The sequence below is a fragment of the Pipistrellus kuhlii genome, unplaced genomic scaffold (assembly GCF_014108245.1).
Source record: "Pipistrellus kuhlii isolate mPipKuh1 unplaced genomic scaffold, mPipKuh1.p scaffold_m20_p_9, whole genome shotgun sequence".
Lineage (NCBI taxonomy): Eukaryota > Metazoa > Chordata > Mammalia > Chiroptera > Vespertilionidae > Pipistrellus > Pipistrellus kuhlii.
This window is the reverse complement of record NW_023425595.1, coordinates 57,564,345-57,625,292: the sequence shown is the minus strand read 5'-3', so window position 1 is coordinate 57,625,292 and position 60,948 is coordinate 57,564,345. Positions and strand designations below refer to the sequence as shown.

Below are 60,948 nucleotides of genomic sequence, written 5' to 3'. Positions count from 1 at the left end.
GTTACCTATACACACCTAGTTAGATTTCTTTAAATCATGGATTGTATTATAGAGTATTTTGTACTGCTTTTCCTAACCAAGTTGATTTAATTATACTTAGAGAAATGGCCAAAACTCTCTTTTCACACATCTACTCTAAATCTTTGTGTTGCTGTGATTCCTATACCCATTTTTCTAATGAAGTCTAGTCTACTACTCACCAGATTTCCAACTCTGCCTGCTGTTCCTTCATTATTTTTCATTTAAACCACGTAAGTTCCATGAGTTGTGTGTGTGTGTGTGAGGGGAGGTGCGAGGGGGGGGGAGTGTTTTTGTATCAATCAAACTCTATTGTCTGGTCTACTCTTCTCACCAACATTCAGTGCTTGACAAGACATTATAAACCCCTTCCTGCCAAACAGACAGAAACTCACTCATTCATTAGAATGTATACAGCCTAAAAATACATAGACCTCCCTTCTCTCATCACCCCCTTTCTCCCCTAAGCAAACAATACACAGAGACAAACATGTATCTGTGACAAACATCCCACATGTATAAAGTTTCAGATAAAGGTATAGGAAGGAGCAAAGAGCTCAGTTAGTGGTATCAAAATTACTTTGCAGCCGGGACTGGTTTGGCTCAGTGGATAGAGCGTCGGCCTGCGGACTGAAAGGTCCCAGGTTTGATTCCGGGCAACGGCATGTACCTTGGTTGCAGGCACATCCCTAGTAGGGGGTGTGCAGGAGGCAGCTGATCGATGATTCTCTCTCATCGATGTTTCTAGCTTTCTATCCCTCTCTCTTCATCTCTGTGAAAAATCAATAAAATATATTTTAAAAAATTACTTTGCAAAGATTCAGAAGTTGTAAATGAGGTGTTAAGGAAAAGAACAACAACAGGAAGCTTAATGAGAGGTAGAGGTTGAGGTTCTTGAGGAAGAGAGTGATAAGAAGGGATCTATGCTTAGAGATGAGAATCGTGATGGCAGGAAATGGCTGATTTGGAGCAAGGAGATTATTTGCGAACCATTCTTTTCTATAGGCAAAAGATGTTGAGAACCAGAACACAGAGGAGATGGAATGTAATAGTTAAAAAAAAATAAAGTGAAGAAAGAAAATAAAAATATTAAGTTTGGAGGTAGGGAAAAATACAACCAGTCTCATCAGAATGTTGAACAGGGCCCTTCCTTTGCTGGCTGTGAAACTCCCTGTGAATTAGTTTATGTTGATTCAAATGACCTTAGGTATATTTTTTTCTCAGCAAATGTAGCACCTCATGCTTTAAAAAAGTGCCTTGAAATAAGTTATTACTTTAGTCAGTGATGCTGCAAAACCATTTTGTTTTCTACATAAAACAAAAATCATGTTTGGCTTTCTTTATGGTATAATTTAAAATAATGTCCGAAGTTCACATGCATGAATGGAAACAAGTATAATCAAATGGCCAACTCGAAGGATGCTGGGTGATGTGCTTCCTAATTAACTGTCCTCAATAATGTGCTGCTGCCGTTGCTGTGGCAACTGACTACAGAGAAATGCTTAGGTCTTATATTTGTGCATCGTTTCTTCTTCCTTTCATCATTCTTTTTTTTAAATATATTTTTATTGATTTTACACAGAGAGGAATTGAGAGGGACAGAGAGTTAGAAACGTCGATGAGAGAGAGAAACATCAACCAGCTGCCTCTTGCACACGCCCCACTGGGGATGTGCCAGGAAACCAAGGTACATGCCCTTGACTGGAATTGAATCCGGGACTCTTCAGTCTGCAGGCCGACGCTCTATCCACTGAGCCAAACCGGTCCTGGCTCTTTCATCATTCTTAAAGTGCTGAGGTTGTATCTTGTTTTGTTTTGTTTTATAAAATAGCTCAGTATGGTTCTGCAGATTTTCATTCAATGTTATTTTTTTAGGAAGGAAAAGAAATAGTTAATAATTCAGAGTTAAATGACAAGTAGTAGTAAGAAGTGGATAAAAATATTTTCAGTTAAAGATGTTTCCTGTGTTGGTTTGGCTCAGTGGATAGAGTGTTGGCCTGTGAACTGAGGAGTCTTGGGTTCGATTCTAGTCAAGAGCACATGTATGAGTTGCAGGCTCGATCCCCAGTGGGGGGTGTGCAAGAGGCAGCTGATGAGTGATTCTCATCATTGATGTTTCTATTTCTCTCTCCTGTCCTCTGTGAAATCAATTAAATTTAAAAAAGTGTTTATTGTAAAACAAACAAACAAACAAACAAATGCCTTACACATGGTAAGCCATAAAGTCTTCAGAAAAGATTTTACAATAGAACAGATATCTCATGGACAAGCAGCGGCTTACAGAGGGTTTGAAACTGACAAGAACCTGGCTGTGTAGATTTCAAAATAAATTTAGGACTTCCACATTTATTTGTCAGTGATACAGAGCAAGGATTTTTTGCTTCTTGGGTTCTCATAGCAGATCCTCAGTAAATTTTTATTGTATGAAATGTGTCAATCAAAAAAGATGAACAACACATTAATGTAATCCTAGAATTCATTATCAGAATAAGAAAAATGATGATCCAATTATTCTGCTATGGGGAGATCCCATTTCATATCTATAACATTGCATATTACATTTTAAAAGAGAACATTAGAAATAGTCTAAAGAACCAGGATGTGAAAATGCTTGAAATGCTATTGTGAAAATGAAAGGAAATGGGAACATTTCGGTAGAAAATTCCTAGTGGTGCTGGGGAGATGGGATTAAAACATTCACTTACTTGAACTAGATCACCTGTAGAGAATCTTCCACTCCTGTGATTCAGTGGCTCCCATCTTATTATTTGTACATCTATTATTAGTTTCCTATGGAGTTTTTCTAAAATATAGCATCACAACCACATTTTTATCTGGCAGGTAACTCTAATTCCTAGATTAGATTTTACCACTTACAATAGATTGTTAATTGTGTAAATTATTATAATATTGTATTCTTTATCTTCTAGAGATACATTTGGGAATATTTATAGATGAATAAAAAACAAAAGCTCAAAACAAAGTGTTCCAAGAAAAAGAATAAATTTATAACGAATGGGATCATATCTCAGAAATCAAAATTTCAAATTCAGTTACGTACTTCACCTCCCTTTAATGCTTCTTTTTAGTTCCTCATCTCATGCAAACAATGGGCATTTCCTTTCCAATTCATTCCACAAAACCTGCAGGGAGAATGATTATGTACTGTTTCTCAAAGTTTTGTCTCATACTTTGTTCTAAAGGTGTTCCAAATCAAGACTGGTTTTTTGTTCTTAAAGGTCCATTTTATTGACTTATTTATTTATTTTTTAAATGTATTTTTATTGATTTTTTACAGAGAGGAAGAGAGAGGGATAGAGAGTTAGAAACACCGATAAGAGAGAATCATCGATCAGCTGCCTCTTGCACATCCCCTATTGGGGTTGTACAACCAAGGTATTTGCCCTTAACCAGAATCGAACCTGGGACCTTTCAGTCCGCAGGCCGACGCTCTATCCACTGAGCCAAATCAGTTTTGGCTTAAGGGTCCATTTTAAAGGCTTTACTTTTTTTCATATGGATATGGGCTGATTCTGAGTAGTCTACCTGGTAAGTTATTAAGGGTTAATAAAATTGGATGCTCATAAACTAAAACTACCCTGATTCCCCGAAAATAAAACAGTGTCTTATATTAATTTTTGCTCCCAAAGATGCGTTAGGTCTTATTTTCAGGGGATGTCTTATTTTTTCATGAAGAAGAATATGGTACACATTTATTGTTAAATGAAAATAAAGGAAAATTATTACCTGTATACGGTACGGTAGTTGTCAACACAAACCAGACAAACTGCGAATCCTATAGTATCAAGAATTTACTCATTTATTCAATGACAATCATGTCATCATCTTCTGGAACATCATCATAACAATCCAATTCCTGAATTTCCTGGTGAATTTCTTGTGACTCCATTTCTTTCAGAATCAGTGGACCAAATCTTTCATGTTTAGCCTAGGGGGGGTGGCTTATTTTCGGGGGGATGCCTTATATTTCACTCAGAAGGAAACCTGTAAGTAGGTCTTATTTTCGTAGGATGTCTTATTTTCGGGGAAACACGGTAATACATCATGAGTTCCCTGAGACTTCACATAATGCTTGGCAATACTACCAACTTTCTTTTGTGTACAGGCATGTGCAGATTATTGGAATGGTCAACATTTTCTAGAGGAAAATGTTATTAAGTTATCTGTGTTAGTTTGACCTGGTTGTGGAAATTAATATACTCATAAAACGTTTACTTTTGCTTTTTTGTCTTTAATGATTGCTATTTCTCATCCTTATTGTTACTTTGTACATTTTTAATGTGAGTGAAGTTCTTTTGCTCACTAGAAAGTAAGGATAGTATAATGGCTGAGGGAAGAGTTTTAACATGGGAATTGGCCAAATCAAAATCTCTTTGAGAGCTCATGCCATTTATGTAGAGGTTGAAGTTGCATTGCTTTCCTATGGCTGCTGAAACAGATTAATACAAAACTGGTGGCTTAAAATGATACAAATTTATTCTCCTATAGCTTTTGAGTTCAAAATTCCAAAATTGGCGTCATAGTGTTAAAATGCATTTCCTTGGACTTTCCAGCTTCTAGAGTCTACCCACATTCCTTGATTTATGGTTCCCTACTTCTTCTTCAAAGCCAGCAATGGTGGTCGTTTTCTCACATGCATCATTTTGACACTCCTCCTCCTCCCTCTTATATTTTCAAATGAAATTGGGCCCACCAAGATAATCCAGAACAATTTCCCCATCCTTAATCACATGTAGAAAATTTGTTCTCCCTTGAACATAGTGATATGTTCTGGGAATTAAGATATAAACATCTTTCAGAAAAAGTTATCCTGCCTACTAGTTAGCCAACATAATACTGGTACCTTAGAATGTTTTCTGTTGCCAGAACTACCATTATTGGCTGATGGAGATAAGCTACTGAAATCCTAAAATGAAGTGGAAGTTAATTTTGGAGAAAGGTACAAATCAAAGGAATTTATTAAGTTCTGGGAAGGGAGGTCCTTGATGAGTTAAGACAATGAGAATGTTTTATCAGCAAGGGGAGGAGGCTGCTGAAGGGAAAAGGACGATAAGGAGCTAGAATCAATTATTGCCTGCTTGAATGATTTTGTCTAGGGTTCAGTTCTTTGGCAGCCATGAGCCCTTAAGTGCTACAGCTTAAAAAGTTTTCCATTTCAAAGTAGCAGAATTCTCTATTTTCAGAAGCTCAGAAAAAAAAAAAAATGGCTTGAAATAGCATGAAATGACAATACAGACATGCCTTGCACTTCATGCTTTAATTTCCCTGACCGAAAATAGGAAGAATACTTTCTTTCCCCCAACAGAAATGAGAATTTCTTTTTCCCTTATAGCCTTTGTGTGAACTCTGTGAGTTTCTTATTAAATAATGGACAGTGAAACAAATTGCTTCCATCTCTTGCAGGGCTTCTTTCTTTCTTAAATGAGTTTGAACCTTTTCTCCCCTCTTTGAACATTCATATACGGTAGATAAGCATATTTTAAAAGCTGACCAGAATGGAACAGTAAACATAACTGGTAAAGCAACTGACTATCACTATAGCAACATTGAATGTGTTTGACATTTAGTCTTCCTATTTGCTGTTGCTATAGTAATGAATCCTTGGATTCTGACACCATTTCTAAATTCTATTAAAATAAAAGCCCTTTCAAGTCCCCAAGTAAAAGGGAGGGCCAGTACTCTTAAAGCCCAAAGTGTAAGAAAATGTTTTCTAGACCTAGGACATAGATAAGACACAGTTTGTGGCACTTTAATTAAATCGAGAAACATGCTTAAAAAATAGAAAAATATAGAAGAAAATACTCAAAGTAGAACAAATGTAATGTAATTCTTCTGTTTTTAAAAATTAGCCCTTTACACATGAAAACATGCTCAAAGTCACTAATTGTCTGAGAGATGCAAATCAAAACAACAATGCGGTACCATCTCACACCTGTCAGAATGGCCAACATCAACAAACGACAAGTGTTGGCGAGGTTGCGGAGAAAAAGGAACCCTCGTACACTGCTGGTGGGAATGCAGACTGGTGCAACCACTGTGGAGAACAGTGTGGAGTTTCCTCAAAAAACTGAAAATGGAACTCCCATTTGACCCAGTAATCCCACTCTTAGGAATATATTCCAAGAAACTAGAAATATATCCCAAGAAACTAGGTGCCCGTCAGCAGATGATTGGATCAAAAAACCATGGTACATCTACACAATGGAATACTATGCTGCCATAAAAAAGAAGGAATTCTCATCATTTGCAGCAACCTGGATGGAATTGGAGAACATCATGCTGAGTGAAATAAGCCAATCAATGAAAGAGAAACACCACATGACCTCACTCATTTATGGATAATAAAGAACATTATAAACTGATGAACCAAAAGATAGATATAGAGACAGTAAAGCAACAAGCAGACTGTCAAATTACAGTGGGGAGGGGAGGGAGATCTGGGGGAGATAATAGGTCAACTGAAGGACTTATATACATGCATATAAGTACAACCAATGGACATAAAACTCTGGGGAGGGGGAGTATGTATGGGAGGGAGGGAGTGGGGCAAAAAAATCAATAAAATATATTTTCTAAAAATAAATTTTAAAAAAATTAAAAAAATAAAATAAAAAAATAAATAAAAATTAGCCTTGTAAATGTTTATAAATTGGCTTTAATTTATGGCATGATGAGATTAATGTCAAATATTAATGAATAATGAATATTAATGAATAAATTGAGAATAATTTTGTTTCTTTTTAGGAGAATTAAACAGTCAAATATTGGCAATTAAGAGCCTAAAAAATAGTAAAGAACTTACATGGTATTATGAGGAAATTTTTGTGTTTAAGAAAGTATTATTACTTTCTTTTCAACATATGAATATTATTACATGATTATTAAATTATTATATGTGGCAATAGAAATATACTTCAGCTATACATTTTTGGTCAATTGAGAAAAATAGAAAGACATTTAGTAAGAATTTAGTGTAAAAAGAATATTTAAGTTAAGTTTGTGATAATGTAGCAGAACTAGAAATAATAAAAAAATATGAACATATAGACAGAGTGATCTGAATGGAGACAGATTTCTAAGAGGGATGCTTTTTGTGAGTTATAGCTTGTGCTGTTGGGGTTATTGATAAATTATCAATTTATTTGTAATTATCAACAGCTATATAAGTTGCCAGTGATTTCTAAAAGTTTATTCAACTCTATAGTAATTTAGAAAAATTACTGATTGCTCAGAGAAAAAGTCTTCATAATGGTTAGGTGAAGCATGGGGCTGGAATCACTACCAAGAGGTTACAAAAAGCACAGTAATTTCTCAAATTGAGAAAATAATATGATTAATTTTTACTACTAAAAATGTATGCATATGTTTTCCTGGTGATACATGATGCAAAAAGGACCAGATCAATTTTCAATAAATATGCAACAATCAACAAATGACAAACACTGGTGAGGATGTGGAGAAAAAGGAGCCCTTGTGCACTGCTGGTAGGAATGCAAACTGGTGCAGCCACGGTGGAGAACAGCATGTAGTTTCTTCAAAAATTAAAAATGGAACTCCCATTTGACCCAGTAATCCTACTTCTAGGAATATATCCCAAGAAACCAGAAACTCCAATCAGAAAAGATATATGCACCCCTATGTCCATAGTAGAACAATTTACCATAGCTAAGATTTGGAAACAAATCTTAAGTGCCCACCAGCAATGAGTGGATTAAAAAACTGTAGTACTCAATGGAATACTACGCTGCTATAAAAAGGAAGAGATTCTTACCATTTGCAACAGCATGGATGGCACTGGAGAGCATTATGCTAAGCCAAATAAGCCAGTCAGAGAAAGATAAATACGTATCACATGATCTCACACATATGTTACCTAATAATCGACAAACATGTAGATTGACCATACCTCTACTAAACCACCAGCAATCTGGATTGATATTCAAATTAACCCAACAAAGATGGCAGTTAATTTGCATACACAGGCTCTGAGTGATGGGGTGGGATGCTTGCAATGTCACCATGGCAATGACACAGGAGTTCTGCCCCACCCCCATCTCTCAGGGCCTCTTGGCAGCATGGGAAGGAAGGGCCAGAGCGGAAAGAGGCGGCTCCTGGAGCAGAAAGAGGAGGCTCCAGGGCCTGAGCAGAAAGGGGCTGGGCCGGAGTGGAAAAGCAGTGCTGGCAGCCGGGGAAAGGAAAGCCCATTCTAGCATGAATCTTCATGCATTGGGCTTCTAGTGTGGAATATAATGAACAATATAGACAGATGAACCAAAAATAGATCCAGAGACATAGGAATATCGAACAGACCATCCAAACTCAGGAGGAGGGGGAGGGGGAGAAGGAAAAGGGGAAGAGATAAAGTGAGGGGAGAGAAGGGAAGTGGAGGGAAGGGGGAAGAGATCAACCAAAGGACTTGTATGCATGCATATAAGCCTAAACCATGGACAGAGTCAGTATGAAGGATGAGGGCAGGTGTGGAGTTGGGGGGTGGGAATGAGTGAGGAGAGATCAATGGGGAAAAAGGATTCATATGTAATATTTTAAACAAAGAATTTAAAACAGAAATAAATCCTATATAATAAAAGTGTAGTATGCAGATTGTCTTCTCAATAGGAGTTTTCCAGGAGTTCCACCAGGGGGCGGGGCCGGCCAGGGGAAGGGAGGGAGGCCCTGGCCAGTGGTGGCTGCTGAAGTGAGGGAGGGAGGCCCTGGCTGGTGGCAGGTTGCTGGGTGAAGTGGGGAAGTCCCTAGATAGCAGCCAGCACCAGCTAGGGACCCTACCAGTGCATGAATTTTGTGTACTGGGCCTCTAGTAAATAAATAAATATGCAAGTTGTATTTAGAGTGGGTGATTTAAAACATAGGCTAGCCCTAGCTGATTTGGCTCAGTGGATAGAATATCAGCCTGTGCACCAAAGGGTCCTAGGTTTGATTCCTGTCAAGGGCACATACCTCAGTTGCAGGCTTCTCCTCAGCCTGAGTCTGGGCTTGTGCAGTAGGCAACCAATTAATGTGTTTCTCTCACATTGATGTTTCCTCTGTCTTTCCCTCTTCCACTCTCCCTAAAAATCAATGGGAAAAAATATCCTCCAGTAAGGATTAACAAAATAAAGGAATAAAAATAGGCTATTTTGCATAAATAAAACCAATTCTGCAGGGAAATCAAAGAAACAGGTGGTCCTCCTACAAAACTGCTAAAATTTGTGTTCAACAAGAGGCCTGCCTCTTTGGCTGCCAAACAGGAGAGAGAAACAAAAACGTATTTATACCAAAAATGAGTTTTTAAATAGAAAGTTACCAGAGCACAAGTTTCCAAAGTGCAAGACTAGATGTGCAATTGATCTATTTCTTCCATGAAATAAAGAACAGGATGATTTTTTTGCAAAAGTATTGTTACTGATTCTCCAATGGCTCATCCTATTTCATAGGCTATCCCATAGAAACCAAATCTCTCACCATAAACAAAAATGGCAACCTAACTACAGTTGGTGCTGGTTGGAATGTCAGGACCATTTATTTGACTTCCCAAGATTTGATACCAGACTGACTTTTGAAACTAAAATCTACCAATGCTACTTCTTGCTATAATGATTACCATATTAAATAGCTCATGTTCTAACCTTTCCTATTTCTCCCAGTTATAAGACAAATAGGAAAAAAGAAAGATATTTGCCACAATATCTATAGGAACCATGCTGGCTTTCCAATAATAAATTTTTTAGAAACAGAAAATTTGCTAGTGAAAAGCTTTCAATGTAATTTTATTAACCATTATAATTTACCTGATGATGAAAATTGCAAACAATTTGGTGGAACACCAGAGAGAACAAAGCAGAGTGAGTTTTAATCATGTCAGTGTTCAGTTCAATTCATCAAATATATTTTTGCCAGCCCAATATCTGGGTGCTAGAGATAAAGAGGTAAAAGGTAGTGGCAATACAGAATGGTATCTCAGTAGAATATGTATAAGCATAAAGTTCATATAAAAAAGAAAAATCTGTCCTAAGGTTGTTAGGGAAAAGCAGCCTTGAAGGAGATAAGAGTGTGTAATAAAGACAAGGCAAAAAAGAAGCAGGCATGTGAAAAGAAGGCCAGGGGGGGAGAGGGGGAGAGAGGAGCATGTGCAAAGGCAAAAACAGAAACTGAAAATAGCATAATACTGTTAAATGTACTTGCTGGAATATGTTATAATATGTTCACTGGGTTGTTTTATTTTTAACTATTGATAACTTGAATTTGGAGAAAAGATGGGAAAAGTGACTTTGTTCTTTTGCTTTGGTTAAATAATAAGCAATGATATGGAAATATTTTTGTTAACTCATATTTTCATTCTAAGACTTTTAATAAGCTGTGACCAGGCATAGTCTATAACAGAACTGTCTAATAGAAATACACCACAAACCACATTTATATGTTTAAATTTCATGTTAGCCTCACTTCAAAAATAAAAATTTAAAAAAACAGGTAAAATTAATTTTAATAATGTAGTTTCCTTAGCCCAATTGTGAAAATACAATAATTTCAACTTATAATAATTATAAAATTATCAATGATCCATTTACATTTTTATTTTAAATATATTTTATTGATTTTTTACAGAGAGGAAGAGAGAGGGATAGAGAGTTAGAAACATCGATCAGCTGCCTTCTGCACACCCTCTACTGGGGATGTGCCTGCAACCAAGGTACATGCCCTTAACTGGAATCGAACCTGGGACCCTTCAGTCCACAGGCCAATGCTCTATCCAGTGAACCAAACCAGTCAGGGCCATTTACATTTTTATAGTAAATCTCCAAAATCCTATATATGCTCTACACTTACAACATATCTCAAGTCAGATTCTATTTCTTTTTTACCAGAAACCCTGTATTTATATTTCAAAAAATTTAGTTGACACAGTAGGCTCACATAACTCAAGTCACTAAATTGAATGTCAGTTTTTTAAATTAAAATTAAATACAATTAAAATTCAGTTACTGTATTTGTTTGTACTAGATCTGACTAGTGGCAACTGCCATTTGGACAGGTCAGTTCCAGAATAAGTGTGGTTCAAACCTCTGGCCTGAAATTGATGTTAACAAAAACCAAATCAATAAACACATTATCAGATTGGTAATGGGATACTAATATTAGGCATTTTGGTTTTCCTTCGATCTCTCTTGATGGTCCACATCCTCTCAGACAAGATATAGCTGAGAAAAAAGTGAGGATATCTGGAAAAGGTCTTGCAACCAGCAAGGATACTGAGGTTAATTGGGAAAAAATTTTTTAAAGAGTTCTGACATAAAAACAGAAGGTTCTGAATATTTACTCATTCTAGGCTTTATCCCTGTTGTTGATGCAAATAGATTCAAGTGGTGAACAGACTGCAAAAAGACAGAAAGTGACTGGTCATAATAGGGATAGTTCTTTTACAACCTGACTGCATTCACCTCACAACCACCCACAATACCTAGAAACAAAAATTATGGAATACACTAGAGGCCCAGTGTATGAAAATTCATGCACTAGAGGGGGATTCCTCAGCCTGGTCTACCCCACTCACAGTCTGGGAGCCCTCAGGGGCAGGGGAAGGCGACACCCCCATTATATCTCTGCTGCTGCCACTGTTGGCAGTGCCTCAGCTGGCCCTGGTAACTTGAGCCTCGGGTGGTCCTGGGCAGCTGGGCAGCTGCCATCCGAGGCTAGCCTGTGTTCTGCCATCTTCTGGCTGTGGGCGCCATTATCTTTATGAGGGTCAATGATGGTCAATTAACATATTCCCTCTTTATTAGATAGGATGTTCTCATGTTTTCCCAACGAAAGTTTTTTGTTTTGTTTTTTCTACTTAGGCAGAAGTAAGGACATGCTTCATTCACAAAATATATGTAAAAATCTGAAAGATTAAACTGATCATTACATTTCAAAGAGCATATTTCATAAGTTTCTTATTTCATGAAAGACAGTTCCTCCAGGAATATCCACCAATGATTCATCATTCATCCAGAATATTCCATTACTTATTTACCAAATCTCTTTTGAGGATCTATTATATTCTTGCAAATGCTAAGCGAAGAAATTACAACAGTGAACAAGAAAGACCCAATCGCATGTAACGTGTGATGAAGGGGAGGTACCGGTTATGATGGGAGCAAGCCAGGGTAGGGTTGCCAGATTTAGCAAATAAAAATATAGGATGCTAAGTATATTTATACTAAAAATTATTATTAATCTGAACTTCAAATTTAGCTGAGCTTTTATTTGGCAAACCTACATTAAAGGGACAACTTGGAAGTGGAGGTAGGGTGAATGGAAAATGAAAGACTTCTTTCACAGAGTGACTTCTACCAGGCATCCTGGAATAGCAGGGAAGAGACCACGATAAATCTTTCCACATAGAGACAATGCAGTGCAAACTAAGTCCCAAAGTAACTGTCAATCTAGGAACTGAAGGAGGCAAAGGAATTGGAGTAAAGAAGAAGGAAGAGGGTGGAGCCGGGGATGTTGGTGAAAGATAAAACCTGAGATCATATAAAAACACTTGAAGCAGCCCGCTGGATTACAATGTGAAGAATGGACTACAGTAGAGCTGGCAGGATACTGAGGCCAGTAAGAAGGTGACTGATGTAATTGGAAATCTCAGTAGGGTGAGATAACAGATCCATTAGTAAAACCAGAAATGGCAATGAAAGTGAGGCAACTGTAAAGGGGATAAAAAAGAGCACCTAATCTGGAAACAACCCAATCAGTAGATGGGTGGATAAAAAAGCGGTGGTACATTTACACCATGGAATACTATGCAGCAGGAAAAAAGAAGAATCTCTTACACTTTGAGACAGCATGGAGAGACCTGGAGAGTATCCTGCTAAGTGAAATAAGCCAGTCAGAGAAAGGCAAGTATCACATGATTTTGCTCATATGTGGAATCTAATTAACAAAATAAACTGCTGAATGGAGTGGATCCAGAGATGTATTGTAGAATCATGGAACAGAGTGAGGAATCTTGGAGAAGGTGGGGGAGAGTGGGTGGTTGGGAGGTAATCAAAGACCATGTGTGCAAAAACACATAACCCATGGGCAAGGACAGTAAGGTAGTGAAAGCCTTGTGTGGGGAGGCCTGGAGGAGGTCAGTGTGTGTGTTGGGGGGGAGGCGGGGGAGGGGGAGTAGGTGGGAGGGAGAAGGACATATACTAGTATAATACTTTCTACAAAAAAGAATTAAAACAAAAACAAAAACAAAACAGGATATACTCTGCCCTGGCCAGTATGGCCCAGTTGGTTGGGCATCATCTTGTGCAGTGAAAGGGCACTCATTCCATCCAGATCAGGGCACATGGCAATCTCCATCCCCAGTAGGTGGCCTGCAGGAGGCTAAAGATCTGGGTTTCCCCATCCCTCTGCTCTCCCAAAACCCTGAATAAAAGTATTTTTAAAATTGTTAACGAAAAATAACCATTGAAACCTGTAAAGAATTTTTGTGAGTTTATTTGAGCCAAACTTTCGACATATGCTGGGAAGCAGAACCTCAACGGATTGAGATAATACTTCGAAGAATGGCGGGTTACATTTCTCTATTTATACACTGAAATTAAAGGAAGGATATAGGTGGGTTACATGAAATTCCTTGATGATGGAGTACAGAGACGGGAGAAAGCAAAGCGGTGGGGCACTCCTGGGATTGGATAAAAAGTAAAATGATGGACATGTACTCAGGTGAGTGCAGGAACAATTAACATGATAACGAAGGAATTTGAGGCATCTGTCCTGGCGCCCACCACATTTGGTTGTGTCCCAGGGGTTCCGGAAAAAGGGAAGTTACAAGTTACCCAGACATCTCATAGATATGTTATCTTAGAGGCAAAAAGGCAAATGGGCTCAGTAAAAAGATCGAAGTTGATCTTTGTCTGGGAAAATATCAGCCTAGACACGACTACCCACTATAAGCTGTTTGTAGTTAGATATTTAATTTTCAAACCATCTTTTGTGATTATTTTAGGTCTCTGTCTGCAAGACTACCAAGCAGGCCTCCCCTGAGCTTGTCAGGTTAGAATGTGGCTCTTTTCTTTCACATATTTAAAAAAAAAAAGAAAGGAGGACCTAGAGGGAGGAAACCCCGGAGAAGCAAGTATGATGGAAAACAATGAAGAAACAGTCAACAGGTCAAACATTTTTTGAGGAGTCAAGTAAAATAAAAACAAGGACTGAGGAGGGCTGCCTAGAGTTAGCCACAGGAAAGCACCGGTGACCTTGGCAAGGGGAACCTCAGAGCAATGGCTGAGGCCAAACTCTGCTGCAGTAGCTTGAGCAGAAAGTGACGCTGGGCCAGGCACCCGCGGGGGCCGCGCAGGAGCCCCGCTTCCCCTCCGCCCTTTGAAGAGTGGAGGGTCAAGGACAAGAGTAGAGTTTGGAGAGGGCGCGGCCAGCGACCCAACCGGGCGGAACCGCGCGGCCGGTTGATGGCTCAGGTCCAATCCTGCGCGAGCGCACACTTGACTGACAGGGCTGCGCGCCAACGAGGGAGCGCATGGCAGGAGGCCCCGGACCGCGGGGGCGGAACCCCAGGGCACTAACCCGGAACCGGTTGGGGACTCGTCTCCCATTGTGAGGCCAGTCCTGGGGCGGGCCGTCAGCCAGAGAGGCCGTACCCTTCGGGCCAATGAGCGAGCCGTGCCACACGAGTGGCAGCCACTCCAGCCAATGGGTGGTGGCAAGGGGGCGGGCGAAACGGGGGGGGGGCGGGGAGTCCATAAAGCATCTTTTTGCCTAGACCTCTGAGCAGCAGCAGGGCGGAGGGGCCTCAGGGTCGCAGGTGCGTGGCTCCGACCCGGTCTGGGCGGCTGCTCCGCAGACGGTTGGTTCCCCCGCAGCGGGGAAGGTGCCCGCGGGGTGGCCGGCCGGCGTCTGGGCTCCCCGCTGCCGGTTCTGCCCGGGCTCTGCGGCGGCGTAGCGGGACTAGGACGCGGGGGAGAGGAGGACCAGTCGTGGCTGCAGCCTGACCCGCAGGGTGCGGGGCTGGGGAGGGCCCGGGCTGCTGCTGGAGCAGGAGGCTGGAGTTGGCGGCCACCTGGTCGGGACGTTAGTGTAGCACCGGAGAGAAGCTGTCCTAGGTCGCCCGGCTCCTGCGGGTGCAGCCGCAGCGCTGGGGCCGAGGCAGGTGCGGGCCCGGGCCCCGAGGCCTCCTGGGGATTCAGTTCTGGGTTCTGCCCCGGGATGGGCGCGGGGCGGGCGGGCCCCAGGGAAGCGGGCAGGAGGGGGTGGTTAATACTATTAATCAGGTATCTGGCGACCTGAAGTAAACTTTACTTACCTTCCGCAAGTTCTAGAGAAGAGCATTTCATATAACAACGTGGTGAATAACGGCGATTTTCAACCCCTTTCACCTCGTGGCACAAGTAAACTACCAAAATTCTGGGGCACATCAAATATATATATAGTATATAACATATAATATGTAATATTATATATATATATATATATATATATATATATATATATATATATATATGTGTGTGTGTGTGTGTGTGTGTGTGTGTGTGTATATATATATATATATATATATATATATATATATATATATATAATTTGCTGATTTGACAAAAAAGGAAAGATACAATTTTGATGTCTGTTATTGAATTGGCTGTCATATTTTAAAAAATGACCATCTAAAGGAAAAGAGGTGGGTGCCCTTGACTAGACGGGTATTTCATGTTTTTAAATTCCTTGCTAATGTCGGTGTCCCCTGGCGGCCTGATGGAAAGTCGCTGTCCTTTGGGGTGGTTGGGGTGGTGAGTCAGGTTGGGGGCGATGTGATGCTTTTTTTCTTGAATAGCCTAATGAATTTACCATCTCACCTGTTTTTTTTCTTTTGGACCCAGAATTTACTGCCTGATTTTTAAATTCTGTCTTATCATGCAATATTTAGGAACTTCATTCTCAAGTGTTAATCCTTGAGAAAAATTGACCAGTTATAATATGCCATTGGCGGTACAACCTCTTCACAAGGATTACGTAAGTGAACCACTTATTATACCGACTTCCAGCCGGAAAAGAATGATTGTGAGATTGGATTCAGGAAAATGGCAGTTCGCTGTGACTGAGCATGGAAGATTCATGAATTCTTAGGGGCTGCAACTACTGACTTCCCTTCTGTAAAGATAGGGAAGGCCACCAATATAAAAGGGATAGCGTTTGACATGTAAAATAGCATCTTTTCACATTTTATGAGGCATTATATACACAGAACCAAGAATATGTGCTTGGCACATAGTAGGAGCTCGACAAATATTTTTGAGTAAAAAATTGGATAATGGATGAGAGAAAACCCAAGCTCTGTTACATGAATGCCAAAATGTAAAGGAGAGGATAGGTAAAACCACACAAACCACAATAATGGAAATATAGGTTAGTTGGTTAGTTTCTATCCCCGCAAGCATAGCTACCAAATTTAAACTTAAGGTACTTTCCACCATTCATTAGGAGATATCAGAGGAGTTTATACTACTAAGCCATGACTGACTAGAAATCCAAGATACATGCTAATATCGATTTTAGTAAAGTTAAATATGTGTGTTAAAAGTGCATCTGGTGAGTGAAATAGACCATCAGTTTAACAGACCAGTTAGGGACAAGGAGATACCGCTTTTGTAAGACAGAGGCATGGGTGGTGTTAAGGGGCAGGCGAAATAGGGGGGCGGGAGTCAATGAAGCATCTTTGCTAAGGGCTGGGGATAAGGAGCTATAGATCCTTGGGGAAAAAATAGGACATGCAAATAACAATGCTGCCAAATTGTAAAAACATGTTGACTCGGGGACTGTTATTTCTGCCAGGTACTGATACGTTTACTAAATTGTAAACGTATCAGTCTGATTACTAAATTGATCTCATAGTCTAAGAGCAGCAAAATCTGAGGATGGATATTTGCATAAATTAGGATTTTCTTGACAACTGTAATCATTTATTATTAGATACATTATGTTTTATGTATTACAGTTTATATATTAGTACAGTAGCATTGCCTCCATATAGAAGGTAACCTGCTTGCATTTCAAAAATGTATCAGAACTTTCATGGATAGACTTGTCTATTAGAGTAAGTTTTCCAGCAGAGGAAAAGGTCTTAGTTAGCCAGCATTGAAGATTTGTTGACATTTGCCCCAACCTAGTTTCTCCTCTTTATTACTGTCTCTTTTTAGTCTTTTTGTTTTATAAGATCCAAATTAAATGCTGATTTCTCCTCACATCCTTGATCCCACCAAACATGTCTACTTTTTCTGAACACCAAGTGTATTTTGTTAGTACTTCTCTTGTTGCACTTTTTATATATTCACATTCATCCAGTAATGAACTATTTGCTTACTGTATCCAGACACTGTATTAGGAAATGGCGAATAGATGGTATTTTTTGAGCGCTTGCTATATCTTAGGCATTGTAAGATTCTTAATTGGATTATCTCTTTTAATCATTAAAACATCATGCATATTAATTTACTATTTTTCGAGGAAATAGGTTTTAAAGGTTAAGTAATTTGCTTAAGAACACAGAGATAATAAATGGTGGAATTAACATACAAGTCTAGGTAGTCTGTATTCACATCACAACTTCCAGTTTGTAGTCTTCATTATAATTTTTCATGTAAATTTTTTATGCACCATGTTTTACAAGATTATAAATTAATAGCTTGAGTACTGTAGTCTTCTGTGATCCCTTATTGCTTCTAATGTAAAATAAATGAATACAATACAGCTTGATAGTGGAAGCATATAGCAAAGACGTTAGAGTTAGATGAATGAGAACAGTGAAGGCATTTTGAAAAGATATTTAAGCCAAGGGCTGAGGATAAGTAGTCATTGGCCAGACAAAAGAGCATAGACCCTGAGAGTTGGGAGGCTGGGCTAAAGGAATGCATATGATAGTCCTGAGGCAGGGATCATGAAAGCTGGAACTGTGCTGTTTAATACAGTCTCCAATAGCCACATAAATCTATGTGTGGTTAGTCCAAATTGCACTGTAAAATGTAGTGTAAAATACCCACTGGATTTTGAAAACAATGAAAAAAAAAAAGTAGCCGAAACCAGTTTGGCTCAGTGAATAGAGCGTCAGCTTGCAGACTAAAAGGTCCCAGGTTGGATTCTGGTCAAGGGCATGTACTTTGGTTGTGGGCACATCTCCAGTAGGGGTTGTGCAGGAGGCAGCTGATCGAGGATTCTCTCTCATCGATGTTTCTAACTCTCTCTCCCTCTCTCTTCCTCTCTGTAAAAAATCAATAAAATATATTTTTAAAAAGTAAAATATCTGCATTACTTTTTATATTGATTATGTATTTAAATGATAGTATTTTGCTATATTAGGTTAAATAAAGTATAATAATTTTTACTTGTTTCTTTTTTAAAATGTTTTTTAAATTGATTAAAAAAAATATATATTTTTATTGATTTCAGAAAGTAAGGGAGGGAAGAGAGAAACATCCATGATAAGAGAGAACCACTGATTGGCTGCCTCCTGCACTCTCCCTACTGGGGATTAAGTCAGCCCAGGCATGTGCTCTGACTGGGAATCAAATGCTCAACCACTGAACCACGTCGGTCAGGCTAAATTGATATTTAGAGAGCAAGGAAGGAAGAAATATAGAGAGGTAGAAACATCAATGAGAGATAGAAACATCATTGATTGACTGCCTCCTGCATGCCCCCTCCTGGGGATGGAGCCTGCAACCCAGGCATGTGCCCTGACTGGAAATCAAACAGTGACCACCTGGTTCATAGGTGGATGCTCAACCAGTGAGCCACACGGCTGGGCTGGAAGTCTACATTGGAATTGATTTGTTTGCAATCTTTTGTTTTTGAATTCTTTGTCCTTTTTATAGGAGTGTGAAATTGACTGATTTTTTGAGAATTCATTTTCTGCTCTTCTGAAATTTTAGTTCTCTCTGACCTCCATTTCAAAAGCCAGTGGCAGTTCATATAATTATGCCATATGAGTAATTAGAAACAAAAAGATAGTGTGGGCATCTTTCTTGGTGATGTTATTACATACATAGAGTCAGTTAAACAGATTACTGGGAACTTGAAAAAGTTCAGTGAAATTGTGATAAAAAATACTTACGTTTAGAAATAAGGAATAAGCATTCTCTTTTAAGTCCTAATCAGAAAAGACTCAAACAATTGGAAAAATATGTGTGTACTTTTCAATTAACTTTAGCTAACCTTACTCAATTGTTATGTTTTGCTTCAGTAGGAGATATTATTTGAATTGCCAATACTAGAGAAATATTTTTTACATTAATAAGAATTTTAAATTGGCTGATATTAAAGTATTAAGAGAAGAAACCATGGTTGAGTGAAATCTATCTGGTTGAAGCTTTGAAGTGTTTTTCTGCCTATATACAGAACTTTATCAGAATCTTCCACATATATTAGAATCTGCTCTTTTTGAAAATCTTCTAAAATAGTTGAATCTCAAAACTTAGCGATGCATTTCTAAGATTTAGGGATCACAAGCTGCTGCTAATAAAGTGGAAGGAGATATAACCTAAGGGAATCGGGGTATACACTGAGTGGCCAGATTATTATGATCTCTGAATGCATAATCTGGCCACTCAGTGTATATACTATGTAGTAAAAGGCTAATATGCAAATTGTGCATTCTACTAGTAGACAGGCCAGCCAACCGCCCATGTTCCTTCTTGGCCAGGCTAGCTGGGCCCCATCCATGCATAAATTCATGCACCAGGCCTCTAATATATATACTGAGTGGCCAGATTATTATGATCTCTAAATGCATAATAATCTGGCCACTGTGTGTGTGTGTGTGTGTGTGTGTGTGTGTGTGTGTGTATTTTAGAGACCTGGTGCATGAATTTGTGCATGGGTGGGGTCCAGTCAGCCTGGCCAGGGGGAGGGGACATCAGCAGGTGGCCGGCCTGCCTTCTGGTCAAACTCCTGGTTGAGGTAACAATTTGCATATTAGCCTTTTATTATATAACAGTAGTTCCTTTCTAAGGCTGTGGCCCTTTAATACAGTTCCTCATGTTGTGGTGACCCCCAACCATAAAATTATTTTCATTGCTACTTCATAATTGTAATTTTGCTACTGTTAATGAATCGTAATATAAATATCTGTTTTCCAATAGTCTTAGGCGACCCTGCTAGCTGTTCTCAACCTGTGGGAGAGCCACTGCTGTGGAGCCACTTCTTCAAAATAGACTTGCCCACTTCTTTAAAATAGACTCGCCCAGGCTGTGGTATTTTGTGGAAGAGCCAACTCCAGGGGCCAAAGAGCCGCATGTGGCTCGCGAGCTGCATTTTGCTGACCACGGGTCTAGGACATTTGTAAGGTACTGAGAAGTTCTTCAAAGAAAGGCAAATAATTAAAAGCATTAATTAGAAACAAATATAGCTTTCAACTTTGTTTTACTTGATGTTAGGAGCTTTTGTTTAGGTGGTTTGGATTAAAGGAGAGAGAAGATGTGATGAGCATTGAGGGACAGAATTTCAATGGGGAACCATGAAAATGTGCATTGGTTTCCACAAAGTTTAAGAATATAATTTTTAAAAACTTTAATTGGTGATCTTTTTTTTTTTTTAACTGATTAATTAGGTGGAGTGGCTTGCCACTTTAATGTTACCCCTTTAATTCTGTTGTATCCTTAACAATAGTTTTATTGTTTTCTGGAATTTTATAATAAGCTTGGTATTCTATGTATAGCTGTAACCTAACAATGAGCTTTAATTTAAGTAGTTGTCATTTCTCTGAACAAATTAGATTGTCTATAATTGTTTCTGAATTTTATGGATTTTTTTAGCCAGCCTTTTAATGTACCTCCAAAATTATTCTACAGAGTCTGAATTTTTCTTTTTGATATCTCAAACTAGTGGTCATTTTGACAAATTGGCTCATTCATTCATTAAAACTTATTTATGCTATGTCTGCCCTGTACCAGAAACTCTGGGAAGGTAATGGTGAGCAGAACCTTGCCACCCTCACGAAACTTTTAGTGAAATGGGGAGAGAGACTCTTGGCTACATGTTAACACAAGTGTGACATTTAGTGAGGACAGGGAAGGAAGGTGTGCAGCCATAGCTGTGGAGCAATTTGACTTGCCAGGGAAAGTTTCACTGAGGAACAGACGTCTAGTTTCGGAGCTGCAGCGTGAGGAGGAATTAATGGCCAAGAAGAGAGCAGTCCATCCCTAGGCAGGGGAACATGTGCACAATTTCCCTGAGCAGGAAAGAGCTGGATGAGAAAGGGTGACTAAAAGAGGCCAGTGTAGTTGGACTAGATAGGATGGACTGGGGAGAAGGAGCTGGAGAAGTAGGAAGTAGATCCAGAGTGAATATTGCCAGTTACTTAGGAATCATTACAGAAGCCCAGGTGAGAAGATGGTATTGGAAGGCAGAAGTAAATGTCGGCAGTTTTGAGCCATATTTAGAAGGTTTAAAAAAAATTATATAGCTAAGTGGGTTGAAGTACATTGCAGAAGTTATATAGGTTGATTGATTTTGCTTTTTTTTCTAGGAATTATCCAGCCTGCCTTTGCTGCTATGGAACAGAAACTGATTTAAACAAAGAACCTTGATTTTTGTACTTTGTAGCATTCCTAAAATTCTAATCCTATCTTCTCTTACATTAAAGACTGCCTTTAAGTTAGAAATATGAAGCAGTTGAAAAGGAAAAGGAAAAGCAATTTTAGTGTTCAAGAAACTCAGACTCTTTTGAAAGAAATTACAAAAAGGAAAGAAGTCATTTTTTCCAAGCAACTCAACACAACCATTAACGTGATGAAGCGCATGGCCTGGGAGGAGATCGCGCAGTGTGTGAATGCCGTGGGAGAGGGGGAGCAGAGGACGGGCACCGAAGTGAAAAGGCGGTACCTGGACTGGCGAGCCCTTATGAAGAGAAAGAGGATGAAAGCGAACATTAAGCTGGTTGGTTCTGGCTTTCCCCTTCCTTCATCTGACTTAGATGACTCTCTTACAGAAGAGATAGACGAAAAGATTGGATTCCGAAATGATGCAAATTTTGATTGGCAAAATGTGGCAGATTTCAGGGATGCAGGGGGATCCTTAACTGAGGTCAAAGTGGAAGAGGAAGAAAGAGATCCCCAGAGTCCTGAGGTAAGTATTAGCCCATGAGCCCTTTTAGCCATTTGATTTCTTCAGCTGTGATGTGTGAGTGCATTGTAGTCCAGGAGCAGTTAAGAAGCTCCCAGATTTTCAAGCTAACTTCAAAATAGAATATAAACTCATTTTATTTTCTGTTCTTTATATCATTAATCTCTTTCTTCTCACCTATATATGCTTCTCTCAATTATTGGTTAGTGACATCAGCTAATTCATTGCAAAATTATTCAAAATGCAAAGTAAGTGGTTTTATGCCCTCAAACAATACAAAAAGATTTTAAGAAATATTTAGACAAATAACAATCATGAGAGAAATCATACTGAAAATTGCTTTTTTCTTTTAGTTTGAGATCGAGGAGGAGGAGGAAATACTGTCCTCGGTCATACCAGATCCCCGGAGGGAAAATGAACTTCCTGACTTCCCTCACATCGATGAGTTTTTTACTCTAAACTCCACACCCTCTAGATCCGCCTACGACGAGCCCCACGTGCTTGTAAGCATAGAGAAACAGAAGCTGGAGCTGGAGAAGCGCCGGCTGGACATCGAGGCCGAGAGGCTGCAGGTGGAGAAGGAGCGGCTGCAGATCGAGAAGGAGCGGCTGCGGCACCTGGACATGGAGCACGAGCGGCTGCAGCTGGCCAAGGAGCGGCTGCAGATCGAGAGGGAGAAGCTCAGGTTACAGATCGTCAGCTCAGAGAAGCCGGCTGTGGAAAACGAACTCGGTCCAGGGGAAAAGCCCATGCTCCAACCGCAGGACATAGAGACAGAGAAGTTAAAACTCGAGAGAGAACGCTTGCAACTGGAAAAGGATAGGCTGCAGTTTTTGAAGTTTGAATCGGAGAAGCTGCAGATTGAAAAGGAACGCTTACAAGTAGAGAAAGAGAGACTCCGGATTCAGAAGGAAGGACACCTGCAGTGATTTCTCTAGGTCTCCCTTAGCTAGTGTTTGTTAACCATAGGTTTTTCTCCTTATCAGGTAACATGAAAATGGTCGCAGGATTAGCTGGGTTCCCCCCCCCGTTTAATGTCAGTGTTTCAGTAGGAAAAAAGATAGTTGTATGTGGGTACCTGTATGCTTACTAGTGTATTATATAAAAATTATCGGCCCTAGCATAGGCAGCGTAGCAGGAGTTAATGCGCTGTACTCTGAAGTAGTGAAATTACATAGTGCGTTCAGTTTACAGTCATGTCTGCGTAAAATTCTAGCTCAGTGATTCTTTGCTGGGGGTGATTTTTGCCCCCAGTGGACATTTGGCAATGTTTGGCAATTTTGGGTTGTCAGAACTGGGAGGTGGGGCATTGCTGCTGGCATGTCGTGATTGAGGCCAGGGATGCCTATATCCGTCAGTGCACAGGATAACCCGCCATAACAAGAATTGTCCAACAGAAATGTCAGTATTATTGAGGGGAGAAACCCTATCCCAGCCTGACTGCACCTCTTATGGCTTTGTTTTATAGTTTCAGAATATTAAACCTCAGATATTTCTGTGGGTAGTTACTTAAATGGCCAGCAAACTTTATGAAACATTACTGTGTAGTGTGTAGAATTTAGAAAGTGATGAAAGTTATAGATAATTTATTTCCATGTTTTCATCAATAAATAACCTGCTTCAGAAACAATACAGAGAACATCAGTGATTGTCCAAAATGAGTTACTTTGAAAAACAGTTCATTCATCTAACTGTTGGTGCTTTAGAAGCAACACCCACTTTTTAAGCTTTCTTCTTTCTTCTTTGAATCCATTTCCATTGTAAAATTGTCATTTCAGCCATGTACTGAAATCTTAAAGTGAATGGTTGAAGCTAGTAAAAATGATGCCAATGTAAAAATGGTACCAGTAGTCCATGAGCTTGAACTCCATGAGTGGTTATTTGATTTTTAAAATAAATAATAGTTATTTGGGAGTAGGGGTGGGAGAGAATGTCCTCTGAATCATTGAAGTAATGATACTAGTTGCTGTGTGTTAGGAATTAGGGAGGCACTGTCTGACCTAAACTGTAGACCAGTTCCTGAGGGTAGTACCTAATATTCCTTAATTTAAGGCTCAGAGAAGTCACACACTGAACGAAGGGCTGATCTCATATGTTGTAGTGTGTTTTGTCTTTGCTCCTTCCTGAGGAACAAATTTTTTATCTTCTGTCCCTTTGGTACGGTATTTGTTTTGAGACCAAGGGCTTTTGCCTAACCTGGTGATTTGCTTTAAAGCCCCCTGAGGTCCTTTTCCCACTAGCCAGGTGATTCTAACACACACCAAAGCTGAGAATCCCTGCACGAGATCACTTTGTATTTTCTGATTTCCAGGGCTGATGTGTAGCTTTAATGTATCCCTTTTGTTGACAGATATTACCATGATTCTGCGTTTGTTCCTTGTTAATTTAAGAATGTCTTGAAACCATATGTGATATTGGAGTATGGGTACACAAGGAAAAATAGACTTCTGCTTAGTTACCTTGACTTGACATAGTGTTATTTTTCTATAACTGAAATAAATACTTCTACTCTAGAAATAAAAATTGCCTAAACTAACTCTCTGGAAGCTTATCATTTCAAGTGAGGCTTGTGCTGTGAAGGTTGAGGTTATCCAGCCTGGAAGAGAACCTTATCATGTGAATGGGGGCAGGGGACCTAACATTTGTGTTAGGCACTACGCTGCCTGCTTTTCATACATTTATTTACTCCGCAGAACAACCCTTCAGCTAAGTCATCTTATAAGAAAGGAAACAGTGCCTCATCAGTTTAATTAAATACCTGAAAAATGACATTAATCCTGACCCAAGTTTTTGTGTAAGAGCTCTATGGAGAAGTTGTAGTGGAAGTGTGGAGGTGTAGTTATGTGTTGTAGCTTTGCCACATACTACTTGTGAAACATTTAACTTGTCTGTGATTTGATTTCCTCCTCTATAAAATGGGCTTAATGATACCTGCGTTGCCTATGCTTCATAGTTTTCTTGCCTTCCTCATTCTACCCATGTTATTGATCACGTCCTGTCTTGTCTTCTGATGCTTCTGACCAACCTCCTCCAGCCTCACCTGTGGCATTTGCAACCTGTATTGCAGCAGCCTCCTGTCTCTCAGCTCCTTCCTTCCTAATCCCCCCTGTATGACACTTCCAGAATATATTTCCCCAAAATACTGCCTTTATCATGTCCTGACGATAGGGCATGAAGTGCAAGAGGAGCAGAGCGCTGGAAAGATCGGGGTCCAGTCAGGTGATGTGGACAGTAATGTCTCTGAACCCCATTGTTTAGTCTCTATTACATCAAACATATGCCATGCTTGACTCTCACCATGTGTGGAATAATAGCAGTATTATGAAAATGCAGTTTAAAACTTGAGAGCAACTTCGTAATGTTAGAAACATGTTCTACCTAAAACGAGTCTCCTGTTCCCTTCTGAATCATGTATGAAGTCCTCAAATGTTCCTTGCCTATTTTAAGATTTTTCTCTTACTAACATGATTAAATGTTTGTGAAGCTGTTCTCCAAATATTCCCTTAATTTTTCTTGGATCATGTTGCTTTCCTTGACCTTTCCATTTTTTATCCTTGGGTGACAATCAGCAGAGCAAAGCTTTTTCCGATCCAGGCACTTGACATTTCTACCATTCCCTACCATAATTTAAACATATTAAAATGAATTTTGCTGAATAAAATTAGAATATTTTACCATAAAAAAGTGGTACTGGTATGTCTTCCAAAGTCTCCATAGGGCACTTTTGAATACAAATATTAAAGTCAACCTCAGTCTGCTCAGTTTATGACTCATTCCCCACTTGTCTGAACACTGCTCCTAGACCATAGTATGGGCCCTGGCCATGTGTGTATCCTGTGACTGTTCCTTTGGCTGTGCTGTTGGCACTTGTACCAGAAGTGCATTTGGCATGGCCTTGCATCCCTGAGGTAATTCCATTTGGAGGATTCTCTTTCCCATTAAAGATGATCTGCATTCTGACCCAGACCTAATGTTTCTCTTGATTCTATAAGTAAAAAGAGTGACAAGGATTTTAATTCAAATGTTTTAGCAAATGTATTAGCTATATACTCTGGTGCCCTCCTATAAGACCCAGAATCAGTTGTTGGCTTTAGGTTCTCTGCTTCCTATGCCATCTCTAGATCAGTGCTCCTTCATTCATATATATACAAAAATCCTTGTAGGTATGGGACAGGCTGACATACCTCGATGTGGGGTTGGGAGGATGAGAAGAGATAAACCAAAGAACTTACACATTTATATGCATAGCCCATGGACACAGGCAATAGGGTAGTGAAGACCTGGGAGGTGGGGGTAAATAAGGGCTAGGAGGAATGTGGGGGGGTGAGGATGGGAGATAATATATCTAATACTATCAATTGAAAAACAAAAAAACACTCTTGCACCTTTAAAGTGGACACCCAAAATCATTGTCTTCTTTTCATTACTGTTCTTGGTCACATTCATTGACTCATCTCTACCATTGGTAATCCTAGGAAGTTCCCAAGAAATTTTGATGTCCAAGTGAAGAATCCTTAAAATATTTGGCCACTTAGTTCTGTGACCTCATCATTCCTTTCACCTCTCCCACTTCCACCTCAAACACTTGTGTCTCAGTATTTTTTTAAAAAAATATTTATGTTTTTTATTTCAGAGAGGAAGAGAGAGATAGCAACATCAACGATAAGAGAGAATCATTGATTGGCTGCCTCCTGCATGCCCCCTACTGGGGATTGAGCCCGAAACCCGGGCATGTGCCCTTGACCTGAATAGATCCAGGGACCCTTCCGTCCTCAGCCTGATGGTCTGTCCCCTAAGCCAATCTGGCTAGGGCTGTCTCAGTATTCTTGACCGATCCATCTCTCTATATAATGACAAATTCAAGCACCAAATTGGAGACTAGAATCCCCAAGCTTCCCAACTTGTTGCTAGTGTTTATAATCCTCAGGACTTTAAGTCCACTCCCCTTAGAATTCGTCTTTCATAACTTTTTTTCCCCCCCATTTCAAATTCCATGATCACCCATTTCACTCATACCCATGCATATTGGTGTTATTCTAAATTCTCAGTCCCTTCTGGACTCAACACTGCCTGCCAACTTTATTGTGGCTCTTTATTTTCTCCACTCTCCAAAACCATGTTCTGTGGGTTAAACTCTGTCCTGAAAAGATACGTTGAAGTTCCAATGGTAGGTACGTGAATGTAATGTTAGTTGGAAATAGTATTTATGGATATAATCAAGTTAAGGTCTTACTGTATCAGTGTGGACCCTCAATCCAGTGACTAGTAACTTTATGAGAGGGAGAGATTTAGATATGGGAATGGTACACGGGGGAGAATTTGTGAAGATAGATGCAGATTGGAGTGATGCAATTGCAATCAAAGGAATGTCCTTGCTAGTAATGACCAGAAGGTAGGAGAGAGGCATGGAACAGATTATCCTTCAGCTTCTAGAAGGAAGTAACCTTGCTGACACCTTGATGTCAGACTCTGAACTATGAAGTTCCTAAACTCCTAACCAAGTTAACACAAAACTAATCATCACACTTAATCAGAAACTGGGATGGGGCCCAATAATTTATGTTTTAAATAGGTTCTTCAGGTGATTCTCATGCACACTGTTTAGAAACTATAGATCTATACTCCTTACCTAGATGCTCAGCAATTCCAGTGGCTTCAATTACTATTTATATACTGACTCAGGGAAGTTATTTGTATTTTAGGATAATCACTCTGGCAGACACATAGAAAATGGACTAAAAGGGGATATGTGAGGCAAGGAGACCTATTAGGAGACAATTATGACAACTTGAAATTATGAGCCATTGACTCAAATCAGTCAATGGATGAAGAGCATGGAACAAAGTAAAGAAATATTTGGGAGATACAAGAAATTTGAGATGTTGATTAATTGGATGGTAGAATAATGAAGAAAAGGGGTTTAAGAATGATTTTCATGTTTCTAATTTGGGAGATTGGATAAATGGTTGTACCAGTCACTGAGACATGAAATACAAGAAGAGGTAGAGATGTAGAGTAAAAAATGAGGAATTTGACATGTGGCCATTGAGAAGTCAAAAAGAGATGACCAGTAGGAAATTGAATATATGGGACTAGATTAGAAGCTAGATATTTTTGAGTTAATAGTGTACATAGGTGATTGTAGACATTTAATAATGGTGAGGTCAACCAGGTGAAATAAGTTCTATGAGAAGAGAAAAGGGCACAAGGTAATCTTGAGTAATATCAATGAGTAAGTTTTGGTTGAAGAAAAAGAGCAGAAAGTAGACTGAGGAGGAAGAAACAGAGGCTTAGGGGAAAAAACTAAAGAATGAAAAGATCAATTGTCTTAGTGCCATATTGAGAATGTTTAGTTTATATGGCTGCAAGATGTTTATTGGGACTTTGGGAAGGACATTTTAGTGAAGTGATAGAACAAAATAAAGGGGTTAAATAAGGAATTAAAGGCCTGTTTTCTGTGATTAGGATAAGAAAGGAAGGAGAGAATTTAGTCGTCATCTAGAGTAAAACAACAAGGTAAATAATAATATGGCCTGCTACATGTCTACTGGTATGAGTAACTTAATAAGATAGGGACTAAGACCAATGGGAATCAAGGAACTGCAGGATGAGGGCTTAAATACAGCATCTGCACTGATCTTGAAGTTGCTGAAAGCGATAAAACTTAAGGTGTAAAGAAAAAATTAGCGAAAAGCCATAGTCCTTTTGAAGCATCCATTTTATATAAAAACTGCGGTTTGAAATTCTAACCCTGCTATTTTGACTTCTGTAAATGCTTACTTGCTTAAATAATAAAGAAAATATTATTTAATATTTTAAATTCCAGAGAGGTAATAAACGTTCCCCAGACAAAGTTATCAATGCTGCTGCCAGGCCAGGCCTTTGGTTGAGGTCTCAAAGCCCCAGCGCATAGGGCTCCTTAAGAACTTGCAAAGGGGACTGAAAAAACTCTTATTTGGGAGCCAAAGAGCTAGAAAAAGTATAAATAGGAAAGCTTTCTCCCTGTTTCTTTGCCCAGAATTTGAAAGGTATTTTTTTATGGGCCCACGCATAATATAATAAAGTGTGACTCCATTTCTCTAAGCGTTGCTTGGTTTTTCTCCGATCTTCTGCAACACTTTACAAATATAAAGCAATAGGACAGAAGTCAGAAAACCAAATGGACAAATAGGCAGCCCATTTTTACAGCATGGTTACAAAAAGGAGGGCTTTTTTATTCATGGGGCAAATATATAATTGTAAAGAATGCCACTCCTTTCTAAATTTATAGTATATGAACTGATATAATCAGGTAGAGTGATATTATCTGGAGATTGGACAAAGCTCTGGGAAGTGGAAATGTTGGAAATGTCCTTATTTTAAACTGAAGTCAGTAAGAAGAATGGTGTCAAGGTCAGGAACAGAGGGAAGCAGCGGGAGGATAAATTGGAGAAAGGTAAGATGTACAGAAAAATATTGAGATGAGAATGTGGGAGGAGAAAGAGAGATGATTAGGAGGCTGTGACCAACAATGATAGGGATGGAGGCCTAAAGGGTTCAGAGTTCCAGTGACACTCAAGTCAAAGTGCCAAAAATCCTTGGGCAGATCTGAGGCCCGAAGACTCAGAAGTCCTGGCCTGTTCTGTGCTAACCTTAGATTAATGATGCTGGCAGTCTTTGTTATAGAGTTAAACACAGAATATTGTTGGGCACTTTTCATGCAGCATTATATTAATAAGGAAAATGAATCTGCACAATTTTGACTTGTCTTTTCAGAAACTCTCCTGGATGTCACTTTAATTCGGTTCTTATTCCTACTAGCATTATTCTGTTCTCTGGGAAAATTATTAGAACAGTTTTTCGTTGATACTGGCAATAGATAAAGTTGTGTTTATGCATTGACAAATATACATTGAACACCTACTATCTGCTATGCTTTGGGGAAATGGAATCTGTTGACAGGGATGGAGACCAAGGAGCAGCCAGAACCAACACCAAAGCAAATGCAAGCAGAGTGTGGCTGGCACTTTCAATTAGTAGCTATTGGATTGAGTGAGGCAAAATGGTTCTTCTGAAGGCTCTTTATTTCTTTCAAATATGATCACTAAATGCTTTTAACTAGCTGATACAGCTTCAAAATTGGCTTTGCCAGGTACATCAAGAAATTCTGCACTGGATGGTAGTCTTGTTTGCGTAGCAATTGAGCCTCTTTATGGAACTAAATGTTTTAACTTAAACATAAATGTTTAAAGTTACATTTCCTAGCTTTGTAGCATTTCCTCAGATTGGAGTCCCGATAGGCATCTTTTTATTTTTATTTTTAGTAAAGTCCAATTTAAATTCTGTTTTCAGCAAAATTATTTTATTATAAGAAATGTAGGAAATTAAGCATACTCTACTATAACTAATATAGAAATAAAACTATAAGAAACATAACTTCTTGCCTTCGCCAGTTTGGCTCAGTGGACAATCAGAAGGGTCCTGGGTTCAATTCTGATCCAGGGCACAAACCTGGGATGAGGGCTTAATCCCCAGTACAGGATGTGCAGGAGGCAGCGGATAAATGACTCTGATTATTGGTGTTTCTATCTCTCTCTTCCTCTCCCTTTCTTACTGAGATCAATAAAAACATTAAAAAAAGAAAGAAATGTAACTTTTTAACTTTACATCACTAATTCACTCAGATTTAAGTGAAAGATATCTTTAGAAGTATGACTGAAAATTAAAGCAAAACCCTGTTTTAGGTTATTTAATTGTCTGTAACAATTTTTCTAGCTAAACAAATTTTTTCATAGTTATGTACAATTACATGAAATGCCTTCTCAGGGAAATGGAAAAATGCAAGCGGTCATTCTCGAGGGATGAGGAGGTGGGGAGGGATGGGCCGGGATGATGGCGGGGGGATTGGGCGTGCGGGATGAGATTAGACGAGTAAGTACGTGCGACTCCGTCTTCCTTACTTCCCTCCTTCCTCCTGAATTCCCTTCCTCACTTCCTTCATTCACTTCACACCCTCTGTCCTTCTCTTTTCTCTCTCTCTCTCTCTCTTCTCTCTCTCACTCTCTCTCTCTCTCTCTCTCTCCTTTCTCTTTTTCTTTCTTCATGACTACTCCTTTCAGTGAGGTACACAAGGTCATGAAATCAGCCATCAGCCTTCATTTTGATTCATCATATACTTAATACACACTCTAGGGACTGTTAATGAGGAAAAGTATCTTTCTGTTTCCATGTAATCAAATTCAATTCAATTCATTCATTCAACAAATATTTTATTAAGCACCTACAATATGCCAGGCACTGTGCTGGGTGCTGGGGATACAACTGTGAACAAGATAGACACAGTCCCTGCCCTCAAGGAGCTTACAGTCTAGTAGTTATACAGACAAGTACACAGGCAATTACAATGCAGTATGGTAAGTGCATTGATGGGAAGAAAACATTAAAAGGGCACCTAACTCAGTCTCGTAGGCAGGGGATGTGGATGGAAATCTTCCCAGGGCAGGTAAAATTCGAGTACTGAAGGGTGAGTACAAGTTAGTCAGGGAAAGAGGAGAGAGGAAAGAGTTATAGACAGAAGAAATAGTACATACAGTGTCCCGTGTGCTGCTGTTGAGGTTTGTTTGCAGCAAGGAGAGGTTGGGTAGGGATGAGAGAAGTCATGAAAAGATACACAAGGACCGGGTCATGAAGGGACTCATTTGCTCTGCTCGAGAGCTTGGGATTTTTCCTGAGGGAACTGTGTGTGTGTGTGTTTTGTTAACAAATTTGAACTTTTACAAATTGCTCTTACTGCAGCACAGAGATTGGAAGGGGGGTAGGAATCTTGAGCACTGAGGCAAGATAATCAATCCTTGACGTTTTCCAACATTATTTTTCCACGATATCAGCCCTGTGTTCTCTCCAGTCTATTCAGTTGCATCCGGTCCTTTAACAAGCCATCGCCAAGCACAGCTTTGAGGCACTGTCCATCCCAAGGCTTTTAGCACCTTCTCCACCTATGAAAACTCAGCTTGTCCCCCAAAGCCAGACTTCCAGAAGAATCCTAACTTGTGCTTTCTGTCAAGTATTGTGACCTCTAAGCATTGTGATGTTTATCTATATTATAATACTTATTATTTCAAACGATTCAAACCTTCTTTTGATCCATGTTAATCCATTCACAGCATAAGGTGACTTTGGAAATAAATCTGGGTATCATTTTCTTCGCAATTTTCCATTGAAAACAAGGACCAAGTCTTCACTTGTTGTCTGCCACAAACTACTCTCAGTGCCTTCAAGTGAATTAAATGGAATAATGAGAATGGGGGAGAAGCCCAAAGAGACAATTATTTTATGCAGCAAAATACAGTCAAGTAAAATTTCAACACACGATTACAAGGTTTGTTGCTATTTTGACAATGATTCATTTCCCAATTCAGGTACTCCCTCCTTGACATTAACCTGCCAACGAGGCAGAGGCCTGTAAAAGAAGCTAGCTTGGTTAGCAAAAATAATAAGGGCTAGCTATAGTTTTCAATGTGGCCCACACTTTACAATCTTAAAATTTCTCAAATAACTTTTATAATAAGAAAAAAACCCTTGTGGATATCGTAAGAATGTCTGTTGTTTTATTCTTTTTGGTGGGTACAAAACCACACTTTTGTACATGGAACAAGAGTATAAACAATATCGATACCATGAGGGACCCCTAGTCTCTTGGTCCTAAATCGAAGACTGATGATGTCACGTTAACATCTTCCTTTTGTTTCTGTTCCGGGTATTGAGACAGAAGCGATCTGTGGCTACCGATTCGTGTGACGGAGTGAAGGTTACAGCAAACGAGATGACCAACACGTCTTAATAAAAAAAAAAAAAAAAAAAAAAAAAGAGTCTCTAGAGTTTATTACAGTGATGGCATTTATATCAATTATTGCAATGTACTGTTCCCTAAGATGGTTAGAAAAAGGAATCGTATTGTCCTCTACTGAATTTACATCATTGAAAAAGCAAGCATGTGTTTCAGTATTTGTTTTTTTTCTCCAAAGTAAATGTAAATACTTCCTTTAAATTTTTGTTTTTCACAGGATTTACATGTGTGTGTATTATGTTCTGATCGCAGTTTAGTGATGTGTTTTTCTCCGCTGGACAGTCCTCAGTAGATTAGATGGGTGCTCTGGAGACAGCATGTTCATAGACTTCTCCCGCTATCTCATCCATCCATCTCTTGCTGTGGAGGCCAAGGCCTCGGTGAGCAAGACCTGCAGCGTGGATGCGCTAGCTCGCAAGCCTGGTTAGTGTTGAAGTCCACCGGAGTGAAGTTTGCTGCTGTGAATACACCCGTCCCAGATCCCTCCCCGCCCGCGTCCCAAGAAAACCTAGGTTGTGAGTTTTCCTGATAGAAAATCTGAGATTGGGTTTTCCGAGCTGAGCTCATGCACACGTCGCTGCTGCTGCTGCTGCCGCCGCTGCCGCCGGCACTCTCAGCCGGAGGAGGACTGGGCCATAGCCAGGGCCCCGCGGGCCCGCTCCCCGGGCTGCTCCCGTCAGTCACCAACACAGTTTAATTAAGGCACTCGATTATGTTTTTGGTTTTTATGGTAGGTCCGATGCAATGACAGCCAAGCCTGCACTCTGTCGCATTGCGGTCCCGGCGTGGACAGCCTTCGGGCAGTCGGGCGTGAGGACGCGGCCGTTCTCACCCACGCTCCCGGTGATGGAGAGCCTGGCCTTGTTCCTTATGGCTTCAGAAAAGGTCAGCTGGGGGCGTGGAAAGGAAACAGAGAGAAGGCGGGGTGTTACACCAGGTCTGCTTCTTCGGCAGCTTGGGACACAGCAAACACCAAGAGATCACTATAGTAGACATCTGCATTTTTCCCCAAATGCTTTCCGTCATGTGGAAACTGGGCATCAGGAGAAAGGAAAGGTCACTGGGAGGGAGGAATGAATGAATTGGCCTAGAGTTTGCGGTCCTGCCTGTTTCAGAGCTCACTCAAAAAATCATCAAAGGAGGTTTTGCTCAGCAAATCTGGGGAGGGCACATCTTTTAACTTGCTGCACTCTACACCCTAGTACTTCTTAAAAAGCTCTTCCAGATTTTAGGCCCTTCTTAGAGTCTTTTGTGTCTTTACAGGGATTTGTCAAGTCCTTTGCAAGGAGTATGCTCTTAAACTGGTGATGAATTGTCTAAACAAAACTATAGACATAGAGTGTTCATGACAGGTCTTCCTGTTTTCAGAACACAGACCTAGCCACAGACACCTTCATGCGTTCACACCAGCTACAGACATGGCCCAGAGCAGCACGGTTAGTGACATAAAGTCCATTCTAGGCCTCACAGGGACGCTAATGCTCATGAAGAAGCTGGAAGTGCTCCAAGGGGGTCACACGGAACAGGGCATCTTTCAGTCCATCAGGATGGTTCTCATTGGGAGCTTCCTAGATGGAGGTTATGGGGCCAGGCCTCTGAAATCCTCATTAAATTCTGGCTCTCTGTCACATTAGGTAGCAGTTAGTAGCATTACACAGTGGAGATACAGGTGGTATTATGTAAATCTACTTACTGTTCCTTCATTGCCTTTAAGTTCTTTCCAGAGCTGGTTTTTAATGTTAGCTCAAGAGGAAAGTAAGCTAAACAAGATATTCCCTAAATGTGTGATGGCTTAGATCATAACTTTCTCACAACTCATAATGCATCTCAATTCTATATTGTGAATTTAAGTTAACCTTATTCGTTAGGAAATTCCGTCCTGAATTTATTTTGCCATGAAATTTAAATATTGTAATAATTATTGATTAAATAAAATTAGTAACTGGAATTGAACTGTTATAATAAAAAAGTTTGGAGTTCAGGACCCTATAATGTTAGAAAGTTGAAGTCAAATTGCTAGGTAATGACACATTTATGATAAAATCAGGTCGTTATCATAGTTCTGCCTTAGTGAACAACTAAAAAATTAATACTTATTTTCATAATCAGAGGTCAGCACACAATCTCTATAGAAACCCTAGTCAACATTAAATTAAAACAAACCAAAAAAGTCTGAATTTGCTTCTTCAAATTCCCTTTCAACTTTTAATATTTAGTAAAATAGATAATTATTTTTTAAAAATTAGCAGTTTACTTTAGTTTTATTTTAATTTTTTGAAAAAGAAATACTAATATACAATTAATAACAGCAGTGTGATTTTAAAAAATATATATTTTTAATTGACTTCAAAGAGGAAGGGAGAGGGAGAGAGAAAACATCGATGATGAGATAGAATCATTGGTCAGCTGCCTCCTGCACACCCACACATGCTCCGGTCAAGTCCACGACCAGAGCATGTGTGCTGACAGGGAATCAAACCGTAAACTCCTGGTTCACAGGCCAATGCTCAACCACTGGGCCATGCTGGCCGGGCAAACAGTGTGATTTTTTTAAGGAATTTTTGCAGAATGCTTTTGCCATAAAATTTATTTTTGTTTCTTTTCCCTTCTCGTTTGCGTTTGTGAGGAAAAGAAAACATCCAAAGCCGGAAAGATTCCACATAGTTTTGAGCATTCTCTCCTTCTCTATAGCTTGATTTAATCTAGTGTATTAGTTAATAAATCTTTGTCAACTCCTTAATTTCTCTACAAATCTTGGCATTCTTAGTTCTCAGCATCCTATAGTTGTATTTTTTCAATTCTTCCAAAAAAGGCCATTTCTATTCATTTTGGTGTGAACCTATTGAGGCTGCTCAAATTGAAACATTTTCTTAACAATGTCCATATGTTTTGTGCTTGGTTGGTTTGTTGTGACTAATGGTGATGACCTTAATTGTAGGTGTCCTCCTGGAGGGATGGTCACTTTTAAAGTTGAATCCTACCCTATATTGAAGGTTTTAGGTTTTGTTTCTGAGATTCTGGAACAATATTATCTGAATTATCAAGTATTTGCATAATTATGGCCAATAGAGTTCTTGAAAGGAAAAAGCCATTTGATATGGGAGTGTAACAAAAACAACTTACTTTCAAGGTGCAGATCACTTCATTTACCCTGAATTCTATTAAGTCTTTTGAAAAGTCATATGGATATGAGTGCTTTATTTTTATATAAAATTTATTGTCTTAAAAGTTCAGTCCCAGCTCTAAAGGCAATTCATGATATGAACTGCAATGCCGGGTTTTAACCTAAAAACATTATTACATGTGAATTGTATGTATATCTTGGGAATTTTTATATATTTTTAACACCTTCTCAGAACTTTGTAATAAATTGACACCCATGAGTATTTCTTTCTAGAATTTTCATTTTGCTTTTGTTGTTAATCCTCACCTGATGATATTTTCCCATTGATATTTAGAGAGTATAAAGGAGGGTGAGAGACTAAAAGAAAGAAACATCCATGTGAGAGATACACATATCAATTGGTTGCCTCCTGCATGTACCCCAACCAGCGATAAGATCGAGGCTGCAATTGAGATCCATGCCCTTGACTGGAATTGAACCTGGGATCCTTCAGTCCACAGGACAATGCTCTATCCACAGAGCCAACCCAGCTTTGGTCTAGAATTTTCTAATATTCTTTTTTTCTTTGCTTTGCTTCTCTGCCTTTAGACCTCACTGATGGTTGGAATGCTTTTGCTGTGCCAAAGAAAACTCCGTTTTAATAAACTGGTTATAAAATTCATCTCAGAATGAAGTCTAAATAATTGGCTCTGAAAATTTTCAAGTATTCTTTTTCTCGGTTTGAGAAAAATCTCTTCTCAACTCTGTAAATATAAAGATGAAAGAATTATAATGGCCCAGACTTTGATATCATCCTAGCTTGCTGTTTTGCTATTAGAAAACGTGCTGAAAACATTCTGATATGAGTGAATTGAGGGTTTTGTTCTTAATTTTTTCCCACAAAATTGGGCTTACCCATGTGTAGTTATATCTAGTCATTAATTTCCAGATTATAGATAAAAGCAATTAAATATTAAGATATAAGTATTTCAGTAGCTTTCATATGAATAAATAAACCTTAAAGTCAAGCATATTTACCTGGCATAATCTCAGATGTACATCTTTTTATTTTTTATCCTCACCTGAGGATAAATTTTTCCATTGGTTTTTAGAGAGAGTGGAAGGGAGGAGGAAAGCCAGAAAGAGAGAAAAACATGGATGTGAGAGACACATTGATTGGTTGCCTCCCCCATGTGCTCTGACCAGAGCCAGGATCTGGTCTGCAACCAAGGTATGTGCCCTTGACTGGAATCGAACCCAGGTCCCTTCAGTCTGTGGGCCAATGCTCTATTCACTGAGCTAAACCTGGTAGAGCTCAGATACATCTTACTATAAAAATTTTATTAGGTTTTTTACATCAAGCATGGAATGTCTCTCATGGGTTTAAAGGCTCATTTATCATTTTAATCAGAATGAGCAGCCTATTCAGTTGGCTATTATATGTAATTTTAGAAAATGAGTTTTAGAGACCTGATTTTAGGAAGAGCAATAACAAAGGCTTTTAGATCTTATTTTAAAACCACTTGCAACCATTAGGGGAAAAACGTGATGGACATTTAGATTCTTTAAAAATGATCTCCATTTCCTATATTGCATTGAATACCTACATGAATACCTAAATTTTTTTTTTTATTGTGACAAGATGAAAGCATATAAGTAAGTAAGGCTGAGCTGGCTTACTTAAAAGCAATTGAAATAAAAAATCCATAACAACTCATGGCCATTTTTATCTTTTACTGTGTTCCTCCTAAGAAATACGTATATTACTGATATCTTTAATGGAGAAACTGCTAAATTGCCTAAACTGTCTGCTCACCTTAGTGACATTGTGAACATAAAAGTTGAATTCCATGAAATAAACGTGAATTGAGGTCAATATCCTGATGATGCCTGCCTCAAGGTCTAGCTCAAGGACTACCGTCAGGTTTTACTCTTTAAAAATTCAGAATATGGCTAATGGAAAACAAACTGGGACAGGAGCTGACATTTGTTGAGCATTGACTCTCTGCCTTGGAGCTGTAACGTATAATTTTTTTCAGAAAACCTTATCCGGCAGCTGTCTAAGCTTTGGTCACTTGAATTAGGTTTTATGCTTATTTTGTTAACAGTTATTTTAAAATTTGTTCCAGAGAAGATTAGCCTCCTCTACGTACAAAGGAAACCAAGATCTAATTTCCAATTTCTCTCAAATTTGGGGTAGAATATACTGTTTAGATCGTTTCGCAGAGCAATTCTGCTGGTTTGTTTTTGCCTTTCGGACCCTTTCAATGCAGATATCTATTGGCAACATAAAGATTCGAACAGTACATCTGCAGCCAAAGAAAACCAAACCACTTTACGCTGAAGGTTCAGAAAATATAAAGCTCTAATGAGAAGCAAGCAATACCACCACGGGACAGACAGTCACAACACTGCGTGTACAGGATGCATCACCCACTCACTGTAGTAGGCCCTAAGTCCTACCCCTAAATTTTAATACTTTCGGTTCCATATACGTTGTAACCTTCTCTATAGGTTGCTAAATTCTGGGTATTCTGCGAGGAAGTTGGGTTAAAAGTCTGTGCACTCTTTGCCACCTTCATTCTCTTCGCTTCTGCCCTGGACTTGTAACAGAACTCTATCAAAGCCACCAGCATGGCCAAGCCCAGGCCGCCGACCAGAATGTAGAAGACGCCTGCTACGTTGCTCAGGCTCAAGGCACTCGTCTTGTCCTGTGGGGGGATAAACACGCTCCAGTTAACGGTGGAAATGGCACACCCGGACGGTAAAAGAGCACATCAAATCCAAACAGCTAATTAGCAACAATGCTTAATTTAACCTGACATCATTTACATGTGTAAATCACTGATGCAGGTTTACGGATTTAAAAATAAAGCTTATAGCTCTCAGAAGTGAAATTATGATGATTACCAATAAATTGGATATGATTACATTCAATAAAATCTTAAACGTTTTATCATTGTTAACGATGCAGTGAAAATCACTCTACTTAATCATAATAAGCATTTATATATTTACAAAGCGTGGCAGAAGTGGGCTTATTATTAAGTTTGAGAATGACATGTTTAAAATACAGTTACATGGAAAGGGATTTTGGTTTTCCTGCCATTAAAACATACTTTTAACGTTGGAGATAGTTCTTGAATAAATCCTACTTCACATTTCCTAATTAAGGAACTAAACTTTTTTTTAAGCTATCTGTTTCACAATTTGTTCATCACTACTTTACAAAATATATACAGATAATGTGTTAGGGTACACATTATTTGTTTTTTCAGTCACATCTGTGGGAAATCTTATGGAAAGTATCACTTTTACATTCTATCTACTATTTAGGAATAATTATATATTTGTATACATATCACAGGTGACTTTTTGAAAAGATAACTTTTTAAAAATACACGAATACTATGGTCAATTGAGAAATAAATTATGTATGGACAAATTGATATTACTATTTTTATTGATTTAAAAATGACTCCATTTCCATTTAAAATGCTTCATCAATTACTATTTTAGACATATGATTCTCCAGAGCCTTAGTATACATAAATTCAGATATAGTCAAGCGTATGCTTGAAAGATATTAAAATTATAACAAGAATTCAGAACTTTTTTAGAAATTGTAAATATGCATATTATACATAACATTAATTGAAACATATTTTGGGTAGACTATCTGAAGTACACCCTCTGGCCATCATCGTGGCAGTATATTTTGTGCAAAATGTAATTTAGACACTAAAATCATTTTATTAAGGAGGTGGTTTAATACCAAAGATGTACTATGTACACTGTCTACTTAGCTATAATATCGACTGATTGTACCAAAAGTTTAGGGTAACTTGATTTAAAAAAAAAATCACTCAAGTATTTATGCTTGACATAATATTTGGGATAGCTATTTCTTTATTAGCCAAGTTTATCTCATTCCACTCTGGTTTAAAGACAGATAAAAGTGATTAAAATACAGGGATAAGTCATAGAAAGGGATCAATTAACATTACTTTGTCTCTGTTAAATTAATTGAGGCTCTCCTTTCTGAGCTGGTCACTTGTTTAGACTTAGAATTCTCTATCATTTATCTATCATCTCTCTATTTGTCATCCATTTTTTTTCTTTTTAAAATGAGATATAGAAAAGTAATAAAAAGATTCTAAGAATCATCAACTATGGCTTTCAGGCACTGTTACTACATTCTATTGATTTGTGCAGTATTTAGATTCACTGATAGGTTGTTACATTTTTTCCCTTTTGGAATTAAAATACAATTGTTTCTAACACTATTTTCAAAGAATCAGGATTATATGTTTCTGCAATATTTTAGAAGGAATTCATGAACAACAGATCTTAGAACTTGAGACTATCATCCATAAACATTGATTTACTTAAACCATTTTGATAGAATAGAATTGAAAGGTTCACTCTATTGATCTGCCAGCACAAAAATATAGAAGGGCCTCTTCAAACTAAAGTGGAATGGTTGACAATATAGTCACAAAAGACTGAACTTCTGAATAAGATATAGTTAATATTTAAAATCCTTTTCTGAATGACTACTGATCAACCTCCCATTTTTTTTGTTTTTTGTTTTGGAAATACATCTCTTCTTGAAAGAAGACATTCCATGGTCTTTGCCTCCAAAACAATAGAAAATCTTAAACCTCAAAGGCACTACTTTTATTAGTGGTACGTAAGTCTGAGAATAATAGAAGGAATGTTTAATATTTTATGTATTTTTGTAGGTAATTTAAATTTAGTTAAAAGCTTAGTATTGGGGAGCAGGTTGCAAGTTGCTATAAAGACTGTGGATGAAATTGGTGACATTAACTTCGAATTTAGGCAGTGTAGAGAGATAGGTTTAGTTGTTACTGTGTCCATATGCTTTTTAATTTTTTTGACAATTGCTCCCGTTTACTGCTTTGTGAACACAAGAGGAGGCCCCGAACTGCAGCGACTGACCTTGCTTCCAGAGTCCTTGGGTCCACATTCACCTTTATCGTACCACCATTTGTTTTTCAGCTTGTCTAAGACGCCTGCCTCACTGAGTTTCAAAACGGCAAGGTTTACAGGAGTTCTTCACGTGGAAAATAACATAAATAACATTATATATGTTATTTTATGTTATTCAAGTCAAACTACATTAGAATCGCATGGCAAAGTGACAGAGCAGAGGCCACAGCAGGCGCTATGTCTTGTACCGTAGGCCCAGGTTTAGAATCAGACATAAAACTGGGGCCTGCTCCATCGCTTTAGGTAACAGGCACATACTGCTAGGGAGGATTTTTAAATAAAATGTATGCAATTACTGTGAATCCAAAACTATTGGCCCGGGGTGGGTTTCTGAAGCATTTTTTTTTTTTTTTAATTTCCCTGCATGGATATGGGAGTCATTAGAAATTCAGAGCTCCTTTTCGTCTCTTTCCAAAATGAATGGGAGTGGCTGCAGGTGACGGGCAGACTCACCTAAAGCTAGCTAGGACTGGTTTCATCTCTCACTTGCACATGATCAGCTGGAGGGATTTTAGTTTATGCTATGGAAGGATGTCTACAGTGTCCATTACTAAACGGAGTCCTCCATCTCTGTCACCCAGGACTGAACTGAAAGAGGTGGGTCATTAAAATGTTACTTAAAAACACAAATATGTGGATCATTGCTGTAAAGTGTAAGCCTAGGCTGATGTTTTCCTTCTGAACTTTCGTAGTATCACCAGAAGCAATTTTCATCCATGTTGTGTCTACCACATTAATTTAGTTTAAGTAAAAAAGGGAAGTGACTATAGCATACTTTATTAATTCTTATCAACAAACCCCTGATAGGTTAGGGGTAAAAAAAGATTTTGATCAATAAATTAACTCCCTGGACTATAAAAGCCCTTTTTTCTTTTCTACTATCGCAGAGTCCTTCAATTTTAAAGTTGCAAGGAAGCTAAGAATTCTTTCTGTTTTCATCCCCCTGTTAACCTCTATGGATACAAAGTAAAGGTCAAGAAGATAGAGGAGAAGCAGTAATTCCTAGCATCTTTTGTTGTTATTGTGTGTGTGTGTGTGTGTGTGTGTGTGTGTGTTTTCACTTTTATAAACATTCAGAGAGAGGAGAGAGTTGTATTTCTTGACATTTCTAAGGCTGCCACAACCATTTTGCCTGGCCGTATCTTCTAGTGCCTCTTTCCGGGGAAATGTTGAGTGCGTAGAGACACACAACCTGCATTTCTCTTGTTATCAGTAGGTGAATCCCATAAACCTATCTACAAAACGAGGCAATTTATAATGATAATGATAGCTAAGCATTTGCGGAGTACTGGAGTACTTGCTAGGTACCAGGCATGGTTAAAAGTCTTTTACATACTTAATTAGAACTAAGGCACAGGGAGGTGTACCCCTCTAGTCACACAACTAGGAAGCAGAGGAATCAGGATTTGTAATAGTCTGCCTTCATAGCTGTGCAATTAAAAGCATTCACAATGGAAGACTCAGGAAATGGGGTTTCTGGTTAATCGAGTGTCCTGGTTCACAGTTAAACGAAAACCCATTTATTTTGTATTGTTGGTTCTCAAAAATGTTTCTAAAATATGTTTTTCTTTTTTTAATCTGATTTCTGAATACAATTTAATTTTTGTATGAATGTTATAAGATCTTACAAGGTTCATTGTTCCATTTAAGAAGTGATATGCATTTGCCACCTTCCTAGAATATTGTCTTTTGGACTAAAATCTAACATAAGCATGATTTAACACTTCCTACTAAAAGCTGAATTTGAGGTGAGGTGGGATGAGGTGGGGTGAGGGTTATGGTTACCTGGGTTGCTTGGTTAATTTAGCCACAACCTAGGGGCTATCTATCCAACCTCCTCCTCCCCCTCCACACTTTTCCCTCACTTCTCTTGAAGAAGCAACTATTAACAAAACCACATGTCAGGTTGGTTGGTGAATTGTGAACTTCTTGAAAACAAAAGCCACATTTCACTCATCTGTGTAAAACAGTATTTTCCAGGATATCCACTGAGAGTAAATGCTCTATAAAGTGGCAACGTTCAAATTATTTTGATTCAAAAACAAGCTTTTTCCTTTAATTGATACTATAAGAGGTTTGAGATTCCCAGTCCAGCTTGCCAAAACCTTTCGAAACCTGTGTAGGGACATTGTAGTATTACCCTACATCACTCTTCTTAAACAGGGTACAATGGAGGAGGAGGACAATGCTGAAAAGAGAAAGAAAATGAACAGTTTCCAAATTTCTTCTAGAAGGGAAGGTTGAAGGCACAATTGAGGTTAGGGAAAGACTGCCTTTGGCCATCTGTCTCCTTCTTAAAAGTCCTAATTCTTCCTATCTTCTTCATTTTCCCCTTATGCTACTCACTTGAGCAGTCTTGTTTGAGAGGTAAGATTGGGATTTTGCATATAAGATACCTACTATTACAGTCAACTGGTGGAATGCAAGTAATTCATAACAGGAATATCCCTTCTCCAATGCTTAGCTTCCCTTCATGGTTTTTGTTTACCACAACCTTCCCTGCTTATTTATTATTTCTATAATAATCCCCTTATTCTTTCATTGGTTTCTGTGTCTATGGTGAAGGGAAGTAGGCCATTATAAGTATAAAATGTGTTAAAGTCAGAAGTGGGCTGTATTTTTCAAAGGGCTAAATAAAAAACTGGGTATTTTGTGATCTAATACAGTTCCTGAAGGACACAATATTTGTTATGTTTACAAAATGATTTTTAAATGAACATCCTCATCCATGAGTGTGCCTATTTTGATATACATAGAAGAAAAGGAAAGTATAAAACAGAAAAAAATCAATAGTTTTAGTGACTGATTACAGGCATTTCCCAAATTTTCCAACTAGAGTCAGGATTAAATAACCACTAAGAATTGGCATAAACCTCTGCGTATGGTTTGTGCTCAGCTAAACCACACCAGATTAATCAAAGGGGGAAATGAGTTTTAGACATTGCAGTGATATTCTTCAATTGGTCCCCTGTTATTTTATTCACAAGGTGAATAAAATGCCTGCTCAGAACTTCATGCTCTGGGAATGTCTCTCAGCTAAATGGTGATGCTAATTATTTTGCAGCCATGGGGTGTGACTAGAAGTGGCCACAGTGACTAATAGTTCAGTTGTTGGTTATATTAAATCATAAGTTTTAAAGAAAAAAACAAAACAAAACAGTGGGTAATTCTCTTTCCCCCTACGGGTACTGGTTCCATGACCCAGTTAAATGAGAGGTTTCATAATTTTCTGCTGAATAGAAGTCTAGACATATCCTCCCTGTTTGCATCCCTCAATTGTCTCTTCCTGGGAACCTATTGACGTGTGGGACAGCTTCCCATGGTTCCCCTTGAGTTTTCTCCCACCAAGATTCTGTATTGGGAAGATAACACCGATTTCCGAGTGCTTGGGCTGAGTCGCTGAGCGTGAGTTTTCCCTACAGTATTCCTCTGGCTCCTCTGCTTGGATTTACACTCAGCAAAGGCTCTGGATCTAACTTCAGCCTCCAAGTCAGCACTTTTGCTCCTTATTTTACCACTTTTGAGGAAGACCAGCCTAAATGGGAGATGCATGGTAAGTCTAAAAAGAAAATCAGTCACTTGAAGAAGGTACAAAACCAAAATGAAAAAGGAACAACTGTCTTGGTAATTTACTTTGAACTAAGTGAGGTCAAGCAGACATATAAATATCACCTTTTGTTACAAATTCAGAGTTGGGCACTATTAGCATTTAGATTGCAATCACCTATTCCCTTGTTGATAAATATGTCAATATACAACCTACTAGGGATGCTTTTTAGTATGAAAACAAAATTCCTGAGGGAAAATAGAACATAATGCAATTTACTTTGGGGGGAACATATTAGTTTAATTTTTCATAACAATTTAGAAAGTTACTTCTTAAGATTTGAAATAATGTTTTAGAATATCATTTTGTAGTTCATGTTTATTGAAAATAATGTATTGAATACCTATGATTTATATTTATTTATTTGTACAACAAATATTTACTTTGTGTTCATTATGCACCAAACAATGTGTTGGATGCAAACAGATTAAAATCCAACTGAGCTGTCCAACCTTGTTTAAATAAATTAAAATTGGCTTTGTTAAATAGATTTTTTTTATTATGTGTAAATTCCTGCTTCTGCTTGCTTATTTAATTTTCTTCTGGAAAGAGTTTAATGTACACCAAAATAGGACTTCATTCTTTTTTTTTTTCTTTTTCTTTTTGGAAAATATTATTTGGTGAGCAATGTTACATTTCTTTTTTATTTGTAAAAGAAAATAAATTTTGCAGATAAAATTTCTCTAATGGAATAGAATATGATTGTTTTTATTTTCTTTGGAGCTATGAGAGCACACTTTCATACATTTCTAATTTGCAAGAAGGAATAGTAGATTATTAGTGTAAACTGGAATAATTCTCTCTCTCTTCTCTCTCTGTGTGTCCCCAAAAATGTATACATACTTTGATTAATTATAAAGGCAGTCTTTATTAAAATAACATTTCATTTTCAAAATGTAATAGAATCTAGAAAGTATGTATACATTTTTTGGGGGGACACCATACATCTAAATGTACGTATATATTGTATGGACACTTTCAGAACATTCTAGGCAAGTTAGGACTCCAAAAAGTAAAAAGAATTAATACTCCTTAAGAAAACATGGTTGGCGCCGCAGATGGAGGTGCCTTAAGCACTCGCTCTGGATTTCTCTGCTCTGTTCTCCAGAAACTCAGATTCTCTCTCAGGATAAGGAGATGGAAGACCTTGGGTCCACACAATTCTGATGTTTCTCTCACGCCTCCCTCTGTGGCCAGAATAATCATATGGTAACCTGCAGAAGGACTGGTTATGAGGTGGGGTAAACAAGTGAGCTGGGTTTGAGAGGCTCTTCAGATTGGGAGTGAGGGGCAAGCTTGCGGCACTGAGAAAGGGTGAAGTTATCAGCCAGCTGACAGATACTCACTAAAAACGGCATCTTTTTGTGGGTTGAGTGGCTGAGTGAGAGAATTCAGAGTCCAATCTGGAACCTGAAGAGAAGCAGGACTTCTTATTTGGGGCAATTCTCTAGATTTTAAAAGGCAGGCAAGACTGTATACTTCTAAAATTTCAATATTCTTATATACGAAGTCTAGGTGTGTAAGAAAAGAAAATTCAGTCAGAAGTGTCCCATCTCTGGACTGTTTTCTCTAAGTCTATACACAGTGAAGAAGGGTTCAGGGACACTAAGTAGTATATCCTGTTCATTGCATGCCTATTTTTTTCTTTGGACACTGTTCAGAAATTTCATACATTACTTTATGAAACTAGACATATGCCATGGAGTCAGGGAAAATAAGCTGAACTGGTCTTGTGTGTGTAGAGTCTGCTCATTTTGTAGTTTGATCCATTTATGGGGAGTCAAAAATTTCTGGTTCCACATGACTATCTTTGATTTATTTATTACTTATTGGAAGCCTGTGGGATTTAGACAGAGAAATGCTTTTCTGGTAAGTACATAGATCTAAGCGGAGTTACTGCTGTTCCTTAAAAACATGGCGTAGAACTTCTGGTGAACAAGAAAGACATACCCTCTCTTCTCTTTGCCAACTCCTTCTTTCAAAAACCAGCATCCCCTCCTGCCTTCCAAAACCATGGTGTATAGAACTTTAATATTTGATCCCAACTGCTTCAGAGCCAGAGATTTTCAGGGACTATTTTAATTAGGTTTGTTAATGTGTTCCCACATGGATAACATTTGCAAATATTTTTGCTTTGACAGTAATTGCATACTTAAGTTGAGGAGGGTCTTGACTAGCAATGCTGGTGGCATTGGAAGACCCATACTGTGAGTCTCCCAGCAGATGCACCTATTACTTCACATACTGTTTACCCGCTTTTGGTGACATTGAGGCTAACCTTGGAGTCACCTCCCCCGCTGCCACATTCTCCTTTGTCGTACCACCATTTGTTTTTCAATTTGTCCAAGAGGCCTTGTTCATTCAGTTTTAAAACTGCGAGGTTAACAGCATTTCTTGAAACGATAAAACATATTTTGTAAGAAACTGCACAGCTGTTAAAGATGTTAGAAGGAATGAGGACTTAAGCTCTTTCATAAGCTTCTCCCAGACGCTAAATAAACCTCTCATTTTGCCATCCTGTAGCCCCTTTCACCAGTTCAAACCAAAGGCAATTGTAACTACGTGCAAACTGCATGAAACATGTGGTATTTATCGCTGTTCACTTGCACAGTTCATTTATTGTCAAATAACCGACATCATCATCAACTGGTTACATGGATTGTTTTTCAAAACAGTAGTAACTCGAATTTGCTAATAATTGAGAAAGAATTGTGTCTTGAATTCCTTCGCAGAGAATGTCAATGTTCTAAAAGAGACCGAAATGAAAATTCATTCCCAGAAGGAAAAGCATAATGGAATAAACAAACCAACAAATAGCCACTAATTTTTGTGTACTGATTTCCTGACGACAGAGTATGACTTGTTATTCCTCTTTATCTGTGGGAGTTTGGTTTGTTTGCTTGATTTAGCTGGTCTCAGGATCTAGGATTTCCATGTTTTTGGTTCAGTTTTAGGGCTGGAAATCAAGAGAAAAGTAATAGCAGCTTTTAGTGAAAAAGCTGTTATATTTGAATCTTGTATTGATTCTTTTTTTTTTTTTTTAATCTTGTATTGATTCTTAAAGGCATTGGATGCTATTTAGAAATTCAAATCACAAAGCCAATTTGACTGTTTAAGTTATTAAACTCTAACGGTCATACTGCATAAGATATGGACTTGGACAAAACACAACACTCTACGTTAGATTTTCTCCATGTTCAGCTCTGCAGTGGCACAGAGATAGCATACCACAATCACTCTCTAAGAGGATTTCTGAAAAAGTTTCAGAGGCTCTTGCTTCCCATGCATTTGGTTCCGTTTTTGCTTTCAAGTTACAGTTTCTAAATAAGCTCTCTCTTTCACGAGGTTTTCTCAGCCTTTAATGAAATTTCTGTTAAATCTGGAGAATGGCTTAGATACAGTACTGAGAGAATCTGGGTTTGGTTTGTGCTATGCTATTTGATAAATACTGAGTTTGGTGGTCAGTTTAACGCCAAATGAATGAATAAAATAAAACCAAACAACCCCATATTAGCGAGTAGCACTTGACAGTGATCATTCAGTTGACAAATAAAAAGTCTTGCTTATTTCACTACTAATTGGCCTATGAAAGTGTTCTCTTCAAATGTATTTGCAATGTTTCAGGTAATGGATGCTCACTCTCCACGATGTTCATGTTATGATGGTCTGATCCATCTGGACAGCAAACAGTTCCCTGAGCAAACTACGCCTTGAGAGTGTTAACTGTTTTTAAGGGTGAGATGGCCATTTACTAATGTGAATTAAATAATTAGCTTTCTCACATTCCTAAGTAAGTGCCACATTAGTGGTGTGAAATAATATCTTCTGAAAGTGAACAAGATCAGCTTTTTAGTTTAATCACTAAAAGGACCAGACTAAAATGTAGGCTGAATATTCAATTATGATAGAAACACCTGTTTTGTTTTGAAAATGCTGCAAATAAGTTTTTTTATTTTGTGTCCACAGAAACTAAATTTGCCTTTCAATGATTTAAACCTAACTGCTTTTTTTTTTTGAGAAAATTGTTTTTATGATTCACCTTTTTTTTAGCCTTAAATATTCATATTAGATTTAAAAAAATAAAATGACATCCCAATTATCTTATGTGTTGTTTTAGACGATTTCTTTGATAAACTAAAATCATTTCATGAGAGGGTTATTTAACAGGGTTATTAACCATATCCAAAGACAGTTTCACAGCACAATAGAAAACAAACAAACAAAAAAACAAACAAAAAAGAACAAAATAAAGGAATGGATAAGGAAAAAAAGCTTTACACTGAGAAAATTATTTGGAATAATCTTCCTACAAAATTATTCTAAGAATTGTATTTCTTATGTCATCTAATAGGCCATGTAAAAACAGTTTAGTTTCACACTGCTATCCACATTATGTGTGTATATGTATCTATAGTTGTTTAATATAATATACTTGAACAATAAATAACCCACTGCCCAGTTCACAATTCCTTCATATGCTTTCCTTGCAGAAACATGTGGTCCCTCAATAAAGTCCACTTTATCCTACCATATGTAAAATTAATTTTTCTTTAGTGGTGAATAGAAGGCATTTGGTAAATAATATTTAGAGATAGTCTTCAGAGTTTCAAGATTTCTTTGCTTGTTAAAACTGCCTGTTTTCTACAATTTTTCTTTATACATTTTAGGTCTAACAGCCAATTGAAGTTTCTATTAAACTTCAGCATAAACCATATATGTAAGCATCATTTGAACATGTGTTCTATTTTATGGAATGTATTGCTTTGACATGTTATTAATGATAAGAATCAGCAAGTGATTTTAAAATATATATGAAGTTATTTCATTCAGTTTGCTAGAATAAATTTTAAAAAGTATTCTTTACCTAAGCAAAAAGGAACAGGAACTCTGAAGGAGTGATTATAAGCAAGATTAAGGCAGCTACAAGGGGTCAGGTAAATGAGGGACATACAAAGGAGATCCTTGCAGTGCATTTTCTCATTCGGTTGAATCCCTTTCATGCATTTCAGACATAGTTTTCAGAAACATATTGCTAAGAAAGGAAGAAGTTCTCCTCATTAAGCATCAGAGGAGCTGTAATAGTGATCTGCTAAGCTGATAAGAGGTAAAAGAAAAATATTATGGGTTCTTTCTTACATTAATTATTCCTTTTCTTTCTATTAAATCCAGCAGTTCCAGAGTAAAATCAATTGAAACATATTGTTTCCAATTAATATTAAAGAGAGGAAGAAACAAGTGACTACATTATTGCTGGATGTTTAGACTACATTTAAGAGGCCAGGTGTATTGACAATGACTTTCTATATAATAAAAGTCTAGGTGGTGTCATGTGCGACATCATCACAAGATGGCTGACACAAGATGGCCACCACAAGATGGGAATCCTTACATCATCACAAGATGGCCACCAGAAGATGGTTGTCACAAGATGGCCGGCAAGGGAAGGCAGTTGTGGGTGATCAGCCTGGCAGGAGAGGGCAGTTGTGGGTGACCAGGTTGGTAAGGAAAGGCAGTTAGGGGCGAGATCAGGCTAGCAGGGTAGGGCAGTTGGGGGTGAGAACAGGCCAACAGGGGAGAGCAGATGGGGTGACTAGGCCAGCAGGGGAGGGCAGTTGGGGGTGGGAAGTCCTGAATGGAAGGACAATTGTGGGCAATCAAGTCAGCAGGGGAGGACAGTTGGGGGCGACTGGGCCTACAGGAGAGGGCAGTTGTGGGTGACCAGGCTGGTAAGGAAAGGCAGTTAGGGGCGAGATCAGGCTAGCAGGGTAGGGCAGTTGGGGGTGAGAACAGGCCAACAGGGGAGAGCAGTTGGGGTGAGTAGGCCAGCAGGGGAGGGCAGTTGGGGGTGACCCGGCCAGCAGGGGAGAGCAGTTGGGGGTAACCAGGCCAGCAGGGGAGGGCAGTTGGGGGTGACTGGGCCTACAGGAGAGGGCAGTTGGGGGCTATTGGGCTGGCAGGGAAGCAGTTAGGTGTCAATTAGGCTGGCAGGGGAGCAGTTAGGGGGCGATCAGGCTGGCATGCAGAAGCAGTAAGGGACAATTAGGCAGGCAGGCAGGTGAGCGGTTAGGAGCCAGCAGTCCTGAATTGTAAGAGTGATGTCTGACTGCTGGTTTAGGCCCAATTCCTATGGGCCCAAACCAGCAGTTGGCATCCCCCAAGGGGTCCCAGACTGGAGAGGGTGCAGGCTGGGCTGAGGGACACCACAACCCCTACCACCCTAATTTCGTGCTCCAGGCCTCTAGTATAGACTCAGGTCACTTATTTGCCTTTGTCTTTTATGCCTTAGGAGAATTCTACATTAAAAATCAACAACCTTATTTAACTTTTCCCATAGTTCTGAGGTGATGGAGAACTTGACTCAGGGGTGGAAAGAAAATGCTCACCTGGGCAAATTCTAGGGCTGTGAAAAACTTTGAAGGCTTTTTATTCCTAAAATTTCCTTTAACTGAATTTGAGATTGTTAAAATCCATACCTCATTGGAACCCATTTTTGTTACCAAGAATCTTATTGAAATATCACATACTAGTATAATGAAAGTTTTGTAAAGGACTCATATAAAAGCCCTAGGTCTAGTCAATGTCTGCACATAGAATATGTAGGGCATATATAGTTTGTAGAATAAATAATTTGCACAATGTTATATTGAGTCTGGTTAAAACAAATTAAGTTATATTTTACTTAACAATATTAATATTTTATTGCTGGTAAGGATGTCAATAATGTATGGACCTAATCCAGTTTAGCTGTTTAATCTACTGTATAATTTTGCTAGTGCTGTCCTAATTGGAGTGTTCTTTTCACTAAACTCTCTATAACATTTAAATATCAGGTATTAAAATATCCAGAATATTTCCCTGAATGATGCTAAATTTTCTTTCATAGACCCCCATGAATCTTAATATATTTTTAAATACTTAAAAATTGTGTGAATAACAAAAAATTGTGTAAAAAAAAAAAGATCCTTTAAAATAAGCAAAGAACATTGGTAGATAATTCACACAAGAAGAAATACAAATCACATAAAAATAATCCAACCTTACTTGGAATTAAATTAATGTAAATTAAAACAATGAAAACTCATTTTCTTTTTTGCCATTCAAGTTGGAAAAGATAAAAGTAAAGATAATGTTCAATATAATCAATAATTTAATAAGATGGGTGTCTTTCAATTAAAGTTGGAAAGACATAACATGACTTTACACAATAGAAGATTTAAAACAGTTTTTATCCTTGATAATCATTGATAATAATTCCCCTTTGAGGAATTATTCCTAAAAAATTAGTCAATGATGTTGATAAAGTAGCATATGCATTGTACATTTACATGGCAAAACATTGCAAACAATTGAAATGCCCAATAGAAGGGGAGAATTAATTAGATTTTGGTGCATAACAGTGGTCCTTAATCTTGAAATGAGCATTAGAACCACTTATTGCAAATACAGATACTCAGGCCTAACCATGCTCAATGAAATTCTTCTAAATTGGGATCTGTGTTTCTACATTTTTACAGAGCTCCCCAGGTGGTAGTATTGATGAGCATCAATCATCCTTATGACTGAATGTTATACAACTATTAAAAAGTTTTAAAAACAAGAAAAAATGCTTATAGTATAAGTGAAAAAGAAATAAATTTGAATATTCATTGTGATCTTAATATGTGAATAAAATATAATATATATTAATGGAAAACTATAGCTATGGAGGAATTATAATTAATTTGGATTGAATTTTGTTCTTTAACTTTCTCCACCCACCCAACATTTTTTTACAATGAGAAGTGATACTTTAATAATCACTAAAAAACAAAAACCCTCCGAATTATTTTATAATATAATGACTAATACAATTGTTTTTATGCAAACCAAAATATATATATTTTATTTTGGGTCAAAAAAAATGAGGACGAGGTAGAATTTAGGACTTATTTTTAAGAATCTCAGAAAAACAGTCATCGTTCCTGATTATATGGTTTGCTTTGATCCACTTGTTTTTGTGTTTCTGGTCATAGGCTGGAGGACATTTGTTGAATTTGGTTTCTACCAAAGTTCTACCTTATTTGAGGGGAACAAGTCAGGCAAAGAAGTGTGAGTAATGGACCAATTAGGAGGCCTATCCAATCAGGCAGGATCTGCAGGAGGTTAATAGAACTCTCAGTTGCCTGGAGAGAAGACTTGCTATTTCACACATGGTTACATAGAGAAGGTGAATGATTGTGATTGGCAATAGACTTGAGTCCTGCTAAGTGGCCATTAAAGAAAAAGTATATATCTTTGCATTTAGAAAAATGGTTTCCATGCCTGGCAACTATGCTAGAGAGCCTAAGAAAAAAGTGTATTTCAATGAATCTTTTTAAATTTAATTTTTAAAGATGTACATATTTACTGTACCCCATTTCTGAAGTCAAACTAAAATTCCTGATTGGAAGGCTCATTTGATTTAAACTTTGTCATGCAGAGTAAAATATATGCAGAAACTTTTTCAGGACTATTCTAAGAAAAAAATAGTAATTTCATAAAAAATAAATAATAAACTGCATAGACTATTCATTTTGTTATTTAAATGAGGTTGTGTTGTCTATATTGTCACATAAAAGTCTGTCTCATAGAATACGATGACATAGGTAGAGAGGAGAAAAATCACACGGGATTTGACTTCTGTGGTTTAATTAATGATGTCCTCCAAATAAGGATGGATGGAGGAAATTAGCAGAAAAATGGAACAACAAATGGAAGAACTTTGTATAAAGTAAATAACTCACTGAGAAAAAGAGTTGTTATATCAATCAAGAAAATATAAAAATCAAATACAAATCAATAGGCTATCCTATATAATAAAAGGCTAATGTGCAAATGGTCCCCTGGACTGGGAGTTTGACCAGGGGGCAGGGCCAGTCTGTCAATACTCCATGGCCTTCCCCCTGGCCCACCCTACCCAATCGGACTTGATTGGGGTGGGTCAGCTGGACCACACCCCTACATAAACTCATGCACCAAGCCTCTAGTTGAATAATAAGGAGTTAAGAACCAAATATGTCTGCTCTAAGGAAAGGTAGTTGAGTTCACTATCAAGCCTGGGAGAGTAACCAGTTCTCAGCATTATCGATGTTCCACTAAGTTTTCCATTTAACTTGTAGCTGTCTTATTATTTTTCTTCCCAAATCATTCCTTCCAGTAAACAAGCACAAAATTCTTTTTGTTTCATTGGATTTTTGTACTAATTTCCAAAAGCAGGATTTGAACTAAATTCCTATGCAAACATTTTTAGAAAAGATACTAAGTTTTCACTCTAGTTTGCTTATGCATTGACAAGATTTGCCTAAATGGCACTACTGATCAATAATTTAGTATCAAAATTAAGAGGAAACATTTTTTTTAATATTGAAAGAAAATTGAGATCCAACATGATGTAAAATGATAATTTGAAACCAGTTTGATAAGACATATAGACAATTAAGTTCATGTATAGAGACCTTTGTGTTTCATACACCAGGTGAACCAATAAGAACTGAACAAATAGATACAGTATCTACTGAAAAAGTAGATGCTGGGTTAGATTCCAAGCATTGTATTTAAATTGTGTGTTCTATGGAATTTGCATGATTAATTCCTATTTGAGAAGTAGGTCTGAAAAATGTAATTCTTTGAAGGAACATTGTGATTTTTGCAAGGATATCTGCCAGTAATTTAGTTTGAGCCTAGCAAGAAGTTTTGACAAATGAAAAATTTAATTATATTTTTAGTGTTGAGTGTGACAAATACTTTATGCATTTTAGTTTCATGATTTTGTCAATTTTAGATCACAGAGTAGAATTTTCTATCCTCCTTTGGACATATTTTAGAAGTCAATAAATCTGATGATATTATCTCAGAAAAAATGTACAAACTTAAAAAACAAACCACACAGATTGGCATACAATTTCAGGGAATTCACAGTTTTTGGTAGTGTCATCATGAACACAGATAAATATCTGTTCTAGATTCTGATAATAATTGTTTTAAAATCAATTAATGACTATTTTCAGGTATATCTAATAAAGATAAGAGGAATAAAAATATTTCTACATTGATATCAAGGGATAGATCTTCCAGATAGAAAATCAATGAAAAACAATGGCCTTAAATAACAAAGTAGGACAGATAGGTTTAATTGATATCTTAAGAGCATTTCAGCCCAAAGGAGGAGAATATAGGTTATTTTCAAGTACACATGGAACATCTTCTAGGCTAGATCATGTATTAGGACGCAAAAAAAGTCTTAGTAAATTTAAGAAAATTGAAATCATATCAAACATTCTCTCTGACCATAATGGTATGAAACTAGAAATAAATCACAAAGAACAAAACTAAAAAACACAACAAAGACATGGAGGCTAAATAACATGTTAGTAAACAATGAATGGATTAGGAACCAGATCAAGAAAGAAATCAAAAGTTGCCTTGAAATAAATGAAGATGAGAACACAACAACTCCAAATCTATGGGATACAGTGTAAACAGTCCTAAGAGAGAAATTCATAGTACTATAGACATATTTCAAGAAACAAGAAAAATAAAAAGTAAGCAATCTAACTTTACACTTAAAAAACCAAACTTGTAACAAAACAACAAAGCCTGAAATGAGTAGAAGAAAGGAAATAATAAAGATCAGAGCAGAAATAAACAAAATAGGGTCTTAAAAAAACAATGCAAAAACAAAGAGGACCCAAATAAATATTGTAAAATCAGAAATGAAAAAGAAGTAATAACTGATACCAAAGAAATACAAGGGATTATAAGAAAATATTATGAACAACTATATGCCAACAATTTATCTATAAAATAGATAAATTCTCAGAAACATACAATCTGCCAAGACTCAATCAGGAAGAATCAGAGAATCTGAATAAACAGATTACAACTAATGAAATTGAAGCAGTAATAAAAAAGAATAATTAATAAAAACTTTCCAATAAAGAAAAGTCCTGGACTGGATGGTTTCACAGGTGAATTTTACCAAACATTCAAAGAAGAACTAACATCTGTTTTTCTCAAACTATTCCAAAAAATTCTAGAGGAGGGGAGACTCCCAAGCTAATTTTACAAGGTCACTATTATCCTAATTCCAAAACCACATAAAGATACTACAAAGAACAAAAATTACGGGCTAATGTCTCTGACGAACATTGATGCTAAAAACCTCAATAAATCATTAGAAAACTAGATCCAGCAATACATTAAAAAGATCATACAACATGTTTCCCATTCGCCATCAGGTGATCAAAGCCTTGCCAGCCAGAGAAGAGGACCAAGAGGTGGTCAGTGCACCTCATGCTGACTGGTCCAGCAGTCATTCTGGTCGTTCTGCCATTAGGGTGAATTTGCATATTACCATCTTATCTATTATATATTGTAGGTTAGAGGCCTGGTACACAGGTGGAGGCTGGCTGGCTTTCCCTGAAGGAGGTCCCAGATCGAGGTGGGGGTCCCTGCTGGGATGGAGCCAGCCTGGGTGAGGGGCTGCTGGTGGTTTGCAGGCTGCCGTGCCCCCAATGGGGTGGGACGGTCCCCGTTTGGGGGCAAGGCGAGCCTGGGAGAGGAGCTGGGGCTCCATGATCAGCGTGAGGGACCCTACTGAGGGTCAGGGCTGGCTTGGGTAAGGGACACTGAGCAGTTTGCAGGCTGGCCATGCCCCCGATCAGGGTGGGAGTTCCCTGCTCTGGGTGGGGATTGCCTGGGCGAGGGGTCACGGATAATTTACAGGCCAGCATGCCCCTGGCTTTGTCAGGATGGACCTCTGGAAGAAGCACAGTCTAATTAGCATATTACCCTTTTATTAGTATAGATAATGAACTATCAGAAAGGGGAACTAAGAAAAACAATCCCACTTACAAGTTCTTAAACAAAACCACCCAAAACCCAGGGATAAATTTAACTGAGATATAAAGGACCTAAACACATAAAAATATAAGACATTGAAGAAAGAAAAGGAGGATGGCACAAATAAGTGGAAGCATGTACTGTGTTCATGTAAAGGAAAATTAACATCATTTAAATGTCCATACTGCCCAGACAATCTACAAATTGAACACAATTTCTATCAAGATACCAATGATATATTTCACAGAACTAGAACAAATATTCAAAATCTATATATGGGGCAACAAAAGACCCTGAATAGCCACAGCAATCTTGAGAAAGAAGAACAAAGTAGGGAGAGTCATGCTACCTGATATCCAACTATACTACAAGGCCATAGTAATCAAAATTGCATGGTACTGGCATAAAAACAGACATATAGGTCAATGGAATAGAATAAAGGGCAGAGAAATAAACTCACACCTTTATAGTCAATTAATAAGGGGGTAAAGATAGCCTATTCAATAAATGGTGTTGGGAAAATTGAAGAGAATCACGCAAAAAATGAAACTAGACCACTTTCTTACAGTATATATAAGAATAAACTTAAAGTGAATTAAAGACTTAAATGTAAGACTCAAAACCTTAAAAATATAGAAGAAAACATAGGCAGTAAAATCTCAGACATTTCTGGTAACAATATTTTTTCTGATATGTCTCCCCAGGCAAGGGAAACAATGGAAAAAACAAACAAACAAACAAACAAACAAACAGGACTACCTGAAACTAAAAAGTTTTTGCACAAAAGATTAAACTATCAACAAAATGAAAAGATAACCCTCTAAATGGAAGAACATATTCACCAGTGTTGCACCTGGTAAGGGTTAATATCCAAAATTTATTAAAAAAAAAAACTTATACAATTCAACACCAGAAACAAAACAAAACAAAAAAAACCCCACCAAACAATCCAATTAAAAATTGGGTAAAGGACTTGAATAGAAACTTCTCCAAGGAGGTCATAAAGATGGCCAATAGACATATGAAAAGATGTTCACTAATCATCAGGGAGATGCAAATTAAAACCACAATGAGATATCCCCTCACATGTATCAGAATGGCTATCATAAACAAATCAACAAGTATTGATGTGGATGTGGAGAAAAGGGAAATTAATGCAGATTGGTGCAGCCACTGCGGAAAGCAGTGTGGAGTTACCTCAAAAATTAAAAATGGAACTGCCTTTTAACCCAGTGATTCCACTTCTGTGAATATATCCAAAGAAACCAAAACACTAATTTGACAGAATGTATATATGCACCCCTATGTTCATTGTAGCATTATTTACAGCAGCCAAGATTTGGAAGCAACCAAGTGTTCATCAATGGATGAGTAGATATTAAAACAAAACAATACAAAACAAAAAACAACAACAACTGTGGTCACTTTACACAATGGAATGCTACTCAGAAGTATAAAAAAAGAAGAAAATCTTACCATTTGCAACAGCAGAGTTGGACCTGGAGAGCATTATGGTACTTTAGCTAAGCCAGCCAGAGAAAGACAAGTACCATATGATTTCACTCATATGTAGAATCTAATGAACAAAATAAACTAAACAAAATTGAAACAGATTTATAGGGAACATACTGACAGCTATTAGAGAGGAGAAGGTTTGTGGGGATGGGTGAAAAAGGTGAAGGTATTAAGCAATAAAATAAAATAAAATAAAATAAAATAAAATAAAAAAATAAAAAAATTAATACCAACCTCAGAGACACAGACAACAGCATGGTGAAAAAAATTTCTCTGACCTATGATAGTCCCACAATTATAATAGAGAAGTGTTATCATTGTAAGTTGCCAGAAAGGAACTTCACAGGTACTAGCTCAATTTGTGATCATTCTGCAAGCACATCATGGGTGGGACTTTTAAAAGAACTGTGTTGAATCAATACAATAAAAATTAAAAATAAACACTGTCAAGAAATACTTTTAGTTGCATTTACATAAGATTGAGAAAATAGAAATCATTTATATTAAATAATATAAATTTTGTTTTATTTGTGGTGGTCTTGGGGATGATGTTTGAGATAATATGTATAAAATCTCAACCCCGAACCAGTTTGTTGTGATTGTCATTATCTGTGATCAAATTATACAAAAGAGGGCTTTGTTTCAAGTAAAGACTACAGCTACCTGGATTGTGAAGTGCATTCACTTTAAAAATTGAGATTATTATTTTAAAGTAAAAATTTCAGAAATACAAGAGCTGAAGGCTGTTGCACTTAATGACTGTGAGCAGTACTAGACCTTTCACATGATGCCTCACCTGAACAGCCAGCTACTGTGTGAACTGTCCCCCCACCCCCTTACTCCCTGCCCCCTGCCCTGCCTGCCTGGATTCCTTCATCGACCATGCTCCTTATTCTCTTTATATGATTTCCAGAATTCTACACCATTCCATGGGCCATAGGTCATGTTCCTGTTTTCCATCCTTTTTTGATTCTTAAAAACTTTCAGTAAATGCTTTAAAGAACTAGAATCCTAGAATTTTTGAGTCAAAATATGGGTTAGAGGTTGTCTTCAGCTTTCTCCTTTTACCGATGTGGTCACTGGTCTAATGAAAGTTAGGTGACTTGCTCACCAAAGCCCAGCTGAGACCCAGGTCTTCTGCCTACTGGTCCAGTGCTCTTGCCCACAGTGCTAGGATGCCTCTGCTTCCTGTTAGTACCATTTCCTGTGCAGTTAAACTATTAACTCATCCCTCCTATGGCTCTCTAAGAGAACTTTTCTTTTTCCTGTGAATTCTGTTAAGTGTGGGCTCATGTATTCCCCCACACTAGTAAATTGGCAACTTCCGTCCTCTCTGGCTAGATACTCTGTAAGCTGAGATAAAACTTGAAAGGCAGGTAATCTTGTCAACTGATCTCATAAGGTTTAAATATTCAAGAAGGAAGTACAGTGAATAAAGTTCTTTAAAAAGCAATACAAATAATCTATATGATGAGTTGATTAGATGGAAACATTTGTTTTCTCCCAAGATCAAAACACACTAAGTCTAGTGGAAACCGGTTTGGCTCAGTGGTAGAGCGTCGGTCTGCGGACTGAAAGGTCCCAGGTTCGATTCCGGTCAAGGGCATGTACCGTGGTTGTGGGCACATTCCCCGGTAGAGGGTGTGCAAGAGGCAGCTGGTCGATGTTACTCTCTCATTGATGTTTGTAGCTCTCTAGCTCTCTCCCTTCCTCTCTGTAAAAAATCAATAAAATATATTTAAAACAAACAAACAAACAAACAAACAAAAAACATACTAAGTCTATTTTGATACATACAAGGTTCTTAATTATTTAAATTCTAATCTTTTAGAGTATGAAATCATGGATCTCCAAGAATAGCTTTACAAGGAAACTTCAGCTTAATGGATTATACTGAAACATTTTCACAGAAGAAAATAGAAATATAAAAACAGATAATAAAATAGCAAAGCCAATCACATAAATTCGATCTCATCATTGAATTTTCATTTTCCCTCCTTTGTTGTAGCCAATTATCCATTAAGAACATTTTTTTTCCCCCGAAAACTGTCTTCCAAATTTATATATTTTCGTTACTATTTCACAGGCATCACCTTAGTCAAAGCCTTTGTCATCTGAAACAAGAGCCATTGACTTTCTCAATCTATTCCCGGCTCCCCAGTGTGGGAATAGCCTTACCTCTCTCCTTGTTTTATAGTGCTTAGTCAAAAACCCTCAATGATTCAGGATTGCTTCCAAGATACTAATCTGTTCTAATTTTTATGACATGCAAGACTTCCTAACAATTCAGCTTACCCATACCTTTAAAATGCTATAATTTCAATATATTTTATTGAGCCAGACATTATGTCAAGGTCTTTATATTCTCATTAAATCTTCATTGAATCCACTTGGTTAGTAAATGGCAAAGGTGGGATTAGAACCCAGGTCTTTGTAACACAGATACCAGGCTTTTAAGCACTCTAATTCCCCTAATAGCTCTTCTCTGTCTCCAGCTAGACTACTACTAGTTTCCTTTCAGTCTCAAAGATATTTATTCATAAATGATTCCAGTCTTATGATAGAATCTTCATCAGGAATTCATTTCCCCCCTCTTGGTGTTTCTAAAGTTCTTTTTATTTTCTAGTAATCACTCATTGACTTATTCGTTCAACTAATATTTATTTAACTAGTACATCTGCATCTTCTTAATGAGTTTTTCCCTCAGACACTCTAGATTCTTTTCACCTCCTGCTTCTTTAAATACTCTTTTCTCTGGAGCACTCTGAGCCACACATTATTTTACAGTGTTGTCTCTCAATTTTTTTTCTCTTTCTTGGAGGACAATAACTGTGTCTTATGGTACTTTACCATTCTCAGTCCTAATATAGGACCAGAATATAGTAGGTATGCAAA

At 37.9% G+C, this 60,948-nt stretch overlaps 2 protein-coding genes across 8 annotated transcripts in view; one reads left to right on the top strand and one right to left on the bottom strand.

Annotated features, from left to right (window-relative positions):
• Positions 1–14,753: 14,753 nt before the first annotated feature.
• MSANTD4 (Myb/SANT DNA binding domain containing 4 with coiled-coils) lies at positions 14,754–24,668 on the top strand. 6 transcript variants are annotated; one of them, XM_045577564.1, is made up of 4 exons: positions 14,754–14,830; positions 15,944–16,029; positions 21,536–22,134; positions 22,485–24,668. In XM_045577564.1, the coding sequence occupies exons 3-4, from the start codon at positions 21,673–21,675 to the stop codon at positions 23,058–23,060; spliced, it is 1,038 nt and encodes a 345-aa protein (XP_045433520.1). In that variant the 5' UTR covers positions 14,754–14,830; positions 15,944–16,029; positions 21,536–21,672; the 3' UTR covers positions 23,061–24,668. The 6 variants fall into 6 exon arrangements, with proteins under 6 accessions (XP_045433520.1, XP_045433523.1, XP_045433519.1 ...); XM_045577563.1 differs by having other exon boundaries at positions 14,776–14,830; positions 15,897–16,029; XM_045577565.1 differs by lacking the exon at positions 14,754–14,830 and adding an exon at positions 14,857–14,872.
• Positions 24,669–32,969: 8,301 nt separating this feature from the next.
• GRIA4 (glutamate ionotropic receptor AMPA type subunit 4) overlaps positions 32,970–60,948 on the bottom strand; it is a 388,414-nt gene continuing 360,435 nt past the window's right edge. The window contains exons 15-17 of one of the 2 annotated variants that reach the window (XM_036426588.2): positions 46,958–47,072; positions 38,636–38,770; positions 32,970–33,846 (exon numbers count right to left, since the gene is read on the bottom strand). In XM_036426588.2, the coding sequence (XP_036282481.1) occupies positions 33,682–33,846; positions 38,636–38,770; positions 46,958–47,072 (415 nt within the window). In that variant the 3' untranslated portion in view covers positions 32,970–33,681. Of the gene's footprint in view, positions 33,847–38,635; positions 38,771–41,021; positions 41,137–46,957; positions 47,073–60,948 lie in introns of both variants that reach the window. The other variant, XM_036426593.2, reaches the window with a different exon arrangement.

Bases quoted from the DNA above. Each gene is read 5' to 3' on its own strand.
- MSANTD4 (XM_045577564.1), top strand. From the start codon at position 21,673: ATGAAGCAGTTGAAAAGGAAAAGGAAAAGCAATTTTAGTGTTCAAGAA. The intron at 22,135-22,484 runs GTAAGTATTAGC...TTTTTCTTTTAG, and splicing joins GAGATCCCCAGAGTCCTGAG to TTTGAGATCGAGGAGGAGGA.